General features: G+C 39.2%; 1 protein-coding gene and 1 long non-coding RNA gene across 7 annotated transcripts; one reads left to right on the top strand and one right to left on the bottom strand.

The window, feature by feature from the left end:
- Positions 1–12141: 12141 nt before the first annotated feature.
- Positions 12142–53500, bottom strand: LOC128246603 (uncharacterized). 6 transcript variants are annotated; one of them, XM_052964881.1, is made up of 5 exons: positions 52855–53500; positions 25290–25875; positions 24586–24744; positions 20089–20146; positions 12142–17011 (listed from the first exon to the last, which is right to left on the bottom strand). In XM_052964881.1, the coding sequence occupies exons 2-5, from the start codon at positions 25845–25847 to the stop codon at positions 14682–14684; spliced, it is 3105 nt and encodes a 1034-aa protein (XP_052820841.1). In that variant the 5' UTR covers positions 25848–25875; positions 52855–53500; the 3' UTR covers positions 12142–14681. The 6 variants fall into 6 exon arrangements, with proteins under 6 accessions (XP_052820841.1, XP_052820847.1, XP_052820842.1 ...); XM_052964887.1 differs by lacking the exon at positions 52855–53500 and adding an exon at positions 44003–44019; XM_052964882.1 differs by lacking the exon at positions 52855–53500 and adding an exon at positions 35923–36059.
- LOC128246617 (uncharacterized) lies at positions 28839–37434 on the top strand. Its single transcript, XR_008263293.1, has 3 exons — positions 28839–28944; positions 35952–36049; positions 36406–37434. It is a non-coding gene; the product is annotated as an uncharacterized LOC128246617 (long non-coding RNA).
- Positions 53501–57412: the final 3912 nt, after the last annotated feature.

Genomic DNA, 57412 nt, shown 5'->3' with positions numbered 1-57412 from the left:
AGCACGTGTTTACTGTGCAATATTGATTGATTCATTCAGCGCATGGTCACCAATCTGTGTACAAGCATGTCCGACGATAATTCTCACTCCGACAATTCAATTGCCAGGCAGTGCGTGATATTTCAAATAAACTTTCGCAACAAAGTGACGAAGTATCTGCTTTGCGTGAGGAATTTAGGGGAAACAGTGAAAACGGACATAGACGTGCAGTGGAAGAGGCAAGGTAACAAAGTTCAATACACATTCAACGCGGAGATTATCGACTTTATGAGTCAAGCTTGTTGGGCTTTGGAAAACGACAAAGTATCCTACTGCAAAGATGTTCTCTCTGAAGGAATAGATAAACTGAAACAAAGGCAAAAGTTAATTCGTATTGCTGATAGCTCTGAGGGTGGATGGGACACCGTGAATTGTTACGAATCCAATCCACTAGCCAGTGACTCTGATGATGAAACTAAGTTACGTAAGGCCGAAACGCAAGCTCTCAAGAAGCGAAAAAACAAGAGCGTCAAGCGTCTTCAGTCAGTTCGCAAGACGCCTTCTGCAACCGTTACTTCCGGCGCTTTGTATGGGTATCCTGCTTACCGTGGTTTTCAACCAGACACATACAGGCAGCAGGCTCCAAGGGGCAGGGGGTCTTTTCGTGGCTTCTACGGCAACGCTCCCAGACCCAGTCTCCCGTTCGGTTCCTGTTACTCCTGTGGGGAATACGACCACTTCCTGCGACAATGTCCGTACACCACCGGTGCCGCCGTCTTCAAGGCCGACGCCTCAGCCACCAAGAAATGACGTGGCACAGGGCACCAGCACCGTGGAAGATGAGTATATTTCATATTTGCCAGAACATTGTAAAGAACAGGAACATTCACACAATTTGACTACTGATTATTTTGAGTATGAATCCGGGCAAAAAGACATTATAGTTCGTGGTAGGCTTAGAGAACATTTAGATATTTGGAAACGAATTTGTACAAATGATTTCATAATAGACACAATAGAAAACGGTTATAAAATCCCTTTTTATTCTTTACCAGCATCTTGTTGTTTAAGGAATAATAAGTCTGCTTTAGATAATTCTGAATTTGTTTCTGAAGCCATAAATGATTTGTTAATAAGAAATTTAATTCAAGTTTGTGAGTCTAGGCCTCATGTAGTTAGCCCACTCACTGTCAGTGTCAGGAGCAATCAAAAGAAACGTTTAATTTTGGATTTAAGAGTCGTTAATCGACATTTATGGAAACAATATTTTAAGTATGATGACATCAAAACTGCATTAGGCTTTTTTGAACAAGATTGTTGGATGATAAAATTTGACATACACTCAGCATATCATTTTATAGAAATCTACTCGCTTCATACTGAGTTTCTAGGATTCTCTTGGGTAAACAGCCTCGGTGAAACTGTTTTTTATAAATTTTTAGTATTGCCATTCGGTTTAAGCAGCAGTGCTTTTATTTATAGTAAAGTTACTAGGCCCTTGGTAGCTAAATGGAGGGGTGAAGGCTTTAGAGTTATGATGTTTCTAGACGATGGTTTTGGTTCAAGCAGGACTTACGATAGTACTGTAGATCTAAGCGCTGTAGTAAAGCAAGATTTGATCTCCTCGGGGTTCGTTCCAAAAGCTGAAAAATGCATTTGGGTACCAGTTCAAAACATGCAATTTCTTGGAAATGATATAGATTCAAAAACAGGATCTTTGTCTATACCTCATGCTCGGCTTGAAAAATGTAAGGACACTCTTCAAGGTCTTGTTAACAGTGTACGAAGTCACAGTAGGGTGAACGTTAGAAAGCTAGCAAGTTTTACAGGTCAAATTATGTCCATGTCAATTGTCATAGGTAACGTTGCTCAGATTATGACACGTTATTTAAGTATGGACATTATTCAGGCCCCTCACTGGGATTTCTATGTGTATTTAAGCACACAAAGTAAGGACCAACTTCGTTTCTGGGAAAATGAGTTGCCTTCGTTAAATTGTAGAAGACTCTTGGAAAGTCATTCTTGTTCAAAGATAGTTTACACTGATGCTTCGTCGTACGCGTACGGTGGTTACGAGGTTAGTACAGTTAACGGAGTAGCACACGGTGTTTGGTCACCTGACGAAATGTTGAAGTCCTCCACGTGGAGGGAGTTAATGGCTGTGTATAGAGTCCTGTTGTCATTGGTTCAAAATTTGAGGTTTCAGAGGGTAAAATGGTTTACGGACAACCAATCCGTTTCAAAAATTGTAGCTAATGGTTCAATGGTACCTGAATTACAAGAAACCGCTTTAGATATTTATAGATATTGCGCGTCAAATTCTATTATCGTAGAAATGGAATGGATTCCAAGGTCCGAAAACGACAAAGCTGATTATTTGTCAAAAATCGTAGATTACGACGATTGGGGTGTTTCGCAAGCAATAGTAGATATGGTTTAGAATAAATGGGGGAATCTTCAAGTAGATTGGTTTGCGTCTGATTTCAATGCAAAATTGCCTTGCTTCTATACAAGATTTTGGAACAAAGGTTCCAGTGGCATAGATGCATTTACTGAGAATTGGTCTGGTAAATTTGGACTGTTCGTGCCACCAATTTGTATCCTTCCGAGAGTTATCAGGAAAATGATTACTGACCATGTGTTTGGAGTTTTGATAGTTCCGTACTGACCGTCTTCAAGCTTTTGGCCTTTATTATGTCCACTTGGGACTTTTACAGATGCAGTGTTAGACTGGATGTATTTACCAACATCAAAGAGTTTTTACACAATTTGCAAAAACGGAAAAGGGTTGTTTGGAAATAAGGATTTAAATTTCCAAATGTTGGCACTATTGGTTAAATTTTGATAGAAGGGAGTTAAATCATGTACTGATTTAGAGCAATTACAGTGCTTTATTATCTCCCTTTGCTCCACACAGCTGCACGTGAAACATAATTACGTTAATTGCGTTACAACATGCTCTCAAATTGTGGCATTTTCATTTTTAACCAGTCAATTTCATTTTGCAATATATGATAATCACGAGTTTTTAATTCCTACAGCATATGATATATCGCCTTAGGGCATATTTGTACGTTTGTACGCTGATCCATGACAAATATAAAATGCTTGATAGTACATTTATTCACTCTAAATGTTTTCAGTAGCCAGAAATTACTCTGTTGAAGGTTTAGATGCAAATATTGTAAAATTTACACGTGAATTTTGGCAAACGTAACGCAAATTCATGTTTTACGTGCGTTATAGGTCGAGCGCTTTTTACAATAGTCTGTGAGACATATGCACAGTTATAGAACATTTAGTTCTCACAATAGTACCTAAAGTACATAAATTTCAGATAAGGGTCTTGTAGATATAATTATTGCAATGAAGTAATGCATTTTCATATATGTAGGCTTGACAGCCATTAGAATAGTCAGCGAAAGAAACGCACGCATTTATATATACAGGCTCGGCGGCCATTAGAATAGTCAGTTAAAGTGATGTACGCATATATATACGAAGGCCCGGCGGCCATTAGAATAGCCAGTTTTAGTTATGTGCTCATATAAATATGCAGGCCCGGCGGCCATTAAAATAGCCAGTTAAAGTGATGTACACATATATACGAAGGCCCGGCGGCATTAGAATAGCCAGTTTTAGTTATGTGCTCATATAAATATGCAGGCCCGGCGGCCATTAGAATAGCCAGTTATGTGTTCATATAAATATGCAGGCCAGGCGGCCATTAGAATAGCCAGTACAAGTTATGTACCCACATACATATGCAGGCCAGGCAGCCTTGAGAATAGTCTTAGAATTTATGAAAAACTCCATGTGTTGTACTTATGTACTACGTTCATGTTTTATGATTATGCAACAAAGGTTGAAAGCGTTCAAATAGCTTTAATAACTAGTTATTTTCACAAGATATAAGTTTTGTTGTTTAATAGATTTAATAGTATCATTATAAAGTTAACATGTTGATATGTTCATTTTGCAAATAAAAGATGCATTTAATTTAAAAAGATTTTTACATCTATTTTTCCAGATTCACAAACACGAGATAGACGAGCTGCCGGAGGTCTTGGCGGACAAGGTGGCCCTTCTCCCTCAGATACTGCAAAAGTCAAGAGCCGACAGCACGTGCAAGAACTATAAACAGTCGTTTCAAAGGTGGAAAGTTTGGGCTCTTTCAAACGGTTTCGGGATTAGGGACATTTTGCCCGCTAGGGCTTTTCCGGTGGCTATCTATCTAACTTCGTTAATACAGACTGCTTCTACAGCAAAACCTATTATATCAGCTTTCTATAGTTTAAAATGGATGCACGAAATTAATGGTTTAGTTTCCCCTACTTATTCAAAACTTGTTATTAATGTGTTAGAATCAGCAAAACGTATAAATTCTAGGTCTACGATTAAGAAGGAACCTATAACTGTTAGTATCCTACAAAAAATGTATGATAGTCTTTATGGTGAATGTAACATAATGTCACAGAGAATGATTTGTGCATGTTTAATAGCCTTTTCTGGTTTTTTAAGAAGTGCTGAACTGTTAAAGATAAAGAGAAGTGATATTATTATAAGTACATCATATATGGAAATATTTATAGAATCTAGTAAAACTGATCAATATAGAGACGGCGCATGGATAGTTATAGCGCGAACTGGAACTTTGTTGTGCCCTGTTAAGAATTTGGAAAAGTATATTCAATGGGCTGGATTTTCTGATGAATCTTACATATTTTGTAACTTGAGTGCTACTAAAACAGGATTTAAAGTCAGAAGTGTTAACAAGCCTATGTCTTATTCAACTCTTAGAGATTTGTTCATAAAAACTTTCAAACCTTTAGTTACAGACGTTCGTAAATATGGCTTTCATTCACTTCGTTCTGGCGGGGCTACGGCTGCCGCGAACAAAGGTGTAAAAGACCGAATGTTTAAGAGACATGGACGTTGGGCGAGTGAAAAAGCGAAAGACGGTTACGTAAAAGATAGTTTAGAACAACGTTTGGTTGTTTCACAGTGCTTGGGTTTATAAATGATGAGTTCCGAATTAGTTTTGTTTTTTATAAAGTCGCTTTCCCGTTCTTTATAATTCAGTTGATTGGCCATGACGCTTACAACAAATTAAACATTTGTATACTCTACATGTTGTTTTTCGTCTTAGTACAAGATCGAATTAGTAAGATAGAGTGAGTAAGGATTGATTCTATGGGAATATAATTTTCTACGTTTGATTGAAAAGAATTAGGAGAAAATTGTTTCCCCTTGTATCGTTCCGAAACGATACGCCTGGGGGCGCTATGATTTCGCGCTCTATCGAGCACGTGTTTACTGTGCAATATTGATTGATTCATTCAGCGCATGGTCACCAATCTGTGTACAAGCATGTCCGACGTTTTTTATTTCAAAAAACTTAACGGTTTCATTCATATCAAACATCGGAACTCATCATTATATTCTTGAAATCAGTATACATTATGATATACAAAATTTTGTCTTTATGTTTAACAAAAGTTGTGTTGTTACATAGATATATCAATGCTTTTTGAATAATTTTATTGAAAATGTGTTGCTTATGTTCGTATGTTGAAATATGTGAAAATATTTGTGTATGTACAGTTGATTGGCCATGACGCTTACAACAAATTAAACATTTGTATACTCTACATGTTGTTTTTCGTCTTAGTACAAGATCGAATTAGTAAGATAGAGTGAGTAAGGATTGATTCTAGGGGAACTTGGTTAACTGTTATGACCTTATGTCATCTTAATAATTTTATATGGACAAATACTATGGATTAGCTGAATTTTAATATGAATAGATCACACCAATTATTAATGGGCTTAATGTGTTTGTACCTACATGCAAATTAGCGGAAAACCCTTTCTCACTGAATTCCAGATAACACCTATTTAAAAATTACTGGGATTTGCCACAGGCATCTGGATCATTGTTTGTCACTTAAATGTTGTTTAAAACCATTTTGGGTACATACAATGAGATAAACAACACATCTGAAGATATTTAGTGTCTTTGATATACAAAAAAGAAAGTGTTTTTTTGTATATCAAAGACACTTAATATCTTCAGATGTGTTGTTTATCACATTGTATTAAACAACATTTAAGTGACAAACAATGATCCAGGTGCCTGTGGGATATGCGTGGTAGACAAACTCAGTAAATTTTGATTTGGAAAAATACGCAATAATGTATAATGTTAAATAATGCGTCGTTATCGATGTGATACACCAGTTAGTAATATTACGTTGTACACAACGATATCAATTTTAGTTTTTGACAATTTTCTTTTTTTCTTGCAATGGTATCATCTGGTGTCTAGTCCCTTTAACACACGACGTTTCTGTGTCGATGTGTTACACAGACGCCACAAGTATGTAGGTCATGGACAAAGGTCAAGGCCGCGGACAACATACCTATTGCACAATCTATGCAAACCTGTACATATCTCTACCTCGAATCCGTGACATGTTCAAAGCAAATCGTACATCAATCTCTCGTATGCATAAATCATTGGTTTCCCCACCTCGCACGTCCAGCAGATTTAGGAAAAATGCAAAATTTGTTGCGAAGTGCTTAAAAAACCCTGAGCCAAGTTAATTTCTTGGGTTGCGATCTCACTGGGTTTGTCAAAATTCTGCATGTATGGGTTCTACTGTTTAATATTCCCTATATGCAATCCTTCTCTCTCTCTCAAACCTACACCTCGGCACATGCATTTTATCTAACCAGATTAGTTGATAATGAATTAGTTTGTAGTACCGTCTGTGTGTTGTAAAAAAAAAAATGGTTATTTCTAAACACTTCTCCCGTAGTAGAACGGGCCTACAAATCGTATTTGGTCTAGCTACGCCCCTGGCCACATCTGATCTAAAACCTGCCTACGTATCAATGGTCCACATTGCATTATGCAGCTTTAAAAATTATTCCAATGAAAGATGTCTCAATGCATTTAACAAAAATATAATTGTAGGGTGTTTCAAATACATTACATATAAACGTCAACTACGCCCCGTCAGGACAGCTCTAACTCTTAATTCAAGTATCAAAACAATACAAAGACGTGTTAAAATCCCATTGACACGTCACCTTATAGGATTGAGCGATATTTTCTTCTTCTTCTTCTTCTTCTTCTTCTTCTTCTTCTTCTTCTTCTTCTTCTTCTTCTTCTTCTTCTTATCGGCCTGAGAAACAAGCAATACACTTTCTGTTGTCTAAGTCGGATAGATCACCAGTAGCCGTTTGGTATGGAATTATCAACTCGCTACCCTCGCTGATAAATTCCATATCATATTCGTGACCGATGCTAAGCATAGGTATCATTGCGCTGTACGACCAGCCATGTACGTTAATTGGTATCATTGCACTGTACGACCAGCCATGTACGTTAATTGGTATCATTGCACTGTACGACCAGCCATGTACGTTAATTGGTATCATTGCACTGCACGACCAGCCATGTACGTTAATTGGTAGCATCGCACTGTACGACCAGCCATGTACGTTTATTGGTATCATTGCACTGTACGACCAGCCATGTGCGTTAATTGGTATCATTGCACTGTACGACCAGCCATGTACGTGAATAGGTATCATTGCACTGTACGACCAGCCATGTACGTTAATTGGTATCATTGCACTGTACGACCAGCCATGTACGTTAATTGGTATCATTGCACTGTACGACCAGCCATGTACGTTAATAGGCATCATTGCACTGTACGATCAGCCATGTACGTTAATTGGTATCATTGCACTGTACGACCAGCCATGTACGTTAATTGGTCAGCCCTGCATGTATATTGTTCAGGCGGGAGGCGAGACATGGACCTTTCAAAGTGGCGGCCATCGAACCAACTTACCTGTTGCATGTATGTTTTGTGTGTTTTACATTCATTAGCCCGACTGATATTAAAATGAAATGTTTTGTGGGATTTTGCCGAAACGTTTCTATTGATTTTGCGTTTTACTTGCAATTGCTGTAAGTAAATAAACCGTTCACATCGTCAGATCAATCTAAAAGGACATGCGGAGTAGTTATAAGTACCAAGTCATTTACAATTATATATAAGATCTCTAACAGTTGATTTTACTTATTATTTGCAAAGCTTATTTCTTAAGTTCACTAATGTTGGGGGGGGGGGGGGGGTGCCCTTGTCACCTGAAGTGACGCTCCACCCGTGAGATGCCATGGTACGAAATAAACAAAAACAAGAGAATAAACGGAACGAAAATATCATTTATTGAAATAGCACTCTTGCTTAAATATAATTGAAAAAAACAACACGAGAAATTAAAAAAAAATATGATTAAAACTTAATGATTAAAATTATAATGATGATTAGAAATAGATGCTGAATATGGTTATTGTGGTGATGATGCAGTTGTTGTTATTTTAAAGGATATTCCCAGGATCACAGCTATCGTATGAGGCCATGGTATAGCCGCTGCTATCTCTTCCCCGACTACCTGACGTACTCCCACGCACCTGTATTTCTTCGCACCAACTGCCGTCGACAAAACAACAACCAAACATAAGTTCCATTTCGCTTACTTCTGTGCAAAAGAACGTATTTTAAGCAAAAATATATATTTTGTATTTTTAGTTTTAACGGATGTTGATGGTTAATCATCTAAACAATCCGAATTTAAGAAAAACACGAATATCGGCATTTTCTGTTGGTTTTAGAAATTTTACAGTGAGAGTGTAAAAGGTTCCAGCATTTTCACCAAGATTTCTTTAACCAAACCCGGGTAGCAGGAAATGATTATCTCATTTTCGTGTATACTAATATAAAATTATATAATATTACACATTTGTGCAGACATTTTATGATAACGGTAGGTTGCTTCGTCTGTATTGGGATTAATGATAATATCTAGAATGGGAATAGTAAATGTCTTGACAAGTGGATAGTCTGATGAAATATGTAAGTACACGCATAGTTTACATGTTTCAGCGTCCCTCCATGCAACCGGAAGTGACTGAAGTGATGCTGCGCCAGTGAGCAGCTATGGTATGAATTTAACAACACATAGTTGGATTCAATAGCTGGAATATCATTGATGCAACAAAGATGTAAGATACAACTATATTCGAAGTTGATGATTAATATTATAATTACGATTGAATACGTGATAAAGATGACGATAACGGTGGTACCTTTGCTGCTGCTGCTGCTGCTGCTGCTAATATTGTTGTTATTACATAGGATAATGATGGTGGTATATTAGGTTATCCAAATGTTAGCAGGGACATAATATTAAACATTAATAAAAGACTTTTTTATTTGGCAGAAAACATCCCCACAGACCCGTCTTCCCAACAGAGCGATTATGGAGTTTGCCAGCAAAGGAGTGATATCTCTTTTATGGCGCGATGGGCGTATCGTGGCGACGCCTCACCGATGACGACACCTCACCGATGACTACACCTCACCGATGACGACACCTCACCGATAACGCAATGGGAGATACCTCACCGATGACGCAATGGGCGACTTCTCACCGATGACGACACTTCACCGATGACGCTATGGGCGACACCTCACCGATGACGCTATGGGTGATACCTCACCGATGACGCAATGGGTGATACCTAACCGATGACGCAATGGGTTATACCTAACCGATGAAGCTTTGGAAGGCACCTCACCGATGACGCAATGGGTGATACCTCATCGATGACGCAATGGACGACATCTCACCGATTACGCAATGGGCGACTTCTCACCGAGGAAGACACTTCACCGATGACGCTATGGGTGATACATCACCGTTGACGCTATGGGTGACACCTCACCGTTGACGCTATGGGCGACACCTCACCGTTGACGCTATGGGCGACACCTCACCGAAGCAGCAATGGGCGACTTCTCACCGAGGGAGACACCTCACCGATGACGCTATGGGTGATACATCACCGTTGACGCTATGGGTGACACCTCACCGTTGACGCTATGGGTGACACCTAACCGAAGACGCAATGCGCGACACCTCATCGATGACGATACCTCACCGATGAGGCTATGGGAGACACCTCGCCGATGACGCTATGGGCGACACATCAACGATGACGCTATTGGTGATACCTCAGCGATGACGCTATGTGTGATACCTCACCGATGACACTATGGGTGATACCTCACCGATGACGCAATGGGCGACACCTCATTGATGACGCATTTGGCGACACCTCAGCAAAACGCTATGGGGGATACATCACCGTTGACGCTATGGGCGACACCGATGACGTAATCGGCGACATCCCATTGATGACGCTTTGGGCGACACCTCACCGATGACGCTATGGGCGACGCCTCACTGATGACGACACCTCACCGATGACGCTTTTGGCGACACCTCACCGATGACGCTATGGGCGACGCCTCACTGATGACGACACCTCACCGATGACGCTTTTGGCGACACCTCACCGATGACGCTATGGGCGACGCCTCACTGATGACGACACCTCGACGATGACGCTATGGGCGACACCTCACTGATGACGACACCTCGATGATGACGACACCTCGACGATGACGCTATGGACGACGCCTCTGATGACGACACCTCGACGATGACGCTATGGGCGACGCCTCACTGATGACGATACCTCGACGATGACGCTATGGGCGACGCCTCACTGATGACGACACCTCGACGATGACGCTATGGGCGACGCCTCACTGATGACGACACCTCGACGATGACGCTATGGGCGACACCTCACTGATGACGACACCTCGACGATGACGCTATGGGCGACACCTCACTGATGACGACACCTCGACGATGACGCTATGGGCGACGCCTCACCGATGACGACACCTCGACGATGACTCTATGGGCGACGCCTCACCGATGACGACACCTCGACGATGACGCTATGGGCGACGCCCCACCGATGACGATACCTCACCGATGACGCAATCTTGTTACCAGTAATTCATATTATCCATATATGCATTATCTAAGAAGTCGTTAAAGGTGTATCACTCAAGAATTATGCTTTTTATACACGTGTATGTATTGATATTAAATACGAGTGTCACTTTATATTTGTTTTCAATAAAAAAAAAATTGGTGAATTGCTATAAGTATACATTTATAGTGAACATGTTGATGTTTCTTATTTATAAAACGGTCAAATTTAAAGAATAAAATGATATGACTAAACTGTTTTATATCAAATGATAATAATTGACATGGAACAGTGTACAAGGTTCTTGAAGAACGTTGGCTGTGTCTGCAATTTGTGTGGTTTGACGCCAGGTCAATCGTAACAACTCGGCCATCTCCGGCAAGCTACGAGATAGAACTCGTAAATAGTAGTACGGTGATAGATGTGCCCGCCTTCTGGTAGTGAAATGGTCTGGTAGTAGATGTGTCCGACAGTCACCAAAATATATATTCATATAAATGCTATCAGATGCATTTCGGAGCCTGCTAAAATCTACAACCGTAAAGTGTGTATTTGTAGACAAAAACATTTTTACTGACTTTTGCTTAAATTAGAAACTTTGCCTTGCATGATTATTTTGATATAACGTTCTTCTTATGCCAACATCATGAGTGTGTTGTATAATTTTTACGTATCTTACTTCAAGATAAAGTCAACATTTACTATCCAGCCTTAAACTTGACTTCTTAGTCATATACTATTAGCTTATCATCATCATCATCATCATCATCATCATCATCATCATCCTCATCCTCCCACCATCACCACCAACAACAATACCATCATCATCATCATCATCATCGTCGTCGTTGTAGTCGCCGTCGTCACCACCACCAGTATCATCATCATAATCATTATAATCATTATCATCATCATCATCAACACAACCACCACCAGCACCACCATCGCCGCCGTCGTCATCATCATCATCACATCATCATCATTATCATCAGCGTCACAACCACCACCACCATAATCACTGACGTCTACATCGTTGTCGTCGTCATTTTCATCATCATCATCATCGACATCGTCGCCGTGGTTGTAGTCGTCATTGTCACCACCACCACCACCACCACCACCATCATCATCATCATCATCATCATCATCATCATCATCATCATCATCATCATCCAACTCATCATTTAAACACATTTTCATCCTCATCATATTAAATACAAATCAAACAATATTTTCAACATTTAATCATATCTTCTTCAATAATACTCCAATTGTGTGACATGTCTAATAATAGGGCATTGTATATTCTATTATTTAGGTAACTCAATGTGTTTATTGTTTGGGTATTTCCTTTGAAGCATTTGTCGATAATGCACCAGTCAATTATAACTACGCCCCTCCCCCAGGTCCGGGGAATAGCGGGGACTTTGACTTTCGTTCCTGCCAAGCCCGGGTAAAACCCCCGTCTTGCGGGGACGAATTGCTGGTAAGGTCCCCGTTTAATGCCCTCGCACCCCAGGGACCCTAGGTAAGGCCAATTCCTCGCTATATTTGGCGCGAAGACAAAACCACCGCACTCACACGGCACTGCAGGGCCACCTGGAAGGTAAAAACACGGCCAATTTCCCCGCCTTTCCCCCCCCCCCGGACCTGAGGGCCGTGGTTACAATTGACTGGTGCATAAATGATATCATAGTTTTGTAGATAGCATTATAATAATGTGAAATTTATGTAATAGATCATAAAAATTAAAAAAGTCAACGTGTTATTGATACATTTCTATAATACAGAATATAAAAAACAGCTGAGCTAGAATGCCATTGTGAATAAAGAAATAAGTTAAATATTCCATATCAATTAATAATCTCTTCGCGAAGTAAGTACTTAACATTTATCAAATGATATCACATTAAACTAGGAAATTAGTTGATTTATTGAGGGATTCTTTTAAAAAAATGTCCATCAAGTTGAACCGACTATTGCACGTGTTGATTACGGACTGTTGTGTTATAATTAAACAAGAGCACCGCGAAACGGAGCATTATACGCCCGAAGAAGATTCGGCTTTAGGTCCTTTTAATGTAGTGATGATTTGTATAAAGTTATTTGAAAATCGCTTTATTAGTTACCAAGTTATGGCCCGGACACGGAATTGCTAACGGACGAGTAACAAAGATGTGGCCCGGACACAGAATTGCTAACGCCCCCCCCCCCCCCCATGGTGATTCTAGTCTTTGAGTTATGGCCTGGACATGGAATTGCTAACGTCCCCCCATGGTGATTCTAGACTTTGAGGTATGGACCTGGAAATTGCATGTGGCACATCCTTTTAATGTAGTGATGATTTGTATAAAGTTATTTGAAAATCACTTTATTAGTAACAAAGATGTGGCCCGGACACAGAATTGCTAACGCCCCCCATGGTGATTCTAGTGTTTGAGGTATGGACCTGGAAATTGCGCGCGACACATCCTTTTAATGTAATGATGCTTTGTATAAAGTTATTTGAAAATGACTTTATTAGTGACCAAGTTGTGGCCCGGACACGGATTTGCTAACGCACCCCCATGGTGATTCTAGTCTTTGAGGTATGGACCTGGAAATTGCGCGCGACACATCCTTTTAATGTAGTGATGATTTGCATAAAGTTATTTGAAAATCACTTTATTAGTATGTGGCCCGGACACAGAATTGCTAACGCCCCCCATGGTGATTCTAGTGTTTGAGGTATGGACCTGGAAATTGCGCGCGACACATCCTTTTAATGTAATGATGCTTTGTATAGTTATTTGAAAATGACTTTATTAGTGACCAAGTCGTGGCCCGGACACACGCACCCCCATGGTGATTCTAGTCTTTAAGGTATGGACCTGGAAATTGCGCGCGACACATCCTTTTAATGTAGTGATGATTTGTATAAAGTTATTTGAAAATCACGTTATTAGTAACAAAGATGTGGCCCGGACACAGAATTGCTAACGCCCCCCATGGTGATTCTAGTCTTTGAGGTATGGACCTGGAAATTGCGCGCGACACATCCTTTTAATGTAGTGATGATTTGCATAAAGTTATTTGAAAATCACGTTATTAGTAACAAAGATGTGGCCCGGACACAGAATTGCTAACGCCCCCCATGGTGATTCTAGTGTTTGAGGTATGGACCTGGTAATTGCGCGCGACACATCCTTTTAATGTAATGATGCTTTGTATAAAGTTATTTGAAAATGACTTTATTAGTGACCAAGTTGTGGCCCGGACACGGATTTGCTAACGCACCCCCATGGTGATTCTAGTCTTTGAGGTATGGACCTGGAAATTGCGCGCGACACATCCTTTTAATGTAGTGATTATTTGTATAAAGTTATTTGAAAATCGCTTTATTAGTTACCAAGTTATGGCCCGGACACGGAATTGCTAACGAACGGACAGACAGACAGACAGATGGACAGACAGACAGACAGACGATGGAGGCCATAACATAATACGACCCTTCGGGCGTATAAAAAGAAAGCTTTCATCCAAGTTCGATATATTTAATAACACCAGCCCCAACGACATTGCTGTGTACAGTTAAATCTATTTTTGGATGCAAGTAAATACACAACATAAATCAAATTAACTGAATACACAGAAAGTGGTTGATAATAATTAGTTCCGGGAGAAAGTAACATATATTTCTATAAATAGAATGACACTTCCCCATTGATTGTTTCACTGTTTTTCATCAAATATGAATTCCCATAATCGACGCTAACATTTAACTTATTGTTCACATTTTGGTGAATTTGAAATGAAGCCATTTACTCGTATCATAAAGCACTACATGCGTATCGTCAAACTTGAGAACCTCGAATGACGGCGAACTGTTCATATGTTCTCGGATGTCTTTCATCTCACTGGCAGGTTCCACCGTGCAGTACTCCATGTTGCATGTAATGGTGTGTGGTATGTTCTTCATCGTCTCTATCAGACTCCGCACCGCCTCCGCTGTCATTGTCACCCACCTAAGTGTAATATCGGTGATGGAGGCTGGAGGGAGGAGGTGGAGCTCACCTAGATCTGTCCACTGTATGTGAAGGTGTTGTAACTGAGGGAGACTTGGTAGTGTATCCACAAGTAACTGGACATTCTTAACGCTACTTAACTCAACACGTTGTAGTTTACTCCACCTTTGATCGTCTTTAAATAATCTAAATATGTACATTTCAACATTCGATGATACACTCTCTAAGTCACATGCTGTAATATGTGTTGGATCAACCTGCACACGTGTTGTATTGTCTCCGTCTATATACAGATATTCCAGCCTGTGACACTGGGACAGGTCATACTGCCCATAACGGTACAACAGTTCCACTGCTTTGAGGGAGTCGGAGGAGGATGTGATCACCTCCTGCAGCTCTTCCCCATTAATTTGATCATTGTATCCAATGATGACTAGTGACTGAATACGTTCCTTGTTTATCATCATCAGCTTTTTTAACACTACGAAATCCTCGTCACTACGAATCAAGAAGTGTGTGAGATAGAGCGGTATGTCATCATAGTTGTTCGCCCTGGCTTCACGGTGTCCGGAGAGAATCAGGTCCTGAAGTAGTAGAGCCTCTTCATAGTCGAGTGATGGTGGGTATGGTGGTATAGAACTATTGATCCATGAAGGCATGTCTGGTATAGAACTATTTATCCATGAAGACATTTGTACACCGAGCTCGGGCTTCATTCCACATATGAAAATAAATGTCTGAGAAACATCTCCCAATATATTTTCCTTATTATCTTGTTCGTACTTGTTTGATAGCTGACTGAAGTCGTTTTCATTTAAACATAAATGAAGAGCCGCTAAAAACTCTTGAAGTGTTTTATGAAAGAATGAAAAGTGAGATGATCTCTTGATCAATGAGTTGGATTTCTTCTCCGTGAGTAAGCCTGACTTCAACGCAAATTCAACCTGTTCCTTGCTTAACAAAGCGTTGACTGTTTTGTTGCTGAAAACAACAGACGAATCTCTGCACTCTGAATACAAAGTTGTGTATGCTAACTTTGCCAGCGCAAGGTAAACCATGGGATTTCGCATGAAGCATTCATGTTCCTTTAATACAGACGGCAGTTCAATTTTTGGAACTTTATGCCCGCTTTGCATACAACTTAGTCTACATGATAGCATGTTTATCACGCCAGCATAAATGTCACATTTTGAATCGGTTAACGATTTGCCCTCGAACCACAGGCACACGAGCTGGGTGATACTGATAGGTGCTGACAATAATCCTTCAAGATCCTTCTCTGACACCATTTTCATGAAAGCCCATGTTGTTCGTTCATCCTCATTTCCCCCTTTAAGAATGTTGATGATATTTTCCACGAGTTGCTCTGTGTCTGCAGCTCCTTCTATTTCAAGATATTTGTCGATCTTTGAATCCTGCACTCTAAACTGTGACATTCGCCAGGGACGCGTTGTCGTGAGGAGTGTGGCCTTGTTGGCCGAATTTCGGAAAGGGGTGACTTTTTCCTCAGTTTTGCAGGTACAGTTTACGTTTTCCGGATGGGTCCATTCGTCGAGGCCGTCAGCTATGATTAAACATGTTTCACTTTCCAGCACCGTCTGTAATAGCCGGTAACCATCATCGGCATCCTTCTCGTGGTAGATTTTACGTATAAGTTGATCCTTGATCATTTGTGCTAGATCACACGTTTTACCTGAATCTCGTAGGGTGACATGAAACAAAAATGCAAACTTTTTGAAGAATTCTGGGTCGACAAAGCTTGTTTTAATACCGACGTTTTCCTCCGCTGGTAAATGCTGGTGAGTCCAATCCAGGGCACACATAACGGAGAATGTAGATTTGCCATTGCCCGGTTCTCCAACAAGGAAAACATTTCTGAGCAACTGATCTTCTTTTAAGAAAACATCTGAAAACTTTGCAACATCTTTACCGCTTTCTTTGTTGTCAATTTTGCCGATTTTTCGATGATCTTTCTCCACAATTTTCGGTGCCACGTAGAATTTCCTGAGTTTGGCGTTCTTTTCTCCGAGAATGGGAGATATCGGCATGTCGGCCAAAGTGGTTCGGTAATGGTTTGCCAAACGTAGTCGTAATCCTGAAGTAAATGTAAAGATATATCATTAAAAACATAAAAATAAGAACATATACGTTTGCATTATCACAAAACACTTGGTGAGAAAACAGGAATCAGTTTTGTGACAAGACGCTCGGTACAAAAGATAAAAATAAGCAATATCACAAGACCCTTGATGCAGACGATTAGTAATATCAACAGACGCTTGTAAAGAAGATTAGAAGCAGAATTATCAAAAGTCGTCTGTTGCAATAAATAAGTAGCAGCCTTTAACAAGAGGCCCTGGACCAAAGATAAGAAGCAGCATTATCACACGATGCTTGTTACAGAAGATAAGTAGCAGCCTTTACCAAGACATTTGGTCCAGAAGATAAGTAACAGCATTATTACAAGAAGCTTGGTACATAAAGATAAGAGGCAGAATTATTACAAGACGCTTGTTACAGAAGATAAGAAGCAGCATTATCACAAGACGCTTGGTACAGACAATAAAAAGCAGCATTGTCACAAGACGCTCAGTTCAGCAGATAAGAAGTAGCATTATCACAAGACGCTTAGTACAGAAGATAAGTAGCAGCAATATCACAAGACGCTTGTTGCAGAATATACGTAGCAGCATTATCATAAGACGATTAGAAGCAGCATTATAAGTATATATCACGAGTTTCCGGTACGGATAGAAAATTCCGACCCGGGGGCACGCGCGTAAACTGGTAACGAGGCTTGCCGAGTCACCGGCCACGCAACGTGCCCGAGGGTCGGATTTTCCTATTCGGACCGGAAAAACATGATTGATATATTTTCTTGCACATCTAAAATTATCAAATTGTGGTCAAGTTGATATAAAAAACCCACTTATGTACATTTTACGAACCAGCGCGTGCGACATCGTTTACTGACGTCATAAACCGCAATTATTTTAGTTTAGTTTTAACATATTTAGTTTACAACGATTGTGAAACAAGTTATTACAACATTATATTAATCACTCTCGTTGGCACGATATTACGCGAGAGTGTGGTCTTGTGTTTTGGGGTAAACCGGAGAACCCGGAGGAAACCCACTTGTCCGGCTTGGTGACCACAAACCAAACTCACATGCGCCCAAGCCGGGAATCGAACCCGGGTCGCTTAGGTGAGAAGCGAGTGCGCTAACCGGACAACCAATTATTTTAAATAAATATTGATGTCAAATAGTTACTCTGAAAAACGCGTCTTTTATGATTATTTATTTCCAATTTTAATCAAAAGTCTTGCATACTTATATATTTGATTGCGCTTTACTGAAATGGTTAAATATACTTTTCATAAACAAAACAATAAAAGAAATAAAAAATGACACGTGGATGCGCGTGACTCATCTAACATAGTGGGTGTAAGACGGGGTTTTCCAGCACTGGTGACATAACCGGAAACACACGTCCGGTATGCAAAAATATCATAAGACGCTTGGTACAGGTGATAAGAAGCAGAAATATCACAAGACGCTTGGTAAGAAGAAAAGCAGCAATAGTGTAATGGTTGTATAAGTTAAAAGTTGTATGAGTTCTTACAAGTATCTATCATGTGTTTCGGTACGGATAGAAAAATCCGACCCGAGGGCACGCGCGTAAGCCGGTAACGAGGCTTTCCGAGTTACCGGTCACGCAGCGTGCACGAGGGTCGGATTTTTCGATCAGGACCGGAAAAACATGATTGATGTTTTTTCTTGCATACTTGAATTAGTGGAAAAATTGACGTAGAAAACGTACTTTAGTACATTTCAGCAAAAAGCGCGTGCGACGTTGTATACTGTCTTTATAAAGCGCAGTCATTTTAAATCACTATCGACGTCAAATAGTTCCTTTAAAAATCGCGCTTTTACGATTATTTCTTTTCAATTTTAATTAAAAGTATTGTATACTTATATTTATGATTCCGCTTTATTGAAATTGCATACTATACTTTTCATAAACCATACAATAAAAGAAATAAAAACACACGTCCGGATAGAGAAACCCCCCGACTCGATGGCGCCTGCGTTGCCAGGTAACGAGGCTTGCCGAATTACCGGCTGCGCAGCGTGCCCGAGAGTCGGATTTTTCGATCTGGAACCGAGGAACCTACACATATGATAGACATTTTTCTAGCATACCTTGAATTACAATATTTTGTGAAAATATACACGGAAAAGCGCATGTTTGTACATTTTACCAAAAAGGGCGTGCCATGATGTTTACTCACGGCATGACGCGCAGTAAGTTTTATTCACGGCATACGTCAAGAAGTTTCTGAGTATCACGTCTTTTAAGGGTTACTTTTTGTTTTGAAGGTATATTAAAGTTAATATTTATCGCACTCATCTATTGAAATCTCATAATTATAGTTACATAAAGTGTATAATAAAAGAAATAGAAAGTATTACGTCACAGCGCGTGACTCATCTGGCATGGCAGGGGAGCCAGATGGAATTTACTTGCATACCGGACGTGTGTTTCCGGTCATGTGACCAGTGGTGGAAAAAAACTGTCTTACACACCCCATGTAAGAGGAGTCACGCGCAACAATGCGCCACTTCTTATTTCTTTTCTTGTATGGAATATGAAAAGTAAATTATGCCATTTCAATAAAGCGCAATTAAATATACAAGTATTCAAGCGCTTTGGTGAAATGCACAAAAGTGCGTTTTCTACGTCAATTTTTCCACAAATTGATAATTTAAGATATGCAAAAAAAATATTAATCATGTGCTTCCGGTCCGGATCGAAAATTCCGACCCTCGGGCACGCTGCGTGTCCGATAACTCGGAAAGCCTCGTTACCGGCTTACGCGCGTACCCTCGGGTCGGATTTTTCTATCCGTACCGGAAACACATGATACTTAAATTCCAGCACGGCTGACGTCACCGGAAATGCCTATCCGGTGTGCTAGAAATGCAGAGTTTCAACACTATCTTATCTTTCTTAACGAAAGTTAGTGGGCGAAAACCATTTTTCTTTCTTAGAAACAGTGACCTACACCCTACTTCTCATAAGCAACCCCAAGCTAGCTCTTTACATAAACCACCCTACACACAGTTCCATATCCATATACGTCAATTTGATCAAAAGCATCGCTTACCTTCCTTCAATATCTCCCCTTCGTTCTCAGCACTGATCTTGAAATCGTCTGTTTGCAGCTGTCAACAAAACAGATCAAGACATCCAATAATTCAAAGGTTATTTTACAAAATAATATAATAACAAGAGATGTTAGTGAAACATTTATGCCCCCTTGGGAGCCAAATTGTTAGTAGGATTTGGACACTTAAATAAAATATGGACAATCAGAAAACCTTTTTTCAGCTTACAGTCACACTGACCTTGACCTTTGACCCACTGACCTCAAAATCAATAGGGTTCATCTGCTGGTCATGACCAATAAGCCTACCTAGTATGAGGTCCCTGGGTCAAAGCGTTCTCAAGTTATTGATCGGAAACCGTTTTTCATGTTAAGGTCACACTGACCTTGACCTTTGACCCACTGACCTCAAAATCAATAGGGTTCATCTGCTGGTCATGACCAATACACCTACCAAGTATGAGGTTCCTGGGTCAAAGCGTTCTCAAGTTATTGATCGGAAACCGTTTTTCATGTAAAGGTCACACTGACCTTGACCTTTGACCCACTGACCTCAAAATCAATAGGGTTCATCTGCTGGTGATGACCAATACACATACCAAGTATGAGGTCCCTCGGTCAAAGCGTTCTCAAGTTATTGATCGGAAACCATTTGGTATTCCGACCGACCGACAGACAGACAGACCGACCGACCGACCGACCGACATGTGCAAAACAATATACCCCACTTTTTTCAAAAGGGGGCATAATAATAATATAATATAAACTATAAACTTATATTATAAAGACAAAATGTTAACGGAAAACAGTTTTACTACATCAGAAAGTGTATGTACGTTGTCATAAAGGTGACATGTGTAAATAAAACTATTTTTTATCTCGTGATCACGACTTGTGTCATGGGTCTGTCGGGGGTCGTGACCCATCGGTACGCAACCTTGGTTTGGCCTCGCTTCTAATAAGGTCAAATAGGGACTCCCACCTACACTTAAGTCTGTTGGTCTGATTAGATGCAAGGTCAAATAGGGTCCCCGACCATCACTTAATTCCGGTGATCTCCTAGTAATTAGGTACATGGTCAATTAGGGATTCCCACCTATACTAAAGTCATGTGATCTAATTAGATACATGGTCAAATAGGGACCCCACCTAAACTTAAGTCCGGTGATCTAATTACCATTTACGTGCAAGGTCAAATACGGACCCCACCTACATTAAAGTCTGGTGATCTAATCAGGTGCAAGGTCAAATACGGACCCCCGCCTACACTGAAGTCCGGTGATCTAATCAGGTGCAAAGTCAATTACGGATCCCCACCTACACTAAAGTCCGGTGATCTAATCAGGTGCAAAGTCAATTACGGACCCCCACCTACACTAAAGTCCCGTGATCTAATTAGGTGCAAGGTCAAATACGGACCCGCACCTACACTAAAGTCAGTTAATCTGATTAGGTGCACAGTCAAATAGGGACCCCCATCTTCACTGAAGTCAAGTCCGGTGATCTAATTAGGTGCAAGGTCAAGTAGGGGCCCTCACGTACACGAAAGTCCGGTGATCTAATAAGTTGCAAGGCCATATAGGGACGCCCACTTACACTAAAGTCCGGTGATCTAATTAAGTGCAAGGTAAAATAAGGACCCGCACCTACACTAAAGTCCGGTGATCTAATTAGGTGCAATGTCAAATAGGTACGCCCACTTACACTAAAGTCCGTTGATCTAATTAAGTGCAAGGTAAAATAGGGACCCGCGCCTACTTTCAGTGTTTACCTGTCGCAATGTCCTGTGAAGGAAAAAATGTTTTCACTTTGTCTGTAGGTGGATCAAATAGGGCCCTGACCTACACTAAAGTTTGTTGATCTAATTAAGTGGAAGGTCAAATAGGGACCCGCACCTTCACTAAAGTCCGGTGATATCTAATTAGGTGGATCAAATAGGGCTCCGACCTAAACTAAAGTCTGTTGATCTAATTAAGTGGAAGGTCAAATAGGGACCCCACCTTCACTAAAGTCCAGTGATCTAATTAAGTGGAAGGTCAAATAGGGACCCCCCCCCCCCGCCTACAGTAAAGTCCGTTGATATAATTAAGTGCAAGGTCGAATAGAGGCCCCCACTTACACTAAAGTCCGTTGATCTGATTAGGTGCAAGGTCAAGTAGGGTCTAAAGTTCGGTGACGAGGTCAAACCATACTATTCTAAATTGTTTTCAATAAACGCATACCTGATCCGCACAAAAGGTAGTCCACTCGATATAATTCCCAATCGCTCCTCTTACACAAGAGTACAGAAATATCTTTGCACGAGTTTATGGAATCTGATATAAAACAAGAGCGGTCACAGAGACAGCGCGCTCGACTATTCCGCCGCTTTTCAGTGTAAGGATTGAAAAGTTTTGGCGAAACATGCATGGATCACTGTTAGATTAGATTTCAATGCAATACATGATGTGCGGAGATATTAACATAAATGTGGTTACATGCAAAATTTTAACCAGAATTTTAAGCATAATAATAAAGGGCCATTATTTGCAAAACACAAGTATCTAACTTGATTATTCAATTAGGTTAGGTGGTTGTCTACCATTGTATAAAGTCTCAATGCAATAGATTAAGTAGTTGCTGAGATATTATCCTATGTGTGCTAACATGCAAGACCTTAACCAGAATTTCTAAGAAGCATAATAAAGGGGCAAAAATTATATAATATGAAAGATAGAGTTATCTTACTTGATTAAATAAGAAGGTTAAATGGTTGGGAGCCTGTGTGTAATGTTTCAATGCAATTCTGAATTCATGATGTATTTGCTGCAGCATTGACTTAAAAGTGGTTACATGCAAAACCTTTACCAGAATTTCTATGTTGAATAAAAAAGGGGCCATTAATTGAATTTAATGCAAACTAAAGTTATCTTACTTGGTTACTAGTATTTAAGTAGATTGGATGGTTGAGTACCATTTTATAAAGTCTCAATGCAATTCATCCAGTAGTTGCTGAGATATTAACCTGGTTAATGTGTGCTTACATGCAAAACCTTAACCAGTATATCTGAGTATAATAATTAAGGGCAATTATTTGCATTAAATGCAAACTAGAGTTATCTAACTTTGTAAATTAAGTAGGTTGGATGGTTGATTACCATTGTATCAAGTCTCAATGCAATACCTCAAGCAGTTGCTGAGATATTAACCGTCTCAATGCAATACCTGAAGTAGTTGCTGAGATATTAACCTATGTGTGCTTGCACGCAAAACCTTAACCAGAATTTCTAAGTCAAATAATAAAGGCCTATTATTGGCATTAAATGCAAAGTAGAGTTATCAAACTTGGTTAATTAAGTAGGTTGGATGGTTGAGTACCATTGTATAAAGTCTCAATGCAATACCTGAAGTAGTTGCTGAGATATTAACCTATGTGTGCTTGCACGCAAAACCTTAACCAAGGGGTGACGCCGACGCTTGGGTGAGTAGTATAGCTCTCCTTATTCTTCGAATAGTCGAGCTAAAAAGGACACTTGCAATCATACCTTTTTCAGCTGTTTCACGGCCTCGCACCCTCGAGTCGGTATGATAGTTTCGTTATGTCCTCTAGGATATAAGTTCATACCTGTTGAAGCACTTCTACAGTTTTTTGAGCTTAGGGTATGCTAGTTTAATTGTGTCCCATAACATAATAAGTCAATTCCGGGTGCACACATGTGCAGAAGTTGGCAGTCAAGTCGTCTGCGAAGTTTCACCATGCATAATAAAATTATTTTTAATACTCATGCCTGAACTACACAAAAAATAGTACACATGTTATAATTTAAAAGTACTCTTCCAGCAAGTTACTATGTATTTCTACACGTGTCGACCGAATTTAATACAAAAAAGTAAACGTTAACTTATACCCTTTCTCATACCTGTTCTGTGGCGTGTTGTGCCTTACATCGGTATGCTGGTTCAGCTGTGTCATCTATCGCATACAGTCAAACCTGTTTAATCTGTTCCACGGCATGTCGTACCTAGGGCCGGTATGCTAGTTCAGTTTTGTCATCTATCTTGTAAAGTCATACCTGTTTAAACTATTCCACAGAGTGTGGTGCTATGGGCCGGTATGCTAGTTCAGTTGTGGTTTTTATCATGTACAAGCATACCTATTTAATCTGTTTCATGGGATATTGTGCCTTGAGTCGGAATACTAGTTCAGTTGTGTCATCTATCATGGAAAGCCATACCTTTTTATTCTGTTCCACGGCATGTCGTACCTAGGGCCGGTATGCTAGTTCAGTTGTGTCATCTATCATGGAAAGCCATACCTTTTTATTCTGTTCCACGGCGTGTCGTACCTAGGGCCAGTATGCTAGTTCAGTTGCGTCATCTATCTTGTAAAGCCATACCTGTTTAATCTGTTCCACGGCTTGTCGTGCCTTGGGTCGGTATGCTAGTTCAATTTTGTCATCTCTCTTGTAAAGTCATACCTGTATAATGTGTTTAGTCTGCTATCATGTAAATTTGTACCTTCTTAAGCTGTTCCACAGCGTGTTGTGCCTCCGGTCTGTTTGCTAGTTCAGTCTTATCCTCCAGCAGGGTGCGTAGCTTCAACACAAAGTCCACTAGTTCTGTGTTCTTGACCCTCTGGTCATGGGAATGGCGTACGCGTCGACCAATGTCCCGAACCTTAAATGTAATGTTTGAAATAAGTTTTGACTAACATAGCTTCTAGTTGTGGTGAAGATGGCACAATTGAAATGCATACTATCATGCAATATGTAGTAACTATATATTCACTTTAAGACTTCTTGGTTGTTTGGATTAGAGTAACGAATGTACAAAATAATCAGAGCAACTTCAAGTGAATACTGAAACATTCTACACTTATTATGAACATTCTTAAAAGCTGAACTCTCACAGATTGACCGTTTAGGCCACGTTTTTATGTTTTGTCTGGGAATGAGCCAATGTTTGCGTTAATGTCTGGAAACCAGTGATATAATGATAATACAGTGAGATGTTGTATGAAAAAAAGCGTTAGTAAAAAATTAGTTTCTCGGCAGTTCTTAATAAGTTGTCTTATATGACTAAATTAAATGTATTGATGTGCGAAATCAGCTGAATTTGAGATAAAAATATAATAAACGTCAAAACTGTCAATCTGTGAGAGTGCAGCTTTAAAAAGTCAACGGAATCGTATAATATGATCATAGTGTGATTAATATGTTTACCTCTGTTAATAAATTTTGCTGTGTCGCAACGTTAAACGACAGCTTGTTCTGGAAATCCTCGCAATTCATCATGATGCTGATCACTCCGTTAAAGTCACTGTCTTTGATGGAGGACACGGTCTTGTAGCCATCAGGGGGCAGGAAACACTTGCCTATCTCCCAGGGAATGGTGCTCCATTTGTCGGCGTTCGTATTCTTCCATGATGGTCCCGAAAACCTGTGATGTTTGACTATTTCATCACGGACGCCTTCACAAATCCCATTTGGACAAGGAGCATACAGTTTTTGAGGACAGTTATGAAATCTACAGTTTCTAGTACTGGTGCATATCCCACGAGTTGGGCACTTCAACACGTTTTCTGTGAAACAATGTGCACATGCTGCCCTGGATGGAAGACCCTTGGATGTTCTAACAGTGCTATAGATGTCCTGGTGAACGCATGTCAGAACGTCCTCCAGAAAATCTTGTAATCCGTCCTTGGTGATTTTGAGGGCGAGGGCGGCCTTTATCCAGTTCTGGGCGGCCTTCTTCTTTAAAAATTCTCGATAAGAGGCCATTGTTTTGCCATTAGATCTTATTCAATACCTGGTAAAAGAAACAAGTCACTGAGTATTACTTACATTACAAAAGTCCCCTTCGGATTCTTAAACAAATTGAAATTACTAGCATTAAAATAAGAGCTGCACTCTCACAAATTTACTGTTTGCCAACTAATTTATTATTGTCTTGGAATGAGCCATGTTTTTGCATAAATATCTGCAAACTAGTGGTATAAGACTGCTGACAAAAGATCAGATCGCAGATTTTCATATTTCCATCGAAAATTTATCTTTTATGGCTAAAAGAGTTACTAACGGTTTAAGAAAAACACATTTTTTTTTAACTAAACTATGAAAATCTGCGATCTGATTTTTGTCAGCAGTCGTATATCACTGGTTTCCATTCATTTTGATATAAATTGGGTCGTTCCAAGACAAATTTTTTTTAAAGTTGTCAAAACATTCAATCTGTGAGAGTGCATCTTTAAGAAAATGTTGAAATAGCCACCACATTTTTCACGACGTAAATTATTTTTTTTTTTATTGGCCTGCATAATATCCCTATTGCCCTCTATCCGCATATTATATTACATGGACCAAGTTTTAATACTTCATCATACAGGGCAAAGATCCAGTTAAGGGATTGGTGTATTCACTGCTATACCAGCCAAATGTATCATGTGCTATACACAGCAGCTTTTATAATTTTTGGATAACATTTTTGCTGTTATTATAAGACCCTTTTAAAGTGTAGTAAACTGATTCTTTATGTTGCCATGGCAACTAATAAAATAAAATGATGTGCATGATATTCGGACGGACCTCCCCTACTGTGGAATCGGTAGGGGGTTAAAATTATTACATATTATACAGCATAAAAGTATTTAAGTAATAACCATTGTAATGGTTCACGGTTATTTATTTTTTTACCAAAATAATCAATTTAATGCGATGCAGTCGCATAACTCTTTATTTTGGTAAATACATACTGACATAACCCTTAAAGCTGCACTCTCACAGATTTACCAATTTTACAACATTTTCTTTTGTCTTGGAAACAGCATTTTTGCGTGAATATCTGCAAACCAATGATATAAGATTGCTGACAAAAAATCGGATCGTAGATTTTTATATTTCCGTTCGAAAACTAATGTTTTATGGTTAAAACCATTACTTATGCTTTAAGAAAAATGCATAAAAAATCATTTTTGAACTTAAATATAAAAATCTATGATCCAATTTTTTGTCAGCAGTCTTATATAACTGGTTTTTATGCATTTTCGCAAATATTGGCTTATTCAAATACAACGAATAAAAAAGTTGACAAAACGTTCAATCTGTGAGAGTGCAGCTTTAAATCAGCTTAGTATTTGACATAATATTTTGTCTACTGGTTCAGCCCCCGACTGCTAATTTACTTAAGTGAATGTACTGCAGATTTTTAAAATACTGTCATCCCATTGGGCAAAAATATAATTTTGACCTCTAATCGCAGGTTCGATTAGTATATACAAATTTATTTTAGCTCGATTGTGACGAAAGTTAAGCTTATAGAATCACTCCCGGGTCCGTTTCCTGGGCAGAAACCAGTACTGTATCCATTTTGAGAGGCCATGAGAAAGTACCCCTGGTGGGGATTGAACCCCTTGGGTGAGAGGCGGGCACCTATACCACTAGACAACTCTCACCCCTATCGTGATAAATCCAATCTATGGAACCCATAGCATCATCACTCTGGTGAACGAGAATGATTAAATTGATGCTGATCCGTGGTCTAGTGGTACCGCACTTGACTATCAATCTATGGGTAGGAGGTTCGACTCCCATGCAGGCCTACAGCCTATAATATATAGTAGTATCAGGTATCAGCAGATAAGGTAAATGAAATTATAAAACTATGCTTCATTCACTTTTTTTTCAGTACTTGTGTAGATGCATTGTTATAATACAGTATTATTCATTGTATTTATAGTTATCCTTCTTACCTGATTTATATGTTTGTTGTATAACATTTACGTAAAGTTTTATTCTACAGTGATTTTTATTTAAATTTTCAAAACCACCTGTGGCTTTACAATTGCGAAAATAAGCACGTTAATTCCCAAAATTGGGAAAATACAATGAACATTAAAATGGTCATTAAAATAAACAGTAACAAAGACACCTATTAAAACTCTTTCAACTCTCTTTAATGACTGTTACTATCATCAAAACATGTAAAAACATGATTTTTGTGCCAAATGATCCCTATCAATGTTGGGAAATTTTTCATAAATAATTACAAAGGATATAATTTATATAATACTATAATGAATAACATTGGTATTGCACTGACTCTGTTAACACCTTACATTGTTTAATCCCTTGTTTTAACTCTTTGAAATAGTCAATTGATTGATTAACAAGTTCTTAAAAATTTCAGAGACAATTTAATGGGCTTCCTCTTAAATTGGATACAAAATCTGCTGTCTATTAAAAAATGTTTTTCACACTCATAGAGAGAATGGAATGAATATATCAATATTTTTAATTTTTTCCAATTTCCAAATAGTCAGACTTGTTTGCAATTGATCATAAAACAAATTAATGAATTTTGTAGGATTTCATCAACATGTTTCCTTCGGCATTCATCAAAAAGTAAATACACCATCATTATAATAAATAAATAAATACAGTTGTCTACTTCAGTTTCACTTCTCAGTTATGTCATTTTCCGATATTGGCAATGAAGGTCAATGTCATGTATGTAAACATGTAGTTTAGGCATGACAAAGAACAGCATTGTCTATTAGTTATTTTATTCCCCTCCTGCACCGAATAATTTACTGTCACTTTTGAATTAGTAATCCTTTTGTTGACAATGACACATGTTTTTATTAACACAATGATTCTAACTCTTAATTTGTTACATGCTCTCTGATTGGATGAAAAAATGGAGTTAAACCAATGAAAATCCACCTTTCATCATGACGCGGAAATTACATCATTGTATGTTTCTGTGAATAGACGCTTGCATGTAGGGGAAATAACTGTTTTGTTTATAATTTCATCGTCTTTTATTCTTATTTTCTTTTGAAGTTTAAGAAACCAGATTGGAAATTTTTATTCAGAAATGGTAAAAAAGGGTTCTTTTTGCCATTGGGAACATGACCGAATACCGGCTATAAATATTGCCGTAAAAACACTGACAATTCATAATTGTATTTTTTATTCATTTCTGAGGGGAATTGATTACCAATTATTGGGGAAATATGACTATTTTTTGGGAATATTGCACGATTTTCGGCGAGAGGAAACAGCCGTTATTCGGCGGTAAATTTCACGAAAAAAAATCACTGGTACATTACAATAGTCCCCTTCGGATTCTTATACAATTTGAAATTACTAGCATAAATAAGAGCTGGACTCTCACAAATTTACTGTTTTGGCAACTTATTCATTATTTTCTTTGAATGAGCCAATTCATTGCGTAAATATCTGCAAACAAGCGATATAAGACTGCTGACAGATCAGATCGCAGACATTCATATTTCCGTTGAAAATTGAGGTTTGATGACTAAAAGAGTTACTAACGGTTTAAAAAACCCCGCATAAAACATCATTTTAACTAAACTATGGAAATCTGCGATCTGATTTTGTCAGCAATCTTTTATCACTGGTTTCCATTCATTTTCGTATAAAATGGCTCGTTCCAAGACAAAAAAAGTTGTCAAAACGTTCAATTTGTGAGAGTGCAGCTTTAAAAAAATGTGAAATAACAGCCACATTTCTCTTAAAAAACAATTGTTGTGAGTAATGAAAAGAAATAAGTTATACCATACCACATGATAACACATAGTTGATTTACGATGTCATGAATTAGGATTTTCTCAGTGATAAGCTCATTTTCAATAAGGACTGAGCCCTATTTAAAAAATAAATATTGAATAAGGAATCAGTAACTTAGGGTGAATACTGAATACTTTTGGACCCAGAAGTGTGTCCTTTGATGATTTCAGAATTCAGCAGGTCGACTGCCCAGGTTGATCTATAATCTGACACCAGCAAAGGGGGGAGGGGAGGGGGAGGAGGTGTGTGTGTGTGTGTGGGGGGGGGGGGGGGGCAACAGGCACCCGCCCCCTAAAATCATCCCTTTTTGCAAAATAATTTGTTAAAATTTTCATGGGGGAGTAGACCCTCCCCTCCCCCCTGCCAACACTTTGAACAAAGTAATTTAGGTTCCGACGGAGGGGCGAAAGTCAAAACGTTACGCCCCTTAGTTACTTCCCCTTTAACGTCAAATTATGGAGCCACCCCTGTTGACCTCGGGCCCTTCATACCCTTTTTTTACACAATGGCCCTCTTTATTACTTACGTTTTTTTTTCTTTTTTTTTTATAATTTTAAGAATTCTTTTTAATTTAAACATGCAATCCAATTAAGACAGTATAGTTTATTGGTCTTAAAGCTGCACTCTCACAGATTGAATGTTTTGACAACTTTTTAATTTTTGTTTTGGAACGAGCCATTTTTTGCAAGAATCCATGCAAACAAGTGATATTTATAAGACTGCTGACAGAAATTAAATCGCAGATTTTTATAAATAAAATGCAGTTCAAAAATTAAGGTTTAATACAGTTTTCTTAAACTGTTAAAACGGTTTAAGCCATCAAACATTAATTTTCGAACGGAAATATGCAAATGTGCAATCTGATCTTTTGTCAGCAATCTTTTATCACTGGTTTTCAGATATTTACGCAAAAATTTGCTCTTTCCAAGACAACAAATAAAAAAGTTGTAAAACCGATAAATCTTTGATAGTGCAGCTTTAAGACAATTTAGTTATACCAACACATCATATACCATTTTTAAGGGAATTGGCTCCTCTCTTCATGGCACCTTTTAAAAAATGGCTTTTTTCTATGCTGATTAATAAATTTGAAAAAAAAATCAACTAGACTCAATCATGAAATCCATTAAGTTTGATATATACATAACCTTATTATTTTTCGAACATCATATAATAATAGAGGCATTAAGGTGTGTTGTTTATACTTAACCAAAATGATATACATCAACATTTATGATACAAACAATGAGTCAGACGCCTGTGCTGCAATCTAGTTGTGCATTTTTATTTATTTCTGGCTAGATGAGTAAACTCACTCTTAAATTAAGCTTTTAAGAAGTAAACGAAAAAGGCAAAAAAAAAAAAAATTGTTGTCATTTCATGTTCCCATCAATTTTAATTGTTCACCTTGAAAATTCCACAACACGTCTATCCGAAGTTTTCTGGTACGAATCACTGATATCTGTCTTTCCATGTCTTGAATGTCACAATTCAATTTAACAAACATGACAACATAGTAATAGAACGACTGATAGTACTTAGATAAACAAATACCTCGTATCCCTTATGTCAACATGTAGGTACAGTTGTTGATTTTTTCAAGTTAATTCAATGTTGCCGCTTCTTTTAAAATGTCAACAGACACAACACTACAGTACCAGGTAAATAAAAAAACGCCACCCTAATACTCCACACTGGTTACCAAACACTAGCAAATTTTCCCAAACTGCTTTTGCTTTTGCCTCCCTTTAGGGTTTTAATTATTTAACTGTCCAATCAGGTCAATGAATTGTGACTATGTAATTAATACATGATTTCACAGTCGCCATATTCGATTTTAAGACTGAAATTGAATTGCGAACGTTAGAGCGTTATACCGTTAGCACGTAGACCGGGCGTATCAATGTATACTACAGAACGCCCGGGCGTAGCTATGTATACTCCAGAATGCCCGGACATACCTAAGCATACTCAAGATCGCCCGGGCGTACCAATTCATAACCCAGAGTGCCCGGGCGCACCTATGCATACTCCAGATTGCCCGGGCGTAACTATGCAAACTCCAGTTCGCCCGGGCTAAACTATGCATACTCCAGATAGCGCGTGCGTAACAAGGCATACTTCAGGTCGCCCGGGCGTAACTATGCATACTCCAGATCATACAGCGGTCCCTATGAATACTCCAGATTGCCCGGGCGTAACTATGCATAATTCAGATCACCCGGGCTAAACAATGCATACTCCAGATAGCCCGAGGGTATCAATGCATACTCGAGAGTGCCCGGGCGTAACTAAGCATACTCCAGATGGCACGGCTAAACTATGCATACTCCAGATAGCCCGGACGTAACTATGCTTACTCCTGAGTGCCCGGGCGTACCAATGCATACTCAAGAGTGCCAAGGCGAATCTATAGGCATACTTCAGATCGCCCGGGCTAAACTATGCATACTCCAGATAGCCCGGGCGTAACTAGGCATACTCCAGATCGCCCGGGCGTAACTATGCATACTCCAGATCGCCCAGACGTAACTATGCATACTCGAGAGGGCCCGGGCGTAACTAAGCATACTCCAGAGTGCCCGGGCGTAACTTTGCTTACAACAGAGTGCCCGGGCGTACCTGTGCATACTCCAGATTGCCCAGAGTACCCGGGTGTACCTATGCAAACCCCAGAGTTCCCGGACATACCGATGCAAACTCTAGATCGCTCGGGCGTACCTTTTCATACACCAGAGTGCCCGGGCGCACCTATTCATACACCAGAGTGCCCGGGCGTAACTATGCAAACTCCAGATCGCCCGGGCTAAACTATGCATACTCCATATCGCCCGGGCTAAACTATGCATACCCCAGATAGCCCGGGCGTAACTAGGCATACTCCAGATCGCCCGGGCGTAACTATGCACACTCCAGATCGCCCAGACGTAACTATGCATACTCGAGAGGGCCCGGGCGTAACTATGCATACTCCAGAGTGCCCGGGCGTAACTATGCTTACTACAGAGTGCCCGGACGTACCTGTGCATACTCCAGAGTGCCCAGGCGAACTTAGGCATACTCCAGATTGCCCAGAGTGCCCGGGTGTACCTATGCAAACCCCAGAGTTCCCGGACATACCGATGCAAACTCTAGATCGCTCGGGCGTAACTATGCAAACTCCAGATTGCCCGCCTAAACTATGCATACTCCAGATAGCCCGTGCGTAACTAGGCATACTCCAGATCGGCAAGGCGTAACTATGCAAACTCCAGAGTGCCCGGGCGTACCTATATAGAACCCGTGCATAACTATGCATACTCGAGATTGCCCGAGCGTAACTAAGCATACTCCAGATTGCCGAGGCGTACTTATGCATACTCCAGAGTGCCCAGGCGTACTTATGCACACTCCAGAGAGCCCGGACGTACATATGCATACTCTAGAACACACAGGCGTACCTATGTATATTCCAGAGTGCCCGGACATACCTATGCATACTCCAAAATGCCTTGGCATCATTTGCATAATAACGAACGGTCGTGCGTACCTATGTATACTACAGAACGATCGGGCGTACCTTTGCATACTACAGAACGCCCGGGGGTACCATTGCATACTGCAGAACGCCCTAGCGTACTTATGCATACAACCAATCTCATTAAAATCATATCGTGACGTTCACTTCATTTCATTACGTAACGTCATGAAGCGTGTATTGGGGATCTGATTTTAATGAGACTGGCATACAACACAATGCCCGGGTGTACCTATGCATACTACAGAACGGTCGGGCGTACCTGTGCATATACCAGAGTGCCCGGGCGTACCTATATGCATACTACAGAACGTTCGGGTGTACCAATGTATACACCAGAGTGCCCGGGCGTACCTACGTACCCTTGTATACATAAGAACGCCCATGCGTACAGTTGCATGCATAGTTCAGATCGCCCGGGCGTTCCTATGCATACCTCAGATCACCATTGGCCTTTTCTAGAGTGCCCGGGAGTACCTATGCATACTCCAGAGTGCCAGGGTCTACCTTGGCACACTCCAGAACGCCCGGACGTATCTATGCATACACCAGGATGTCCGGGTGTACCTTTGCATACTCCAGAACGACCGGGCCTACCTATGCATACTATAGAGTACCCGGTGTACTTATGCATACTACAGAACGCCTGGGCGTACTAATGCATACACAAGAACGCCCGGGCGTACCCATGCATACTCCAGATCGCCCAGGCGTACCTATGCATACTCAAGATTGCCGGGGCGTACCTATGCATACTCCAGAGTGCCTTGAAGAATACATGTATTATCTAAATCGCGCGGGCTTACCTATGCATACTCAAGATCCCAGGGACGTACCTATGCATACTTCAGATCGCCCGGGCGTACCTATGCATACTCCAGATCGCAGGGGCGTACCTATGCATATTCCAGATTGCCTGGGCATTTCTATGCATACTCCAGATCGCAGGGGCGTACCTATGCATACTCCAGATCGCCTGGGCGTTCCGCTGCATACTCCAGATCGCCCGGGCGTGCCTATGCATACTCCAGATCGCCTGGGCGTTCCTATGCATACTTTAGATCGCCCGGGCGTGTCTATGCATACTTCAGATCGCCTGGGCGTCCCTCTGCATACTCCAGATCGCCCGAGCGTGCCTATGCATACTCCAGATCGCCTGGGCGTCCCTCTGCATAAACCAGATCGCCTGGGCGTTCCTGTGCATACACCAGAACGTCCTGGCATACATGTGCATACTTCAGATCGCCCGGGCATTTCTATGCATACTCCAGATCGCAGGGGCGTACCTATGCATACTCCAGATCGCCTGGGCGTTCCGCTGCATACTCTAGATCGCCCGGGCGTGCCTATGCATACTCCAGATCGCCTGGGCGTTCCTATGCATACTTCAGATCGCCCGGGCGTACCTATGCATATTCCAGATTGCCTGGGCATTTCTATGCATACTCCAGATCGCAGGGGCGTACATATGCATACTCCAGATCGCCTGGGCGTTCCGCTGCATACTCCAGATCGCCCGGGCGTGCCTATGCATACTCCAGATCGCCTGGGCGTTCCTATGCATACTTCAGATCGCCCGGGCGTGTCTATGCATACTTCAGATCGCCTGGGCGTCCCTTTGCATACTCCAGATCGCCCGAGCGTGCCTATGCATACTCCAGATCGCCTGGGCGTCCCTCTGCATACTCCAGATCGCCCGGGCGTGCCTATGCATACTCCAGATCGCCTGGGCGTTCCTGTGCATACACCAGAACGTCCTGGCATACATGTGCATACTTCAGATCGCCCGGGCATACCTGTGCATACTCCAGATCGCCTGGGCGTTCCTATGCATACTCCAGATCGCAGGGGCGTAACTATTCATACTCCAGAGTGCCTGGGCGTAACTATGCATATTACAGAGTTCCTGGGCGTACTAATGCATGCTACAGAAGGCATGGGTGCACCTATGTATACATCAGAACACCCGGGCGTACCAATGAAATCTCCAGAACGCCCGAGAGTGCGTTTGCATACTTCAGAGCGCCCGGGCGTACCTATGCATACACCAGAACGTCCTGGCATGCATATGCATACTCCATAATGCCCGGGCGTACCTATGCAAACTCCAAAGCACCCAGGCGTACCTATACATACACCAGAACTCCCGGGCATACCTATGCATACCCCAAAATACCCAGGCGTACCTATGCAAACTCCAGAACCCTCGGGCGTACCTAACCATACACTAGAACGCCTTGGCGTACCAAAACACACTCCATAACGCCCGGTTTTACATATATATATATTGTATATATATATATATATATATATATATATATATATATATGCACGCTCCAGAGTACCCGGGCGTACCTTTCGCGATTTTGCGTTGTCTATGTATCAGCTTATGTGATTGTTTTCTAATTCAGTTAGATGGCGCTCACTCCGCCTATTCTTATTCATTTCATCTTACTAATACTTAGAGCTTTGTGCTTAATTAACGACTGTTTCATTTCTTTCTCACGATCACGTAGAATAAACGCAAGACTGCGATTTTTCAATTTCGTGAATCGCGTTAGAAAACTGTCAACATAGTCTAAATTACCTAAAAAATCCTGGGTTAGGTTTTGTAAAAATAATTTTCGTTATCTGAAATTTTCTCAAAAGCAGTAACGTTCGCGTACATGTCTGCAAGAAGACTTCAGTTATTTTGTTTTCGAGTTTATCGCTTTCAGTAAAAGACCACAAAAGAAACTATAAACTTACTTTATTATGCAGTTTTCCGCTTATTTCAGCAATCCACACATTTAAGCACCGTTTGTCTAACGTACCAGCCAGCTATGGTAGCCTCCGCAGATAGATCAAAGACACATATACCCGGGCAAGTTAAATAGTAAGCGGTAGATTGCATGGCTCGTTGAACAACCTCGTTTTGAAAGACGATATAAAGGATGTTTACGCCACCTTATATGCAAACAGCCCATGTTCGTCCTTGACACAAATGCAGATCACGTTCTGTTATAATGTTAGTAACATTGCATACTTAAGTTTCTAAATAAACTCTTATACAGCAAAATTACAAAATCGTTGACATCAACTTATTTCAACAGTTTCCATAAGGTAGACGATATTTTTTGTCCGCTTACATCTCAATCGAAAGAAAATGTTGTTGGTAGGATTATCTGAAGCTGTTTTCTTTCTGTCCTAATGGCGATATATATGTTTATATGTTTTATTGTATCTTTTGAGGAAGCACTTCCGGCGGTGGACAGTCGTAAAACAACACCTTAACTACTAAGAAGTGACATCACGCCGATAGCAATAAGGCTACGTCTACTTGATTTGACTTACAGTGTCACTTGACCTCTTTGTAAGGGGTTCCGATAAGTACGCAGAAGCAGACGATAATAATACAAACGTTATACTTGACAATCAGATTAAAAAAATGCATGGGACATGGTAAAACATAGCAATAAAAGCAAGTATAGCATTAAATAAGTTCGTTATTGTTATTTAGTGTATGCAATGTATGATTCAGGTAGAAATACTTTCTAAACTTTAAAATAATTTATTTCTGATTATCATCGGAAGTTTGTTACAGTATTATAACCATCTCTATTTCAAAACTCCAAATTAGGGAAACAAAACATGTATTAATTTCTTTACGAAAGTCAGCAAAAATCGACGTTTGTTTAGATCCATTGTCAAAACTCAATGAATTTCGCTGTTATTCTTCCTTTCTCCATTAAGATTCACCTGTTTTATACAAGTGTAATGAATATAATTATTGATATTACTACCTTAATGCTTCTCTCAATATATTAGTGTCCGTATTAAATGAAATGCAACACTGTTCTAACAAGCGGCAAAGAAGTTCGAAATGACCTTAGTCATTATAAATGAACAGGTTTTTACTTTGATTTGCGTCATTTACAAAGATGATCTTGTTTTATCTATAATACACGAATATACTTTTTGTGACCTTTAGTTTCATGATGTCAGCTTTTTTATCAAATATAATAACACATGTAACTCGAATCAACTCAGTTGTCTTTTTCACTACTATGTCCAAACAAGCTTAAAAGCAAATGTATATGCTTCGGATTTAAAACTTTACGCACAAGAAGGAGACACATTTAAAAATAAATATAAATCGCAAGATATAGTGAATATTATACAGTAATAATCATTATGATATTTCTTGTTTTATGACTAACGGAAAATATACGTATACTATGTACGGTTACATTAAGACATTTGGAGGGTTGAAATAGTCTACCAAAAGGTCCCTTGTTATCAAACAATTGCAAAACAATTCATAATTTGAGCAGCATGAAAGGAAAGTGTCAGTATGTTGGATTTCTTTAATTGTCTTTATAATCTCCCAGTTATGAGAAACATAATTGGTGTGAAATATATAGAAAACAGCGTTATTACACTACTGTCGATATGTGCAGATTGTCGGAGGTCATGGCGGATAGCAACGGCGACTCGTAAGCCCCGCCTAATCTGGACGCTGATTGATCAGTCGGATATCGAACAGTTAGTTTGACTCACAGGCTGCGCCATGTTAATTTGTTGATACAATGAACTTTGATATTTTATGAAGCTCAGAATGTAAACTTCATGAATATGATGTTTCTGATGTCACAGGTTTTATAATTAGCATAGAAAACAAAAACATATCGTCGTAAATCTGTAGGTATCGGGGTTTTTTATCGACAATATTGCCACAAAATCAGATATATTTTGTGGATAAAATCTCAGTTTAAAAATGACAATGGTCGAATTAGTTTTGTCTATCTATATTTCCCCAGAATCGTCACTATTCTATTAACCATGAGTAATTGTTGACTTTTGAAAATTACCCTGTTGCAAAACAATTATGATCATTTGATTTGGGCCGTAAAATGCTTTAGCCACATCTCGAACTTAAACGTATTATTGTAGATCCAAGTGTTTTTGGATTGGACGATGATTCAATAAAAACCGTTAATCATGAGCAAGCAAACTTAAATATCAGTAGAGTATCATGACACAAAGGCGTCCATCTGATTGGCCGAAATATATAAGATATTTGTAAAAAAAATGTTATGCATATTGTATGCAGTGCGCATGCCTAGAACATTACAGATAACCACGCCTCTACCAAAACATCTTGGCAGTTGTAATATAATAAATAGGGATGCAAACGAATGGCAAAATTGATATTCGAATATTCGTTAATTCTTTCGATCGAATATTCGAATATTCGATTACCAATATGAATGTATAAGAAATGTAGTAAACAACTTTTATTGTTTGCTTTAGTAATAGCCGGGGCATTTTAACCCTTCTTCGTTGTAGCCGGTATCCGCGAAGGACCCGGATTTTTGCAAACATTGGCAATGAAATTCCCCATTTACAAAAATATCGAACAAAAGCAATAGCCACTGAAAAAGGCGAAGATCGTAAATGCCTGGTTGAATGTCATGATGCACCAACGGGTCGTTCTGTAGGACGAGCGGCCTCGTTCTGGGATTGACATATACTAAATATAACTAGGAAAACACCAAACCTACTCGGAAATTAGATAAATAATAAAACGAAAATAACCCTGAATATTGACCCATCTATTGTATAACAATGACCTAAATTGCTATTCTATACAGTTACATTTCAAAGCACGAATGTTATATCGAAACATGGAAAACAGCATATAACTAGCACATGTCATCCATATCATTACGGCGATTTGAGCAATACTGCACAGCTTAATTGACAGCCATGACACCACTTTGGTTGCCGATTCCGTTTATTATCCAATAATGGTCATTAGAATTTACCGAAAATAATTGAAAGTTGTTTGATGCCACTTGTCTTATAGCCAGTTTTTGTAAAATTACGGGTACTGTTTATAGTCTCCGACTATGTGTCCCTAATTAACATATGACGCGTGTACCGGTATAGTGTCATCACGTCACGCCTCTGGCAATTAGAGGCCAATCGTTGTAAAAACAAGACATGCTAATATATACAACAGCACAGATGTAGGAAAAAGGTTTATTATTATATTTACCAAACAAAAAGCATCGAATATTCGAATACCAATTTTGACATTCGAATATTAAACGTTCGATCGAATATTCGAATATTCGAATATTCGTTTGCATCCCTAATAATAAAGCATAGTTTATCAAGTATCGAATGGAGTCAGTCTCTGTCTCAAAACATAACACTTAAATGGAATATATTCTCCCGACAAAAACATAGGTCAATTCATATTTCGGGACACATCGGTTATAGACTATATAACTTTTGTCTTGAGAAAAGCCAAAATATCTTAATACGTTCGAATATTTGTGATGTTGACAGACTTTTTTCTGACGGGGGCAAATTACTACACATAACATGTTAATTTTAGCTGCCGATCTCCAAAATGGCAAAATGTTAAAACGCAATTAGGGTTTCTAATGATTATTGATACAAACAGTCTGAAAGATATAATTAGTTTGGTCTCAATCGTTCATTTACATAAAAATCCCTGAGTTAACATACAATGATAAAATATTAAACTCCCCTTTTACCGAAAGTAAAATAAAATATGATAATGAATTCCAATGATGGTAAAGCATCTAGCTTATCAGACGAAATATGTAATGAATACATTCAACACTTACTCTTACCTTTATATACTAAACTTTTCAACCTGATATTTGATTCTGGAGTAGTATTCGAACATTGGACAACTGGCTACTAGATCCCGCAAGCTACCGCCTATTCACTATATTAAGTTATCTTTAGTTATATAACGCAGTCCTAAACGTGCGACTCACAAAGTTTAGTGTTCAGCACCAAGTCATCAATAACAGCTGGATTTACTACTACCGATCATGTATTTCCGTTGAATTATTTGATAACCTTATTCGTTGAGTACAGGATTGTTAACATTCAGTATAAACAAATCAGCCCTCTACATCTAGGTCGAGCCAACGAGGAATTCGAGCCAAGCGAGTTCGAGCCAACAAGGAATTCGAGCCAACGAGGAATTCGAGCCAACGAAGAATTCGAGCCAACAAGGAATTCGAGCCAACGAGGAATTCGAGCCAACGAGAAATTCGAGCCAAGGGGGTTCGACTATATTGACTTCATAATCAAAGAAACAACAGCGAACGTTCAAATACTTACCGAACACATTCTGATTTTCAAAAATACTTTTTTGAAAGTGAGTGTGCATTATGGAAACTTAAAGTTAATACCGCAAAAACCAAAGTTATTGTTTTGGGATTGTGTCATCAAGGTCGAGCATATGCAGTTGGAGCCTTACTTTAAATTGATCCCCTCAAGAAAAAGCCATATCCCTTTGTAGACTAAGAACTATGAACATACAATTTCCATTGAAATAGGTCGCTTGAATAATACTCATTATGAAGAAAGATATTGTACTTTATGTGACTAAAGAGATTTGGAAGATCGTTTCCACTTCCTCCTCGTATGTAGCTACTTTAATGAACAACACTAAAAGTACATTAATGAATAATTTCGTACGCATCCAGATATAGACTTCGACGAATTTCTAATTGGCCACCATATAAACTATGATGCAATGCGACATATTTAATCAAAAATCAAAATTTTGGTCATTTTTGTATTCTTCACACCAATGTATTAATTTACACAAAGAAAACACGTATTCATATACAAAATCATCCATACGGAACGATAGATACGAAAATAGCCTATGCGCCCGAGTTCCTCGTGCACGGCATGGTAGTTGTAGTATATGGTAAGAATGTATTCTTCGTCGATTGTCTTTTATGAAAAAAGTTAAATATGGCGTGAATGAGCATTGCAGAACGCGCTCAATCCGTTGGAATAATTCGTTATAAAAGTTGAAATATGTGTTATTAATTGTTGTTAAGTGCAAAATATTGACAGAAACATGTTTTTTTAAAATTAATTTGTAGGTGATTCTTATTTACGTAAAAACAGTCGTAAACAATTACAAGGATGGTCAACCATTTAATACCTGTGTCATATCGGACTGTCCCATCATACTATAAAATCCATTGTGTCTTATTAACTTTCATCTTTGAATCAACTTTAAGTTGATTTTATTATTGTTCATGTTGCACGGCTTTTCAATAGGCGACATTTCAGTATTGAAACTCTTTGGGCGAAATTCGTACAAACCGGAAGTGTTGCAGATCTCCGACGACGCCCCAAAAGAAGAGTGGCGACTCCCCAACAGGACATTCAAATTGTCAATGATCACCTTCAGGATCGTTTTATCACGGCAGGGGCAATCCATCACAGACAGTGCGCAATCGCCTGATGGCCGTCGCCTTGCGGTGCCGTCGCCCCCCTGCGGGTACTGATTTTTACCGCAAGGCACAGACAGGCAAGCTTATTGTGGGCCAGGTGACATATGCGATTTACAAGGGCGGAATGGGCCAATGTTTTATTTGTTGATGAGAAACGCATCACACTACGTGGGAATGACAGACGTGCTCGCGCATATCGCCGTCGGGATGAGCGGTACAATGAGAACTGTCTGGTAGTATTGGGGTGGGTCCATTATGCTTTAAGCTGGAGTTTCCATGCACACGAAAACTCCGATTGTACCCATTCATGGAAACATGAGCGTGATGAGGTTTCAAAATGACGTCATTCGGCCGGTTCTTCTACCTCATATCTGTTCCAATGTTGGCACAGTATAACGCACCATGTCACGCGGCTAGAAGCACACAAGTAATAGCGAACAACGTACGAACACTCAAATGGCCTGCAAAAAGTCCGGATTTAAATCCGATCGAGCACGTGTGAGACCTTTTGAAGCGCAAGGTGCGTGCCCAGCCGCTGCAACCAGACCCCAGGGTGCTCACTCGTGTTATTTATCAAATTTGGGCAGCCATTGCGCAACAGTATCTTCACATTATATCAATGCTGACAAGGTGCCTTGCTGTAATTGCTGCAGCAGGTGGACATACAAAGTATCAAAAGAAAATCAAATACGACGTGATTTAATATTGCATTTTTGTTTTAAAGCTGCACTCTCACAGATTTACCGCTTTTAAATTTTGTTTTATTTTTGTCTTGGAATGAGCAAATTTATGCGTAAATATCTGCAAACCAATGATGAAAGGTTTAAGAATCAAAGCACTGAAAGTGCTGATGGACGGTGACATTATTCGGTCTGCTGCAAGTATATAACTAAGTCCTTTCTCTTATAAACACAGAAAATCATCGGAACCTAATCTTGAATATAGAAGCATAATTTGAACACTTGTGAGGACAATTAGACAATACTTCAAACCAAATATCTAAGCTTGATATTTATTTTCCAAACATAATTATTCATCTTAATGCTGTAGCTTTGAAAAGTTGATGAAAAGGTCACCTGGCAATATCATCGTTAATGTTTGTTTGCAGAACTACTTCAAAGTCAAAATTTCATTCCAGTTGCATAACAAATACGCCAAAAGGGCACAATCAAGATAACTGAAGCATAACATTAACAGATGTTTTTTTAAAACAGTATACATGGTCCAAAGTTCAATGTTGTAAACAAAATTAAAAACGTAGGCCTTAGCTGAAGCAACTGTGCACAAGATGATCAATTTGCAAGAAAAACAATTGTCGAAAACTGACATAAACTTGGTATTAATGTGTTTACTAACTGAAGTACCACATAGTTTACAATTTATTTTAGCTAAGCAGTGATTTTGTATTTTTCCATTAAAATATTACTGAGTACGAAGGTATATAGCTTAAATATACCACCCGTTTGGAGTAAGCCTTTGTAGCACAGTGGATACAACACTTGACTGCTATTTTTTACATTTTGGTCCTTTCTCTATAATTATGATTCAAAGCTTAACACATTCTATTAAATAATTGTCCTGAGTTGCGTTACAGGAAAAAAAATGGTGCCAATCTGGTGTACAGTAACCCGAGAACAACAATGATGAATTGTTTTCCAAACATAGCAACATTTTATTGCAGAGGCCACAAAAATAAAAAAGTAAGTGAAAATGTCACATTCATGGTTAGCCAAACACAACATTTATAATTATTCTTAAAGCAGTACATTTTATGAAAGAGGGTCAAAAGGTCACAGTAAAGAAGATCTGAGGACAACATTGATAATTGTGTTGCAAAACTTACTGAACTTTCGTTGCAGTACCTTAGAATAGAAAAGATGGTCAAACGGTAATTATCAAGGTTATCCAAGTACAATATTGATATTTGTTTTAAAAGTTATACACATGGTCTAAATTTCTTTGCTGTTGCTTCAAAACTAGAATGTATGTCAAAAATCATATTCTATGTCATCAAAGCACAACATTGCTTTTTGTTTTGAAAACTGTACTAAAAAACTTTCATTGAAGTAGCTTAAAAATAGGAAAGTATGTCGAAAGGACAACGTTATCAAAGCACAATTTTGATTTTTGATTTCGAATCAATGGTCTTAATTTCATGGCTGAAGCTTCAAATTTTAATGTGTGTCAAAAGGCCACAATCTAGCTCATCAAAAGACAACATTAAATATTGTTTTCAAAACTGTCTAAAATGCTATAGCTCTAAAAAATAATTAGGTCAAAAAGGTCCCAGTCAGGGTGATCCGAGATCGACATATATAAATATATGTTTGTTTTCAAAACAGTACATATGTCAAGTTTTCATTAATGTAGCTTTAAAAAACATATTCAACAACTTCAGAAAATGTGTAAATAACTTAGCCTTTGTCGATCATACTAACATATTTCCTTGACGAGTTGTATAATACAGTCTATTTATATGATGACGAGTCTTAGTATCTTTTTATCAAAATATTCTTTAAGTAAAGACAGCAAAAACAACTTACCTGTTTTACTTCTCTAGTAAACAAGAGCTGTCACAGAGACTGCGCGCTCGACTATTACGCCGCTGTTCAGTGTAAGGATTAAAAAGTTTTGGCGAAACATGGATCACTGTAAAATTAGATTAGATTTCAATACAATACATTATGTATGTGTTGAGATATTAACATAAATGTGGTTACATGGAAAATTTTAAGTCCAATACTTGAAACTTTAACCAGTATTTCTAAGTTGCATAATAAAGGGGCAAAAATGATAAAAAATAAAAATATATAAGAGTTATCTTTCCTGATTATTTAAGAAGGTTGAATAGTTGGGAGCCTGTGTATAAAGTTTCAATGCAATACATGATGTATTTGAATTTATATGTCAAATAATAAAGCAAAACCTTAACCAGAATTTTTAAGTCGAATAATAAAGGGTCATTATTTGCATTAAATGCAAACTAGAGTTATCTAACTTGGTTAATTAGGAAGGTTGGATGGTTGAGTACCATTGTATAAAATCTTAATGCAATACATCAAGCAGTTGCTGAGATATTAACATATGTGTGCTTACATGCAAAACCTTAACCAGAATTTCAAAGTCAAATAATAAAGGCCCATTTTTTGCATTAAATTCAAATAAGTGTTATCTAACTTCATTAATTTAGTAGGTTAGATTGTTGGGAATACATATCTAAAGTTTCAATGCAACACATGATGTATTTGCTGAGATATTGAGAGGTGCTTACATGCAGAACCTTAACCAAGGTGTGACGCCGACGCTTGGGTGAGTAGTATAGCTCTCCATATTCTTCGAATAGTCGAGCTAAAAACAGGATACATGTACCATTAAAGCGATGCTATTCTCTGCACTACAAGCAAGCATTGCAAAAATTTGTATTAGGAAAAATTTCAAACCAAAGAATCATACGATCATTTTTACACTGTTTGTAAGAAGAATACATATAAAGGTGATATCAAGTACAGCAGAAAGGAATAACAACAAAAAACTAAACTCTTTTTAATTGTGACATCATAATGGTCACCGGTAAGATGAAGTCATAGATTACTATGTGTTCATGATGTCATTTCCTATTTAAACCAATATAGTACCCCATTCAGTACCCAACGTGATTGAAAGTTTTTATCAGGAGATAAGATAAATATCACATTTTCTTCTTAAGAATTGATTGGAAATTTAATTTTACATTTTTTCATCACAATGAATACAAAATGACAAATTGTCATTTGAAATTAAAAACATTCTTGTCTATGAATTTGTTTAAAAACATGTGGAAGGATACTATAAGTTCCATGGTCAGTAGGAAGCCCGCGATATGGGATATTCAATGTAAAGGAAACCATATTGCGGTGGAGTGAAGCTCGAACCTAAATATGGATTCTTGCCCACCAGATTTCCAATACTACTAACCCCGTAATGTAAGTATAACGTTGACAACCTGTTACCCTGTTTACATGTTTTATTTATTCATTGAAATATTCATCAAATCCGAATAAAGACGCCATTTTGGTGTAATTTAAATTTGGAAAATGGAAAAATGTGGTGTCACCGCGTGACCTGTCCTTGACCAACAGCGGTGTTTCATAAATATTGGAGTCGTGATATTTTTTTTTACTAATAGAAATAGACCAATGTTATATTGATATCCCCATGTGTATTTAGGAGAGAAAAAATATGTGATGGCTGTATTTAACTGGATATAAAGTGTACAAGTAAGTAAAAAAAAAAAACACGAAAAAAAAATCTTGTTGAATAAACATTATTCAGAATGGGTGGAGTGATTGATGATAATGAGCCCTTCTTAATCATTAAGCTAGTTACTTTAGGTCATTTAATTGACTTAGAAAACAACCTCATTGTCTAATTCATTGTCGACGTAAAATCTTATGCAGGGATTGTGCATCAGGTGAGTGACAGTAGGCTGAGGAAAAACCAAACTTGAAGAATGAAATTGTTAATGATTAAGGATAGCACTTCATGTATGCCTATCTGAAATTTCATTTGCTTAATTGTAGGTTTATTCTATTTTTGTTGTTAAAGCTGCACTCACACAGATTGAAAGTATTGACAACTTCTTTATTTTTTGTCTTCGAACGAGCCATTTTTTGCGAAAATCCATGGAAACCAGTAATATAAGACTGCTGACAAAAAATCAGATCATAGATTCTTATACTTAAGTTCAAAAATTGATGTCTTATGCATTTTTTCTTTAACCGTTAGTATCAGTTTAAGCCATCAAGCATCAATTTTTGAACATAAATATGAAAATCTAAGATCTGATATTGTGTCAGATATCTTATTATTGGTTTGCACATATTTACGCAATAATTTGCTCTTTCCAAAACAAAAATAAAAGAAGCTGTTAAAATAGTCAATCTGTGGGAGTGCAGCTTTAAGGGCTCATTATTTCTTAGTCTAAACAAGTTGATGTTCAAATTAAGAGTCTTCTTATCCATAAACATCTATTAAAAGAAGTTTTTAAAAAAGAGGGTGTTTTGAAAATATCAAAATTGAATTAAGGAAAAGAATTTCATATTTGTCAGGTTTGAACTGACATTTCCAAATGCTTTACCCTTTGGAACAGGCCATGCGGTAACTAAGAAATATGTCAAGTCCAAGATATACGCATTAGCACAAAATTAACCAAGCACAATTTTGATCACAATTCACACACTGTGCAAACATGTCAAAACATGGCCATGTTAAAATTGCAAAATTTCCTTCTGATTGAAAAAAAAATCACAGGCTGTCAGACTAAATTACTGACACTCCTTTACTATAAAAGTTCATGCTGTCTTCAGAAATAAATTGAAATACCGAATAAGGGTAATGTAACATTCTGCCAAAGGGGTAAGTGCATTCAAAGTATGTGGATGTCCTGGATTAAATATGCAAATTAACATACCAGGTCTCTGTTTGGAGGGAGAATATATGTATATAAAAGGGTTATGCATGATTTTCTCTGAAGGGATCTGTTGGTCTTAAAATTTCAGTAATATGGCTTGTTTTTATTGATCTTTTTTAGACATACATGTTTGATGCTTGATAGGCATACCAATGAGAATGATTTGTCCAAAATTGCAACAGAACAATTTCAGGGGCGTAGCCAGCTTTACACACTTACGCACATGCGTAACATCAATTTAAAAAATGAAAAAAAAATTGTCAAACATGGCATCAAAGTCGAGGGTTATGTTTTGACATCAGAATAAAACCTTAAAGGGAAGATCAGCTATAGAAAGCATTGTTTCTCTGTGCTAGATAGCTAACACAGCTGCTAATTTTCCGTGGGGAGCAGCCCCCCCCCCCTTAACCTCCTACGGTTACAGGGATTCCCCATCCCATAGCCTCTCACATTTAGTACTGCCTGGCTATGCCCTTGAATTTAATTAATTGCCAAAAAATGTCAAAATCCTGTCTACATTCTAGTATTTTTATTTTTTCATTGAGTAAGACCCTTTTGGGCTATTTTAACACTGTAAATATCCGTAAAGCTATATACATGTATACAATATTGATATCCCCAGCATGCACAATTAAGTTATGCATTATCTTTTACCATTGTTAATTTTAACATACAAAAAAAATACTGTAATTTACACTTACCTGAAAAATGTGTAGTCAATGATAGAGAATAATGAGTGGCAGATTTCAAATCAAGGCATTTAAGGCTCACCAGGGGCTTAGCACCACCCAGATAATACAGAAAGGCTAGCTCCGTGTCCTAATGCCAGGATCATTTATAATAGTAACTTTATCTTGTTGAAAAGTTTAATACTTGACTAGTCCAAATAAACAGCAACTTCAGAGTCTTTGACAAGTTTTGTTTTGGCGAGTCTTCATGTCCACATCCAACTTTTTCTCCTAGCCAAGAATGACATTTCAAGCACTAAGTTTATTTAGTTCAAATAATTGTACATTGAATGATTTTTTACCATTTTTGATATGGCACGTCACGTAGTGAACACATCTATAATTTTCGACTTAATGTATATTGAGCTTCAAGATGACGCGCATCAGCTGGATAGTTCCAAAATGGCAATGCTATGTTGACAGAAGCTGATCGGAATTTAAGTGTTTAATGAAACACTTGTGTAATTATACACACTTGTGTGATTAAACAATGATATTGGCTCAAGATAATTATGTGAAACGTTCGTGTTTCTATTTTGCAATGCAGTGTTTAATATTGAAGTGTTGTTACAGTTGAAGAAAATATTTTACTATGGTATGAATCAGATCAACATGGCATAAAGGGAACCAAATTATGCACTGGTCAGTCAACCCCCCCCCCCCCCCCCCGATCTTGGGAATAGCGGGGACTTGGGACTTTCAGTACAGCCAACATCGGCTAAATTCCATGCCATGCGGAGACAAACAGTTGGTAAAATCCCCACCAAAGTCCCTGCACCCCGGGGACTCTAGGTAAGGCCAATTACCCGCTACTGTATATTTAATACAAGACAAAACCACCGCATTCACCCGGCAATGCGGGGCCACCTGAAAAGCATAAACACGGCCCATTTCACCGGCTATTCTCCGTATATCCCCGGACCTGGGGTGGCCGTGGTTATAATTGACTGGTGCATTAATATCACAATTTTAAAGAAAATCTGAAATACCCTACTGTACTGTGATATATATGTTTTATGCAGAAAGATGACAACTGTGACGCAGATGCAAGTTGTTTCGAGTTATTATCATTATTTTTCACATCAATATTTGCAACAATTATTAACATCTACTAATGGCACGAAGCAAAACGACGTCATTGTTTTTTTTTTGGATTATCACTAAGTTTGTATTTCCGTGTTTTACTGCAACTTACTTTTAGTAGTGGGTGACCTTTCACCAGATGTATTTCAGTCATTAATTGTATTGCGTTAAATTCAGCCAATATGACTACAAGGTGATGATGTTATTCAATTAATTATTTTTAATTCTCCTTTTTAGCACTAACAATCCATTGTAAAACTGGATCGAGTGTGATGCCTTAAATCCCATTTGACATCGGAAATTCCACGGACATGTGTTGGTTCGTCCGCCATCTTGGATAAACCGGTGTGGCATGAAATTCTTAACTTAGTTCTACAATTAACATTTACATCATATGATAAAATTTTCTTCTAATAGCATATCAAAAAGGATATATCATTGCAATCACAAAATGAATGAGTAGACACTCTATATTAATGTGTAAAATGTAATAAATAATGTTCGTAACGGATATTCCCAAATTATTTCGTGTTAAAACACTGTTCATATTTCGGCCTTGATATGTTTCTATTAGGAATAAGATATGTCTACTCCTTTAATATAACAGGTACTTACCTTGCAAGTGCAGCTCCGGCATCATATGATAATCCACTATATGCACACGATTTACAAACAAATTTGAAGTTTTTGGCACTCCAAGACGTGAGGTCTTGCTCGGACAATTCAGAGCATTTAGCATGAACCCAATTAGAACAATGTATGCATTGATCACTACTACAGTCAACAGCACATATAGCACAAGGGAACTCATCCATTATTAATGATTTCAGGGTGAAAAGTTCTATTAATTTGGACTTCTTTAATACTTAGAGCAATATTTTACCTTTTTACTCGCGATTGTTATTTATGAATCTTCAAATGAGGCCGTCAATTTCTGTGAAAATCACCCGCAATGATAAATGTACACGTACTGCGGTCCTTTAATGCGTAATTATTATGGTATTTACTCAACACGTGTCACAGAGCCGAAAAGGGTTTACCCAAATTAACACACTTCCAATTATACCAAACTGTCCCCCCAAAAACGTGCCGCTACTTTGTGGGGTGTCATATACCGGGTGATAATTATGTTGTTTTAAACATCGCCTGATTTGGTGTGGTCTGGTTAATATTGTCCATAAGTAAGCTAATTTACCTGAATATGAGAATTTCGCTGTTTAAAAACTTCTTTTTCAATTTTCATATAAAACAATATTATAATTTGAAAGCCCTAAACTATACTGTTGATCTAAGTTGTTTAAAAGAAAATAATTTTAGCGACATTTTCGACCTATTTCAAAGGCAATGTTTCAAATATATTCCAAATACTTTTAAATGCTGTTTATTGATCTACTTTCAAATGCTGTTTATTGATCTAACATTTCCATAAGAATATAAATGCTATTATTTGAATCCAAATTCATAATTATTTCCATAATACAACAACTAATAAGTTAATTTTACCTGCGTTAAATCGTCTTTCGGTTGGCGAAGGGAGACAACTATTTCACTGACATATTGTCTTTATTCAATTGACCAATAAGTAAATATTTTCATTATCTTTTTCATTTTTATGAGTGTGTTTTAGTTATATGAATATTATGAGATCATCATTAATTGGAATAATTGTTTATTTTGGAAGCTTTTATCTGTCTTTCGGTTGGCGAGTTGGCACGCGGAATTCGATCTCGAACACTGAAATTTCAACTGCCTATTACATCATTATATTTTAATATTTTTCTATAAAAATTTGGTTTGGTTATGTATTTGTATAAAATTAATATAAAAAACAATAAAATAAATGCATTAGAAGGCGTCTTTCGGTAACTTTCATGCGTTTTTCGGTAATTTTATCCGTCTTTCGGTAAATAATCGTATTTCGGTAAGTCCATTAACCGACTATATAATAAATACATGAGTTCACAGTCGCCAAATTTGATTCCCTTCTAAGACGAAAATTGAGTTCACGTGCGAACGTTCTACGGGCGGACATGTCTATGCATACACCAGAGTACTCAGGCGTACCTATGCACACACCAGAACACCCGGACATATCTGTGCATGCTCCAAAACGCCCGGACATACCTATGCACACTCCAGAACGCCCGGACGTACCTATGCATACTCCAAAACGCCCGGACATACCTATGCACACTCCAGAACGCCCAGACATACCTATATGCACACTCTAAAACACCCGGACATACCTGTGCATACTCCAAAACGCAAGGGCGTACCTATGCACTCTCCAGAACGCCAAGGCGTATGTATACTCCAGATCGAGTGCCTTGACGTACCTATTCATACTCAAGAACGCCAGGGCTTACCTATGCACACTCCAGAACGCCCGGATGTAACTATGCATACTCCAAAACGCAAGGGCGTACCTATGCTTTCTCCAGGGTACCCGGACATACCTATGTATACTTCCGAGTGCCCGGGCGTACCTATGCATACCCAAGAAGGCCAGGGCGTACCTATGCATACAACAGAGTGCCCGGGCGTACATCTGCATATCCTGAACGACTGTGCCTACCAGTGCATACTCAAAAGCACCTATGCACACTCCAGAACACCCGAGCGTACCTATGCATACTCCAGAACAACCGGGCGTACCTATGCATACTCCAGAACAACCGGGCGTACCTATGCATACACCAGATGCCTTGGTATACCTATGCATACCCCGGAACAACCGGTCGTACCTATGCATACTCCAGAACAACCGGGCGTACCTATGCACACTCTAGAACAACCGGGCGTACCTATGCATACTCGAGAACAGCCGAACGTACTTATGCATACTCTAGAACAGCCGAACGTACCTATGCACACTCGAGAACATCACAGCGTACCTATGCATATTCCGGAACACCCGAGCGTACCTATGCATACTCCAGAACACCCGGGCGTACTTATGCATACCCCAGGGTACCCGGGCGTACCTATCTATACTACATAGTGCCCGGGCGAACCTAGGCATACTCTAGAACACACGGGCGTACCTATGCATACTCCAGAACACCCGGACGTACCTATACAAGCTCCAGAGTGCCCGGATGTACCTATGCACACGCAAGAACGCCCAGGCGTACATACTCTAGAGTGCCCGGATATACCTATGCATACTCCAGAGTACCGGGGTGTACCTATGCACTGGCCAGAACGCCCGGGCGTAATTATGAATACTCCAGAGTACCTGGGTGTACCTATGCACTGGCCAGAACAACCGGGCGTACTTATGCATACTCCAGAACGCCCGGGCGTACCTATTTATACTCCAGAGTGCCCGAGCGTACCTATCCATACTCAAAAACCCGGGCGTACCTATACATACGATAGAGTGCCCGGGCGTACCTATACATACTTTAGAGTGCCCGGGCGTACCTATACATACTTCAGAGTGCCCGGGCTCTGGAGTATGCTTAGGTACGCCTGGGCGATCTGGAGTATGGATTTGTACGCTCGGGTACTCCAAATCGATCAGATCTTCCAAAACGATAAGGTTATAAGTCAGGAGAATTTAACACCATGATTCTGACTAGAACAGTCCCAAGACCTTAGCCTCATTGATCATATTAAGAATACAACCTACATTTTAAGCCAGTGAAATTGCAGATAGACAATCGTTAAGTACTAAACTTAATCATTAAGAATTTCACCTTTCGAGGGTGTTTAAAAGTCCGACAATCCCTGTGTCATACTTTGCGTTGTCAATGTATCAGCCAATGAGGCCGTATTCTAATTCAGTTAGATGACCTAAAGTAATAACTTAATGAATAAGAACGGGTGGAGTGAGCGTACCTTATGCCCTCTAACTATTACTTAGAGCCTTGTGTTTAATTAACGACTGCTTCGTTACTTTCGCAAGATCACGTTGTATAAAAGCAAGGGTGTGATTTTGCAATTCCATAAAGCGCGTTACCACACTGTCAACATAGTTTAAATTACCTAAACACTTTACAAAACCCTGGCCTAGTTCTCGTCAGAATAATGTAAGGGTTATTTAAAATTTTCTAAACAATAGTACCAATTAAGTTTTGTTTTCGAGTTTTGCATTGTCATTAAAAGAACAAAAAAGAAACTATAAACTTACCTAATTATGCAGTTTCCGCTTATTTCAGCAGTCCACAAATTTAAGCACCGTTTGTCTAACTGCCAGCCAGCTATGGTAGCCTCCGAAGATCAGAGACACCCGGGCATGTTAAATAGTAAGCGGTAGATTGCATGGCTCGTTGAACAACCTCGTTTCCAAAGACGATCTTGTGTGCAAACAGGCGACGTTTGTCCTTGACACAGATGAAGATCACGTTCTGTTATAATGTTTGTAACAATGCAGACACAAATTCTTAAATAAACACTAACACAGCTAAATCACAAATGCGTTGATATCAACAGTTTTCTTAAGGTAATCGATATTCTGTGTCCGCTTACATCTCAATCAAAAGTTAAGTTTTTTGGAAGGCTACGGTGGCATAGAGGTGACATCCGTAGCACTCAATTTACTAACTTGTGGCCACAATTTACTATGTTGTGGTCACAATATAAACAAAGTGTTGCGGATGTCATCTCTGTGTCACCATAGAAATGTACTAAATGCGATTTCTACGTCACTTTGTACAAAAAATAGATATAATTTAAGGTAAGCAAGAAAAAAACGTTTCTGAGTCGGCTGGAAAAATCCGAGCCTCGAATACACTGCGTGGCCGGTACGCGTTTGCGGTCAAAATTTTCCATTTAAAGTGGAAATCAAGTTAAGGTAAGTAAGTAAGTGGCTCATGGGAATTTGAGGCAAGGCAGGAATATAACTTTAAAACATATAAATATATCATGATAATAGTCAGATCGCGTGCAAGCTTAAAAAGGTGTGCAAAATATGATATAAACCAAACAAGGCTTGATTTTATCTTCATTTTGCCATTTTGTTAAGCTGATAGCTGTTAAATTTAGACAAACAAAACTCGGTATTTTGTTTAACTATAACATATCCTTATCTATAAAACAGGATTGTCTGAAAGATTGCTCAATTGAATATGTTTTTCGTTGTTTTGCATTTAAACATCCCATTGTGTCGTCTATTCACATAATGATTTAGCAAAGCAACCACATTATCTATAATTAACATTCCATGAAAGCCGTCACAAAGAGGTATTAGTCTTATTGTTTAAGTGCATATTAAGGTCTCCTGAAGTCTCACATTGAACATTTAAAGAATCTAAAATATTAGAAAATGCAATGCATATCTAACTTGAATCTAAACCACTTTTTAACTTATTCAGTAAGCACATGTAGTTAAAACAAAATCTGAACTTTTTAATTATTCTAACATCCATTTTTGTCGAGCGGTGCGGTGACCGAGACAGAGTTGTCAATATAGCGCGGTTCCGTGTATATGCAGTGTGCCATGCGTCAGTTCGGTAAGCGAGACATAGTTGTCACAATGCCAGTGCCATGTATATGTGTGTGCGGTGAGCGAGACAAAGTTTCATAATGGCGGTTCCGTGTATATGCGTGTTCCATACGTCAGTGCGGTAAGCGATTCATAGTTGTCACAATGGCGGTTCTGTGTATATGCGTGTGCCGTGCATTTGTGTGATAAGCGAGACATAGTTGTCACAATGTCGGTTCCATGTATATGCGTGTGCCGTGTGTCAGTGCGGTGAGAAAGACATAGTTGTCACAATGTCGGTTTCGTGTATATGCGTGTGCCGTGCGGCAGTGGGGTGAGCGAGACATAGTTGTACACAATGTCGGTTCCGGGTATATGTGTGTTCCGCGCGTCAGTGCGGTAAGCGAGACATGATTGCCACAATGTCGGTTCCGTGTAAATGTGTATTCCGTGCGTCAGTGCGGTTAGCGAGCATGGCTGACACAATGCCGGTTTCATGTTTATGCGTGTGCCGTGCGTCCTGCCGGTTCCGTGTATATGCGTGTGCCGTGCATCAGTGCAGTGAGAGAGACATAGTTGTCACAATGGCGGTTCCATGTATATGCGTGTGCCGTGTGTCTAGTGCGGTAAGAGAGACATAGTTGTCACAATGTCGGTTTCGTGTATATGCAGTGTGCCGTGCGGCAGTGGGGTGAGCGAGACATAGTTGTCACAATGCCGGTTCCGTGTATATGCGTGTGCCATGCGTCAGTGCGGTGAGCGAGACATAGATGTAACAATGTCGGTACCGGGTAAATGTGTGTTCCGTGCATCAGTGCGGTCCACGAGACATAGTTGTCACAATGTCGGTTCCATGTATATGTGTGTTCCGTGCATCAGTGCAGAAAACGAGAAGTAGTTGTCACAATGGCGGTTCCGTATACATGTGTGTGCCGTGAGCGAGACATAGTTGTCACAATGGCGGCTCCGAGTATATGCGTGTGCGGTGAGCGAGACATAATTGTCAATATAGCGGTTCCGTGTTTATGTGTGTGCTGTGAGCGAGACATAATTGTCACAATGGCGGTTCCATGTATATGTGTCAGCCGTGCGCCAGTGCGGTAAGCGAGACATAGTTGTCAAAATGGCGGTTCCGTGTATAAGCGTGTGCGGTAAGATAGACAATAGTTTACATTATGGCGGTTCCATGTATATGTGTGCGGTTATCGAGACATTGTTGTCACAATGGCGGTTCCGTGTATATGTGTGTGCGGTAAGCGAGACATAGTTGTCACATTGGCGGTTCCGTGTATATGTGTGTGCGGTAAGCGAGACATAGTTGTCACAATGGCGGTTCCATGTATATGTGTGAGCGGTAAGCGAGACATAGTTGTCACAATGGCGGTTCCGTGTATATGTGTGAGCGGTAAGCGAGACATAGTTGTCACATTGGCGGTTCCATATATATGTGTGTGTGCGGTAAGCGAGACATAGTTGTCATAATGACGGCTCCGTGTATATGTGTGTGCTGTAAGCGAGACATAGTTGTAACAATGGCAGTTCCATGTATATGTGTGTACGGTAAGCGAGACATATTTGTCACAATGGCGGTTCCATGTATATGTGTGTGCGGTAAGCGAGACATAGTTGTCACATTGGCGGTTCCATATATATGTGTGTGCGGTAAACGAGACATAGTTGTCACATTGGCGCTTCCATTTATAAGTGTGTGCTGTTAGCGAGACATAGTTGTCATAATGGCGGCTCCGTACATATGTGTGCCGTGAGCGAGACATAGTTGTCACATTGGCGGCTCCGAGTATATGCGTGTGCGGTGAGCGAGACATAGTTGTCAATAAAGCGGTTCCGTGTTTATGTGTGTGCAGTGAGCGAGACATAGTTGTCACAATGGCGGTTACATGTATATGCGTGTGCCGTGCGTCAGTGCGGCGAGAGAGACATAGTTGTCACAATGCCGGTTCCGTGTATATGGGTGTACCGTGCGTCAGTGCGGTGAGCGAGAGGTAGTTGTCACAATGCCGGTTCCGTGTATATGGGTGTACCGTGCGTCAGTGCGGTGAGCGAGACATATATGTTACAATGCCGGTTCCGTGTATATGTGTGTACCGTGCGTCAGTGCGGTGAGCGAGACATAGTTGTTACAATGGCTGTTCCGTGTATACGCGTGTGCCCTGCGTCAGTGCGGTAGCGAGACATAGTTGTCACAATGCCGGTTCCGTGTATATGAGTATACCGTGCGTCAGTGTTGTGGGAGAGACATAGTTGTCACAATGCCGGTTCCGTGTATATGCGTGTAGCGTGCGTCAGTGCGAGACATAGTTGTCACAATGAAACATAACTTGAACAATTTTAGAGGGGTGCGCGTGCCCATGTGAAAAGCCTCTAGTTCACGACCAGGTTATTAACCAAATGCGATAGCTGGATCTATGACTGACGTATCTTCGCGTATATATGCACTTAAGACCAAAGTCTGCACATGATTTTCAAGTCCAAAATACTAAAATCATTAAAATTGAAGTGGTAGGGGTGTACGCTTCTTAATACCATACAAATGTACTTTAAATTTGTCACGATTTGATCAATATTTTAACTGTTCGAAATAAACGTTAAAAGAGTAAACGATACAAGTCAGATAAAAATAAGTTTGATGCTGGATAATTTTATTTACATGCTGATTCAATTTATGTACAGTTTGGTGACTAGAGGTACCTTTTTCGAATATCGCTTTATGATGCAGCTGAATAGATTCAAGACATTCATGTGTTAACATTACTGTGTAAACGTTCCGAGACAAACATTAAAAAAGTTGTTAAAACGTTCAATCTGTGAGAGTGCAGCTTTATCAACTCTCTTGTGTATATACCCATGACCTGAAACATAGTTACTGTGCATTATGACTTGTATACTTAGAGCACATGCAGCATCTTAAAATACATGACTTTGTGTATTGAGATGCAAACGTACAAACTATTTTATAATTTGTCATCAGTGTTGTTATTGCCAACTAAGATCGTAAATCATTTGTGATAACTTGTTTGTTCGATGACTTATTTATTTCTTTATATAATATTGAAATGTAGTCAGGGTCAGTTTTCAACGTTGAAAAATGACACATGGGTCCGTTTTTACGGAGTCAAAATCAATGTTACATTGGAATCCAAGTCAACAAAATATGACAATGACAAAGATTTAACAAAGAGCATGCGCTTATTAACACCCGATCGCTTACAGATAGTATAACGTTTCTTTCCTGTTTTTCAAGTAA

This window comes from Mya arenaria, chromosome 9 (assembly GCF_026914265.1).
Source record: "Mya arenaria isolate MELC-2E11 chromosome 9, ASM2691426v1".
Classification (NCBI taxonomy): Eukaryota; Metazoa; Mollusca; class Bivalvia; order Myida; family Myidae; genus Mya; species Mya arenaria.
The sequence above is the reverse complement of the archived record's forward strand: the minus strand, read 5'-3'. Positions and strand labels throughout refer to the sequence as shown.

What these genes read in the sequence shown, in the direction of transcription:
- LOC128246603 (XM_052964881.1), bottom strand. Translation starts at nt 25,847, where the DNA reads ATGGCCTCTTATCGAGAATTTTTAAAGAAGAAGGCCGCCCAGAACTGG. An exon ending in AGCAAAATTTATTAACAGAG is followed by an intron (nt 24,745 to 25,289) that starts GTAAACATATTA and finishes ATTACATTTAAG; the next exon opens with GTTCGGGACATTGGTCGACG. An exon ending in AGGGGAGATATTGAAGGAAG is followed by an intron (nt 17,012 to 20,088) that starts GTAAGCGATGCT and finishes CATTTACTTCAG; the next exon opens with GATTACGACTACGTTTGGCA.